The sequence below is a fragment of the Oncorhynchus tshawytscha genome, linkage group LG25 (assembly GCF_018296145.1).
Source record: "Oncorhynchus tshawytscha isolate Ot180627B linkage group LG25, Otsh_v2.0, whole genome shotgun sequence".
NCBI classification, from domain to species: Eukaryota; Metazoa; Chordata; class Actinopteri; order Salmoniformes; family Salmonidae; genus Oncorhynchus; species Oncorhynchus tshawytscha.
In genome coordinates, this window is record NC_056453.1 from 33,573,739 (window position 1) to 33,645,827 (window position 72,089).

At 42.5% G+C, this 72,089-nt stretch overlaps 2 protein-coding genes across 2 annotated transcripts in view; both read left to right on the plus strand.

Annotated features, from left to right (window-relative positions):
- Positions 1 to 4,518: 4,518 nt before the first annotated feature.
- On the plus strand, positions 4,519 to 50,284 carry LOC121840868 (putative uncharacterized protein DDB_G0282133). Its single transcript, XM_042306319.1, has 3 exons — positions 4,519 to 4,811; positions 8,521 to 10,854; positions 49,954 to 50,284. Exons 1-3 carry the CDS (start codon positions 4,519 to 4,521, stop codon positions 50,282 to 50,284), a joined length of 2,958 nt encoding a protein of 985 aa, XP_042162253.1.
- Positions 50,285 to 72,087: 21,803 nt separating this feature from the next.
- The window catches only part of LOC112236314 (KH domain-containing, RNA-binding, signal transduction-associated protein 2), a 129,503-nt gene continuing 129,501 nt past the window's right edge, over positions 72,088 to 72,089 (plus strand). Inside the window, exon 1 of the mRNA XM_042306262.1 lies at positions 72,088 to 72,089. This exon is cut by the window's right edge and continues 312 nt beyond it. The gene's annotated coding sequence lies outside the window, so the exon portion shown is untranslated.

The window sequence follows — 72,089 nt, forward strand, 5'->3', positions numbered from 1 at the left end:
ACATTTCAATACCTCTCATGAATAAAAGTAGTGATGAAGTCAATCTCTCCTACACTTTCAGCCAGGAGAGATTGACATGCATATTTTTAATATTAGCTTTCTGTTCTGAGCTAACTGCAATTTTCCTAAGTCGTTTTTTTGTGGCACCTGACCACACGACTGAACAGTAGTCAAGGTGTGACCTGCCTTGTTGATAGTGTTGTTAAAAAGGCAGAGCATCACTTTATTATCGACAGACTTCTCCCCATTTTAGCTACTTCTGCATCGATATGTTTTGACCATGACAGTTTACAAACTAGGGTTACTCCAAGAAGTTTAGTCATCTCAACTTGCTCTATTTCCACATTATTTATTACAAGATTTAGTTGAGGTTTAGTGTTTAGTGGGTGTTTTGTTCCATATACAATGCTTTTAGTTGTAGAAATATTTAGGGCTAACGTATTCCTTGCCACCCACTCTGAAACTAACTTCAGCTCTTTATTGAGTGTTGCAGTCATTTCAGTCGCTGTAGTAGCTGACATGTATAGTGTTGAGTCATCCGCAAACATAGACACTCTGGCTATACTCAAAGTCGTTAGTAAAAGTGTAAAAAAGCAAGGGGCCTAAACAGCTACCCTGGGGAATTCCTAATTCTAACTGGATTATATTTGAATGGCTTTCATTAAAAAACACTCTGTTTTCTGATAGACAAGTAACTCTTTATGCATATTATAGCAGGGGGTGGAAAGCCATAAAACATACATTTTTCAAGCAGCAGACTATGATCGATAATGTCAAAAGCTGCACTGAAGTCTAACAAGACAGCCCCCACAATCATTTAATCATCAATTTCTCTCAGCTAATCATCAGTCATTTGTGTAAGTGCTGTGCTTCTGGAGTGTACTTCCCTATAAGTATGCTGAAATTCTGTTGTCAATTTGTTTACTGTGAAATAGCATTGTATCTGGTCAAACACCATTTTTTCCAGAAGTTTACTAAGGGCTGGTAACAGGCTGGTTGGTCAGCTTTTTGAGCCAGTAAAGGGGGCTTTACTATTCTTGGGTAGCGGAATGACTTTAGCTTCCCTCCAGGCCTGAGGGCACACACTCTCTAGTAGGCTTAAATTGAAGATGTGGCAATATCATCTGCTATTATCCTCAGTAATTTTCCATACAGATTGTCAGACCCTGGTGGCTTGTCATTGTTGATAGAAAACAATTTTTTCACCTCTTCCAGACTGACTTTACGGAATTCAAAAGTACAATTCTTGTCTTTCATAATTTGGTCCGATATACTTGGATGTGTAGTGTCAGCTTTTGTTGCTGGCATGTCATCCCTAAGTTTGCTCATCTTGCCAATGAAAAAGTCATTAAAGTAGTTTTCAATATTTTGTGATGAATGAGCCATCTGATTCAATGAATAAAGAAGTTGGCTTTTTTCCCCAAAATGTAATTTAAGGTGCTCCAAGGTTTTTTACTATCATTCTTTATACACTGCTCAAAAAAATAAAGGGAACACTAAATTAACACATCCTATATCTGAATGAATGAAATATTCTTATTAAATACTTTTTCTTTACATAGTTGAATGTGCTGACAACAAAATCACACAAAAATTATCAATGGAAATCAAATGTATCAACCCATGGAGGTCTGAATTTGGAGTCACACTCAAAATTAAAGTGGAAAACCACACTACAGGCTGATCCAACTTTGATGTAATGTCCTTAAAACAAGTCAAAATGAGGCTCAGTAGTGTGTGTGGCCTCCACGTGCCTGTATGACCTCCCTACAACGCCTGGGCATGCTCCTGATGAGATGGCGGATGGTCTCCCGAGGGATCTCCTCCCAGACCTGGACTAAAGCATCCGCGGCATCTCCAGACTCTGTCACGTCTGTCACATGTGCTCAGTGTGAACCTGCTTTCATCTTTGAAGAGCACAGGGCACCAGGGGCAAATTTGCCAATCTTGGTGTTCTCTGGCAAATGCCAAACATCCTGCACGGTGTTGGGCTGTAAGCACAACCCCCACCTGTGGACGTCGGGCCCCCATTCCACCCTCATGGAGTCTGTTTCTGACCATTTGAGCAGACACATGCACATTTGTGGCCTGCTGAAGGTCATTTTGCAGGGCTCTGGCAGTGCTCCTCCTGCTCCTCCTTGCACAAAGGCGGAGGTAGCGGTCCTGCTGCTGGGTTGTTGCCCTCCTACGGCCTCCTCCATGTCTCCTGATGTACTGGCCTGTCTCCTGGTAGCGCCTCCATGCTCTGGACACTACGCTGACAGACACAGCAAACCTTCTTGCCACAGCTCGCATTGATGTTCCGTCCTGGATGAGCTATACTACCTGAGCAACTTGTGTGGGTTGTAGACTCCGTCTCATGCTACCACTAGAGTGAAAGCACCGCCAGCATTCAAAAGTGACCAAAACATCAGCCAGGAAGCATAGGAACTGAGAAGTGGTCTGTGGTCACCACCTGCAGAACCACTCCTTTATTGGGGGTGTCTTGCTAATTGCCTATAATTTCCACCTGTTGTCTATTCCATTTGCACAACAGCATGTGACATTTATTGTCAATCAGTGTTGCTTCCTAAGTGGACAGTTTGATTTCACAGAAGTGTGATTGACTTGGAGTTACATTGTGTTGTTGAAGTGTTCCCTTTATTTTTTTGAGCAGTATATATTTATCTATTTTTCATAGTGTAGTTTATTTTTATTTAGTTAAGTCTCATGATTTCTTAATTTGCAGTACGTTTGCCAATCAGTTGGGCTGCCAGACTTAATTGTCATACATTTTGCCTCATCCCTCTCAACCATACACTTTTCAATTCCTCGTCAATCCAAGGTGATTTAACCATTTTTACAGTCATTTTCTTTATGGGTGCGTGCTTATTAGTAACTGGAATAAGTAGTTTCATAAATGCATCAAGTGCAGTGTCTGGTTGCTCCTCATTACACACCACAGACCAGCAAATATTCTTTACATCATCAACATATGAATCACTACAAAAACTTATTGTATGACCTCTTATACACTATATTAGGCCCAGCCTTTGGAACTTTGGTTTTCCTAGATATGGCTATTATATTGTGATCACTACATCCTATGGATTTGGATGCTGCTTTAAAGCAAATATCTGCAGTATATATCTGTAAAGATGTGGTCAATACATGTTGATGATTTAATTCCTGTGCTGTTTGTAACTACGCTGGTAGGTTGACTGACAACTTGATCCAGGTTACAGGCACTGGTTACAGTTTGAAGTTTTGTCCTGAGTGGGCAGCTTGATGATAGCCAGTCAATATTTAAATCACCCAGAAAATATACTTCTCTGTTGATATCACATACATTATCAAGCATTTCACACATATTATCCAGATACTGACTGTTAGCATTTGGTGGTCTATAGCAGGTTCACACAAGAATGGGCTTTAGGTGAGGCAGAGGAACCTGTAGCCATATTACTTCAACAGTATTTAACATTAGATCGTCTCTAAGCTTTACAGGAATGTGGTTCTGAATATATACCGCAACACCGCCTCCGTTGGCATTTCTGTCTTTTTGGTAGATGTTATAACCATGTACTGCTACCACTGTATCATCAAAGGTATATTCAAAGTGAGTTTCGGAGATAGTTAGATTATGAATGTCATCTGTTACAAGCAAGTAATTTACTTAATGGACATTGTTTCTTAGGCTACATGTTAATATGGGTTATTTTTTAGGACTTTTCTGTGTTGCTTGATTGTTTTAATGCTTTTTTGGGAAGCTTATAAGAGGTAGACTCACTCATGTTATTTGTATTGGAGCTGATAGCGCTGGGTGAGCTGCATAAAGTGGTCTTCCTACTATTTCACACCGCCTCAGTGCTAACAGCGTAACTCTGGTTTATAGGCTCATGATTGCTGATTACAATAGCTGTAGGATAAACATATGTATTAGGTGCAATTAAGGGTACATAAATTAAATTACTTACATTGTGTTTGCCAATGCCCCTAAGATCATGTACATTTGATGTAGCATTATGACAACTTATTGTCACAATAGTAGGGATAAACTGAGCTGGTCTAGGATCATTTACCAGTCATTGTTTCAACACGACCTTGAAATGCGTGGACAGAGTCCAGGAGCCAAGATGACTTGGATGGACTCCATCATTCCTGTAGAGTATCTTCTGTTTCCAGAAGGTGTCAAAGATATCAATAAAAATGACTCCAGCAGAGCAGTACAGTAGTCTTTTAGCCAGATGTGTAATGCCAGCAGTCTGCTGAATCTTTCACACCCGCGGCCCAACGATGGTCCTGGACCTGAAATTATTGGCAATTTTTTGGAGTCTTTTAATGCCAAAATCAGTTATTTAAAATCTATTTTCAAATGTTCCGAGCTAGCCCTCCAGATGTCGTACGACAATGTCAGCTCCCGGCATCTGTGGTAGAACAGTCAGAAGCAGACTTGTTTTTTCCTGTACTCGTGCTCCTGTGTAGCACAGGGTTTTTGCCTTGGGGACTGAGATGTTAATCACCATAAAGCTGCCTATGATGACAGCTGGTGATGTTGAATGGGCCATTCTCTCAGGCAGCCTCACGGTCTGGTGTGGCTGGGAGCTCCGAGGATCTGAACCCAAGGTAGAAGCCACCGGAGAGGGAGATAGAGCCGAGGAGGAAGACGCAGGTACCTTCGGATCCGATCTTGATTGGGAAGCCACCAAAGTCGAAGGTGCCGGAACCTCTGGATCCAGGGCGGCAAAGCTGTTTCTGGTCTGTGTCACTTCCGGGCTCAACATCTCCATGGAGACCTCCGTTGCCAGAGGACGCCTTCTTCGACTTTCACGGCGAGTGACGTACCTCCATGGCTGGTTGGTTGGATCGAGATCAGCTCCGTACTCCAGGGAAGGTTGAAACCCCTTCGGGGATGGAACACTGCTGAGCACCGACCAGTCGGAGGTAGAGAGCCGATGCGGCGGAGACACTTCCACCAGTCCAGAGCGGAGTCCGGCTACTGGGGTGGAAGAAAAATAAAATGTAGGTGGGCGTGGATTCCCCAGTAGGTTATGTAGGTTTGTTACTTGCTTGCTAAGAGTATCTACTTCGCTCCTGTAGTCCTTCACAAGCATGCAGTTGCCACATTGAAAGTCAGAGTGGTCCTCATTGTCCCGGAACAAAGCAAAGTAAACACAGCACCTTCAGTGCTGGAAACGTTCAATAGCGACCTCTATTTGAGACAGCCGAGCCAGCTAGGCAAGCTGGGCTTTCGCGTCTCTCCCCCTGTACAGAATCTGGCAGGATCCCGGGACAGATAGCAGCTCTCACAGCAATTTAGCCCAACAGCAGGATTCTAAATAAAATAAAGTATATAAAAACACTGCCAGCTTTACTTCAGGTTTTAACGTTTGACAGGTTTCAGTTTTGGCATTCGACAGCGTTCAACAACAGCGCTTGGATATTGTGTGTTGCTTGATGAGGAACAACATTTATTTAATCCATTTAAGAATAAGGCTGTAATGTAACAAAATGTGGAAAAAGTCAAGGGGTGTGAATACTTTCCGTAGGCACAGTATCTACCTGTATAACTTGAAGCAGATTATAAATATGGGATTGGAAATGACCCTGAATATATCTTCTTACTTCTCGTGTTTTTCTTATTTCTTTCATTATTGTGTGTTTTTCTTCTACCTCATGTTATTTTTAGTGCTACATTGATATTGATAACTGCATTGTTGGATTTGAAGCTTGCAAGAAAGGCATTTCTCTGTATTTGTGCACATGACATTATAACTTGAAACTTGAAACTTATTTTAAAGTCTATGTCCCCCCCACCCTAACAAATATAGGTTAAGCTGTTATTGTGTTAGTTTCTACCACAGATCCTCTCTCCATTGCTGCCCACACCATTCACTCTGTGGTGAACTTCTGGTGCAGAGAGGCCTCTACAGACTCAGGGAACCCTTTACCTTAAAGTGGAAAGAAAGTGAGGGTTGGTCACACATGCAAACAGATTTGATTCTTTCTGTAGGGTTCCGTATCGCGTACCGTTGCAGGCCTATTCAGATATAACATTCCCTTTCATTGAAGTGAAACATAAGCCAGCCTGACACTATTGTCGACATGTTGTTATGGAAGTTAAAAACAACCCACTGCACTGATAATAAGGGTGCGAGATCATTTTGTCCATGGGGAGAAATACTTTAGGAGCTAGGCTAGTTCTAAAGCAACCATAAAAACATTTCCTAATTCAAAGCCTGGAGAAAGGAACGGCACTGTAGCTGTGGACAGCGAAGCCATTTGAGAAAGAAGAAAAAACATCTCAGAAAGCGCAGACAGAGCAGACGTTCTTCCCATTTCCCAGAGGACACAGTAACAAACACTGGCCCCGCTGAACCTTATATTGACATTATCTCATTATCAGCCCACTGCAGCCCCATTCTGCTCAGTCACCTCTGTCTACCGCGCGCCAATTAAAAATGATTGGCAATGGCAATGTCAAAACTTCACAGTGTTTGCATTCATTCAACATGGTCACGCACAAGCTGTTTGTGTTAACGTGCAACTCCATGCAAAAAAAAAAGATCCAATGTGGCGATGCACAACAACAGGTGTCGTAAAGGTAGTTCGGATGAAATAATGAGCACTGCTTGAAAACAACACATCATGAAGAATATATTAGCTGGATTTATCTCCTGTCTCTGTGTCCGAGGTTCCATTGCTACATAAGAAAATTGGTGTAAAAGTCCAAGACGATAAGTGACATTTTGAGGACAGGGGAAAAAACAGCAGTGTTGCCAAAACAAAATGCATTACTTGCAGGATGGGACTCTGTTGTCGTGTGAGACAGATTGTTATTACATTTTAGCATAGATTCGATAATGTTAGTCTTTCTCAGAGATCCTATGTTAAATAGAGCTTTGTCAGATAGAAGTAGGAACCAGACATACAATTATACATCAATTTGTCTCTTGTATCAGTAGATGATCTATTTGTTCTCCAGTTTCCCAGAGCCTCCAGACATTCTGTTCCTCCAAGACGAGCTGCTAATTAACTATTTAAATGACAAAATTGCTTTAATTAATGGAAGCTATTAAAGAGAGGAGAATGTAACCCAGCCTCATTAACTATTCATTTAACTATTCCTATTGTGACATGTCTGTAATTGACAGCGCATTAGTTTCAAATGCCTCTCAATATCAAATCTGACACTGAACTGTGTTCGCATATGAGCTTTTGGTTATAGAATAATTCGATGTCCTAATGCAAAGACCTGCCACATCCATCATGTCACACTGTCTGGCAAGATGAGGAGTACCAGAGTGTCTGGAACTTTGCTAATTAAATTGCCAAGAGTAAAGTGTGCCAATTATGTGGTGGGGAAAACTTTCAGCTCATAATCGATCTGATCCACCATTCATTAACCAGACCCAGCAATTAAGAAGTTGATAGTCCAGTCTCAGGATTATCCTTAATTGGCAATCAAAACGATCATCAATAGCAGCAATTTATCAAACCCTACTTTCACATATCAAAGCGTAGAAATATTCCATTCAATATTAAGATAATTGTGACTATGATAACCACGTGGCTTTGTGAATGATTACAAAGTGCTTCAGATTAAGTTTACATTACCTTGCTCCACGTGGAAGAAGACGAGTCTGCCCGGGGTTACTTTCAGGATGGACTCTTCATGGCCAATAAAGGATAGCGCACCACTCAGGTTGTCTGCCTACCCACCAGACTATTTTTTACCAGAGACAAGAGAAGGACAAATTAAACTTCAATCAACATGGATTATTTTTACCCCCTTTTTCGTAATATCCAATTGTTAGTAGTTACTGTCTCGTCTCATCGCCACAACTCCCATACGGGCTCGGGATAGACGAAGGTCGAGAGCCATGCGTCCTCCAAAACACAACTAAACCAAGCCGCACTGCTTCTTAACACAGTGTGCATCCAACCCGGAAGCCAGCTGCACCAATGTGTCAGAGGAAACACCGTACACCTAGCGACCTGGTCAGCATGCATTGTGCCCAGCCTGCCACAGGAGTCATTAGTGCATGATGAGACAAGGATATCCCTGCCGGCCAAACCCTCCCTAACCTGGACAACTGTACGTCGCTCCATGGACCTCCAGGTCGCGGCCGGCTGGGACAGAGTCTGGGCTCGAACCCAGTCTCTGGTGGCAAAGCTAGACCACTGCGCCACCCGGGAGGCCTCAACATGAACTTTTTAGATGAATTCAGTTTCATTATGGCATGAAAGAGGATAGGTTAGAGGAACAAGATCAAGGTGTATAACTTCGCAGTCAAACAGGTTGAAGAAACTTTTCTGTTTGGCTGGCATTTTTTGGACTGTCCATACAGTTTATGCATTTGAACAGTTGGGATAAAGAAAGTGAGCCAAACCCAACTGTCAAATTAAATAAATTAGTAAAGTAGAGTTCTCACACCAAATAATTTGCCAATACAATAAACAGCTACTTACTGATGATTGAAGAATCTCCTGCTCTGCCCTCCATTTTCTTTCTTATTCCTCCACATCAAACATTACCAGAATAGTCTACAGCAATGGCTCCAACAGTATCAACATTACCAGAACAGTCTACAGCAATGGCTCCAACTGTATCAACATTACCAGAACAGTCTACAACAACGGCTCCAACAGTATCAACATTACCAGAACAGTCTACAACAACGGCTCCAACTGTATCAACATTACCAGAACAGTCTACAACAACGGCTCCAACAGTATCAACATTACCAGAACAGTCTACAACAACGGCTCCAACAGTATCAACATTACCAGAACAGTCTACAACAACGGCTCCAACAGTATCAACATTACCAGAACAGTCTACAGCAACGGCTCCAACAGTATCAACATTACCAGAACAGTCTACAGCAACGGCTCCAACAGTATCAACATTACCAGAACAGTCTACAACAATGGCTCCAACAGTATCAACATTACCAAAACAGTCTACAACAACGGCTCCAACAGTATCAACATTACCAGAACAGTCTACAACAATGGCTCCAACAGTATCAACATTACCAGAACAGTCTACAACAACGGCTCCAACAGTATCAACATTACCAGAACAGTCTACAACAATGGCTCCAACAGTATCAACATTACCAGAACAGTCTACAACAACGGCTCCAACAGTATCAACATTACCAGAACAGTCTACAACAACGGCTCCAACAGTATCAACATTACCAGAACAGTCTACAACAACGGCTCCAACAGTATCAACATTACCAGAACAGTCTACAGCAATGGCTCCAACAGTATCAACATTACCAGAACAGTCTACAACAACGGCTCCAACTGTATCAACATTACCAGAACAGTCTACAGCAACGGCTCCAACAGTATCAACATTACCAGAACAGTCTACAACAATGGCTCCAACAGTATCAACATTACCAGAACAGTCTACAACAACGGCTCCAACAGTATCAACATTACCAGAACAGTCTACAACAATGGCTCCAACAGTATCAACATTACCAGAACAGTCTACAACAACGGCTCCAACAGTATCAACATTACCAGAACAGTCTACAACAACGGCTCCAACAGTATCAACATTACCAGAACAGTCTACAACAACGGCTCCAACAGTATCAACATTACCAGAACAGTCTACAGCAACGGCTCCAACAGTATCAGCATTACCAGAACAGTCTACAACAACGGCTCCAACAGTATCAACATTACCAGAACAGTCTACAACAACGGCTCCAACAGTATCAACATTACCAGAACAGTCTACAGCAACGGCTCCAACAGTATCAACATTACCAGAGCAGTCTACAGCAACGGCTCCAACAGTAGCAACATTACCAGAACAGTCTACAACAACGGCTCCAACAGTATCAACATTACCAGAACAGTCTACAACAACGGCTCCAACAGTATCAACATTACCAGAACAGTCTACAGCAACGGCTCCAACAGTATCAACATTACCAGAACAGTCTACAACAACGGTTCCAACAGTATCAACATTACCAGAACAGTCTACAGCAACGGCTCCAACAGTATCAACCTTACCAGAACAGTCTACAACAACGGCTCCAACAGTATCAACATTACCAGAACAGTCTACAGCAACGGCTCCAACAGTATCAACATTACCAGAACAGTCTACAACAACGGCTCCAACAGTATCAACATTACCAGAACAGTCTACAGCAATGGCCCCAACTGTTTCAACATTACCAGAACAGTCTACAGCAACGGCTCCAACAGTATCAACATTACCAGAACAGTCTACAACAACGGCTCCAACTGTTTCAACATTACCAGAACAGTCTACAACAACGGCTCCAACAGTATCAACATTACCAGAACAGTCTACAGCAATGGCCCCAACTGTTTCAACATTACCAGAACAGTCTACAACAACGGCTCCAACTGTTTCAACATTACCAGAACAGTCTACAACAACGGCTCCAACAGTATCAACATTACCAGAACAGTCTACAACAACGGCTCCAACTGTTTCAACATTACCAGAACAGTCTACAACAATGGCTCCAACAGTATCAACATTACCAGAACAGTCTACAGCAATGGCTCCAACAGTATCAACATTACCAGAACAGTCTACAACAACGGCTCCAACAGTATCAACATTACCAGAACAGTCTACAACAACGGCTCCAACAGTATCAACATTACCAGAACAGTCTACAACAACGGCTCCAACAGTATCAATATTACCAGAACAGTCTACAACAACGACTCCAACAGTATCAACATTACCAGAACAGTCTACAGCAACGGCTCCAACAGTATCAACATTATCAGAACAGTCTACAACAACGGCTCCAACAGTATCATGGCCCCTGCATGGAGAAAGAGTAATATGTTTAGGTGCTAATACAACACATAGTGTAAATCTATTTGTGGAAACCCTGTGGGGGAAAAAATGATCAACACAAAGAAAGAATGTGGTTGACACTATGGTACATTTTGTTAGCACCTCAATATCTCCAAACCTAATAATGTCCTTTCACAAGAAGATAAATAACATTGACTATTCTGGTTCTGTACAGACAGAGGGAACGGTAATACTTGTTTTTTCCAACAATTATGCTATGGAATTTCAGTTCTGACAAGAAAAATGTTTGCTATGAGTGAGCATTTCCATAAATACTGCCTTACCAAAACTGTAATTCAGAAAGCCTTTCTTTATAAGTCGTATCATCAACTGCCTACATACAAGGTCCTGTATCTTGCCTACTGTATGCATTCCTGCTGCATACCCAGAAATGTACTAAACCCATTTAGTGACAACAATAATACAAGCATACAAAAGAAGTGTACAAACGACACACTAGTAGACGGTTGACCTTTTGACCTTAAAATAAAATATTTTGTATTTTAAATTGCAAGGTGCATGAATGAACGCCATGTTTCCTGTGTAGCTTCAATGTGTTGTTTGTTCATGCACCTTGTAATGAAAAAGAACAACTAGATTGAAGTCAGTGTCGGTCGTTTTTACACACTTGTTTCAGATACCACACTGAATTAAAATATAAAAGCAACATGTAAAGTGTTGATCCCATGTTTCATGAGCTGAAATGGTTCCAGAAATTTTCAAAATGCAAAAAAAGCTGATTTCACTCAAATTTTGTGCACAAATGTATTGCCAAGATAATCTGTCCACCTGAAATGTGTGACATATCAAGAAGCTGATTAAACACCATAATCATTACACAGGTGCACCTTGTGCTGGGGACAATAAAAAGCCACTCTAAAATGTGCAGTTTTATCACACAACACAATGCCACAGTTGTCTTAAGTGTTGAGGGAGTTTGTAATTGGCATGCTGACTGTAGGAATTTCCACCAGAGCTGTTTCCAGACAATTTGAAATTAATGTTTTTCTCTCTACCCTAAGCCACTTCCAATGCAGCTGATGAAACTGTGGGTTTGCACAGCCAAAGATTTTCTGCACTGAGCTTCAGTGAAGCTCATCTGCATGCTGGTCATCCTCACCAAGGTCTTGACATGACTGCAGTTTGGTGTCGTAACCGACCAGTGGGCAAATGTTCACATTCGATAGCCACTGGCACGCTGGAGAAGAGTCCTTTTCACGGTTTCAACTGTACAGGGTAGATGGCATTGTGTGGGCGAGCCATTTGCTGATGTCAACGTTTTTAACAGAGTGCCCCATGGTGGTGGTGGGGTTATGGTCTGGGCAGGCATAAGCTACGTACAACGAACACAATTGCATTTTATCGATGGCAATTTGAATGCACAGAGATACCGTGATGAGATCCTGAGGCCCATTGTCGTGCCATTAATCTGGTGCCATTCATCCGCTGCCATCATCTCATTTCAGGATGATAATGCATGGCCCCAAGGATCTGTGCACAATTTCTGGAAGCTGAAAATGTCCTGCATACTCACCAGTGATGTCACCCATTGAGCATATTTGGGATGCTCTGGACCGACGTGTATGACAGCAAGTTCCAGTATCCGGCAACTTCGCACAGACTTGTTCTCAACTCACAGAACTTGATCTCAACTGGCCAACCTGGTTAAATAAAGGTGAAAATAAAAAAAACAGCCATTGAAGAGGAGTGGGACAACATTCCACAGGCCACAATCAACAGCCTGATCAACTCTATGCGAAGGAGATGTGTCGCGCTGCATGAGGCAAATGGTGGTCACACCAAATACTGACTGGTTTTCTGATCCACGCCTCTACTTTAAAACAGTTATCTGTGACCAACAAATGCAAATCTGTATTCCCAGTCATGTAAAATCCATAGATTAGGGCCTAATTCATTTTCTTATATGATCTGTAACTGTTATCCACCAGTCAGTGGAGAAGGTGGAAAGTTTTAAGTTCCTGGGCATGCACATCAATGACAAACTGAAATGGTCCACCCACACGGACACTGTAGTGAAGAAGGTGCAATAACGCCTCTTCAACCTCAGGAGGCTGAAGATATTTGGCTTGTCACCCAAAACACTGACAAACTCCTACAGATGCACAATCGAGAACATCCTGTCAGGCTGTATCACAGCCTGGTATGGCAACTGCACCTCCCTCAACCACAAGGCACTCCAGAGGGTGGTGTGGTCACAACGCATCACAACGCATCAACTACCTGCCGTCCAGGACACCTACAACACCTGATATCACAGGAAGGCCAAAAAGATAATCAAGGACAACAACCAGCTGAGCCACTGCCTGTTCACCCCGCTATCATCCAGAAGGCGAGGTCAGTACAGGTGCATCAAAGCTGGGACCGAGAGACTGAGAAACAGCTTCTATCTCATGGCCATCAGACTGTTAAACAGGAATCACTAACACAGAGCGGCTGCTGCCGACATTGAGACCCAATCACTGGACACTTTAATAAATGGATCACTAGTCACTTTAAACAATGCCACTTTAAATAATGCCACTTTAATCATGTTTACATATCTTACATTACTCATATCACATGTACTGCACCTTGCCTATGCCGCTCGGCCATCGTACATATTCTCCTTTACCACTTTAGATATGTGTGTATTAGGTAGTTGTTGGGAATTGTTAGATTACTTGTTAGATATGTGTGTATTAGGTAGTTGTTGGGAATTGTTAGATTACTTGTTAGATATGTGTGTATTAGGTAGTTATTGGGAATTGTTAGACTACTTGTTAGATATGTGTGTATTAGGTAGTTATTGGGAATTGTTAGACTACTTGTTAGATATGTGTGTATTAGGTAGTTATTGGGAATTGTTAGACTACTTGTTAGATATTGCTGCACTGTTGGAACTAGAAGCACAAGCATTTCGCTACACTCACATTAACATCTGCTCACCATGTGCATGTGACCAACAACATTTGAATAGATTTGATTTGATTTGATGTTGCGTTTATATTTTTGTTGTAATTGTAATTTCCTCTGGTTTTAACGATCCTATCACTCCTCTATCTTAGACATATAGGCTGTGAGACCTGGTTAGAACCTGTTCTCATTAATATTATTTTTCTCAGGAAGTGGAGCCAATTACCCCTTATCTCTTTTGTCTGTAAACAGCTCTTTGAGGAGACAAAGTATATAAAGAATGTTTGATTGTAAAATCCTTGAGACCCTGTCCGGTATATCCTGGAGATTATTCTTCAGATTCACCCTCAGAGTGATTTTTCTTGCAATTGCTCAAATAAACCTTTTACTGCTGATAAATGATTGGCATCAAGTCTACCGTCTATAACAATTGGCATATAAACTCAGCAAAAAAAAGAAAAGTCCCTTTTTCAGGACCCTGTCTTTCAAAGATAATTCGTAAAAATCCAAATAACTTCACAGATCTTCATTGTAAAGGGTTTAAACACTGTTTCCCATGCTTGTTCAATGAACCATAAACAGTTAATGAACATGCACCTGTGGAACGGTCGTTAAGACACTAACAGCTTACGGAATGTAGGCAATTAAGGTCACAGTTATGAAATATTAGGACACTAAAGAGGCCTTTCTACTGACTGAGGACTTGTAGGCCTGTTGCAAGGCAGGTCCTCACCAGACATCACTGGCAACAGCATCGCCTATGGGCACAAACCCACCGTCGCTGGACCAGACAGGACTGGGAAAAGTGCTCTTCACTGACGAGTTTGCTTGAAGGAGCTGGAGCAGTTTTGCCTTGAAGAATGGGCAAACAATCCCAGTAGCTATATGTGCCAAGCTTATAGAGACATACCCCAAGAGACTTGCAGCTGTAATTGCTGCAAAAGGTGGCTCTACAAAGTATTGACTTTGGGGGGTGAATAGTTATGCAGGCTCATGTATTCTGTTTTTTTTGGTCTTATTTCTTGTTTTTTTTCATAATAAAATAGGACAAGTGGCAAGTGGTGTGAATACTTTTGCAAGGCACTGTAGCACCATAAGGAAATGCTCTGACTTTGTTCGGTGTAGTTGACCCTGGCAAAACCAACACCTGCCACTACTTTAGGGTTTTCTCTTTCTTTGTTCCAATGAACCTAAAATAGTCCAGACAGACGGTATTGTACTTATGACATTGCAAATGTACGGGAAAGTGATATTGGTCAAGCGCGAAATAAAACAAATAACATCTAAAAATGTTAGGATCAAACAAATGTGAAGTGGGTTACAACCACTTTGAAAGGAATATTTGTTAGGACCAGTTGGGGGAGAATCACTTGTCAGTGTCCTGATGGCAGACATCAATCAAATGTGACAGGTGGCTGATTGCTCCATTATATCACTACTGATGGCTGGATCTGGCTCATCGGCTCAGGTGAAAACAACATCTTAGAAAGTGTTTGGTGGGCTCTATTCTCCAACTCCTGTAACTGAAGAGGAGTTCTGTGGTAAATCTTTAAATATATATAAACAATCTGATGGAGCATGCAGACACTGGGACCCTCAGGGAAGATTGATGTCTTCATCTGAAATGGTACTCTATGAATCAATACAACTTTTGAATCCCCACCAAGCCATTATTCTGGTTTTATTTGAGAATATATACAACTTGAATAATCTAATGTCTGGTGATCTTAGTAGTGAGACCTCCGTAATAAGTCTAACAATTTATACAAAATCAAAACTGATCCACATCAACTTCCAACAGGAGACATTGGTGTCTTTAGCCAACAAGGTCATAACATGACAGGGTTGAACATGATGACCTGTAAAAGAAAAGGAGGACAGTGCTATTCAACCATTCTAATTATTGTGATGAAGCAACAGTTAAGTGTAACGACAGCTTGTGGCACCATGATTTCCAGGGGCCGTGTAGCTAGCTGCCTAGCTAGCACACACGGTTCCTTGGAAGTTGTGGGAACATATTGTTTTAGTTTCCCATTGGGTCTGGGGATGGAGCCATACATTTCCTGACCAGTAAAACAGACGTTTTTGTTTTTCTTATGAAAGTGAAAGTTACATCTGTTCTGAAAACGTTTTACTATGGTTCCCTGAAAGTTACACCTGTTCTGAAAAGGTTTTGCTATGTTTCCCTGAAAGTTTTCCTGGGAAGTTTTATTATCGTTCTGAGAACAGAAATTAATGTTTATTTGAAGGTAATTAAATAATGTTCTGAGAACATGTTTCAGTAAGACTTTTAACAACACTGCCAGCTTAGTTTAACTGTTTTGAACTCCAAGCACAGATAAGACACATGAAAATTCATTTTCTTAGGCATTAATCATGCAAACCAATTTTTTTTTTTGTGGCATGGCATCAATGAGATTCAAACCTATGATCTTCTGTTCTCTAGCGATAGAATTAGTCCACTGCACCACAGGATGGAGCTAGCATGCCATGTTTTTTAACTCATACGAAGCTGTTCATTTTCGTCTATTCAAACAGACCCCATTTCAAAAGGAAACAAGCACTCATTAAGATCAGGTGTGGCCAATTAGTGGCCGCGGCCAACTCACCTGAACACACTTAACAAGACAGAGGATAGAGAGAGTTTTATTGATGCTGTGAACAGAATCTATATGTTTTTAAATAACATTCTAATCATGTTCTTTGAACATTACTAATATTTCCTTGTGGTTTTATGTAAAGTTTTCTTAAAGGTAGACTCAGCGATATGATGTAGATGCAGAAAGTAAACAGCATAGTGGGTAAATTGCAGCAACAACTAAGAGCGTTGAAGTGTGAGGCTCAACTTCTCCACTGTTTTTGTGCCAAAGCTACCACGCAGTGAACAGCGTGAAGCAAACCTGTGCACGTGTGCAGATACTGTGTGTGAATGGGTGAGAGAGAATTCTTGCATCTCGCTCGTCTCAATATCTGCGGTGCTGCTCGTGGCAATGTAATTTCTCTGAGAATATGACTTCAAATAGAACCATGAGGAAACCTGCAAAAAAGTACTGAAATTCACACTGCAGATTGATTTCCATCAATGTAATTGTCTTCATCATTTCCAATCTCCCATTTCGGAAAATATATGTATTTATATACACTACTTCAAAAGTTTGGGGTCACTTAGAAATGTCCTTGTTTTTGAGGAATGGAGAGTAAGGTGGGAGGAAACGTGACACCATCCTGGGATGGGCTGTAAACCACTCTGTGACTGTATGGGAGTGGGATGGGCTGTAAACCACTCTGTGACTGTATGGGAGTGGGATGGGCTGTAAACCACTCTGTGACTGTATGGGAGTGGGATGGGCTGTAAACCACTCTGTGACTGTATGGGAGTGGGATGGGCTGCAAACCACTCTGTGACTGTATGGGAGTGGGATGGGCTGTAAACCACTCTGTGACTGTATGGGAGTGGGATGGGCTGTAAACCACTCTGTGACTGTATGGGAGTGGGATGGGCTGCAAACCACTCTGTGACTGTATGGGAGTGGGATGGGCTGTAAACCACTCTGTGACTGTATGGGAGTGGGATGGGCTGTAAACCACTCTGTGACTGTATGGGAGTGGGATGGGCTGTAAACCACTCTGTGACTGTATGGGAGTGGGATGGGCTGTAAACCACTCTGTGACTGTATGGGAGTGGGATGGGCTGTAAACCACTCTGTGACTGTATGGGAGTGGGATGGGCTGCAAACCACTCTGTGACTGTATGGGAGTGGGATGGGCTGTAAACCACTCTGTGACTGTATGGGAGTGGGATGGGCTGTAAACCACTCTGTGACTGTCTGGGAGTGGGATGGGCTGTAAACCACTGTGACTGTATGGGAGTGGGATGGGCTGTAAACCACTCTGTGACTGCACGGGAGTGGGATGGGCTGTAAACCACTCTGTGACTGTATGGGAGTGGGATGGGCTGTAAACCACTCTGTGACTGTATGGGAGTGGGATGGGCTGCAAACCACTCTGTGACTGTATGGGAGTGGGATGGGCTGTAAACCACTCTGTGACTGTATGGGAGTGGGATGGGCTGTAAACCACTCTGTGACTGTATGGGAGTGGGATGGGCTGTAAACCACTCTGTGACTGTATGGGAGTGGGATGGGCTGTAAACCACTCTGTGACTGCACGGGAGTGGGATGGGCTGTAAACCACTCTGTGACTGTATGGGAGTGGGATGGGCTGTAAACCACTCTGTGACTGTATGGGAGTGGGATGGGCTGTAAACCACTCTGTGACTGTACGGGAGTGGTGAAATGCCACGTTGTCCCATACAGTTACAAACGTTGGCTGATTTTGCCTCACTGTGACCCTTTCTTCACCTGGCACAACCCTTCCATAGAGGTCATCCAGGAATGAAATGAGACGCTCGGTGTTGTATGACCCAATTAGCGATTTGTGTAACAGCTTTCCATCAGAGGATATTGGTGCACACATTGTGATGTTGTCACCCCTCTGGCCTGGGACATCCACTGTGGTTCTTTTCCCAATCACATTCCTTCCTCACTGCTGGGTTTTGGCCAAGTTGAAACCAGCCTCATCCACAAAGATGAATATGTTGGGTGTTTGCCTTGCTTCAATCTCCGTGACTCTCTAAAATAAATACACAAGGCAACATAAGAGTTAGGCTATTAAAGTAGTTTATATTATACTTAAAAACATGCCATTGTGTGCCTCGGCCCTGTTTGGTTTTGTTCTAAACCAGTTCTGTATTTTATAGTCATCCTACCTGGACTTATTGATCCTGAGTTGCTTGACTCATTCCGAGTTCCTCTCAAAGGGGACAGTGTACAACTGCTTCATCCTGACTTGATGTTGTTTCAGGACTCTAGAAATAGTTGTTATTCTTACATTGTGAATATTTCCAAATGTAATATTTTTTGGCAACACTGTCCTGAATCTCTGTGAGTTTTATGCCATTGTTTCTGATGACAACATCAACAATTGCAGTTTCCTGCACAGCAGTGAAAATCCTACCTCTCCCGCCTGTAGGAGGTAACCATTGGGTCCTAAGCAGAAATACAAAAACAATTACACATAAGTGGGTTTGGAGGCTTTGCTCAATTTACTTCTGTAATGTGCAGTTCAGTCAGATGAACTTGCATAATGCACATCTTACCAGTTGCTTTCTGGAAATTTCTCACAATAGATACCACTGTTGAGCGTTGCAGATCTGGCTGCACTCTCAGACCAGCCTCTCTCATTGATAGACCATGATCAATTATATTATCCCTAATCTCATCTGAGACTACAGCCCTTGATCTTCTTCTCAGTCTTCTCCCACCACGCATAAATACTCCGCTCCCTCTCCCAGCCACTCTTCTTCCTCTGTCAGCCACTTCTCTATCTCTGGCTGGGTCCATGTTTACATTACAGTACAGCATTGTTCCTAAGATGTCCCCTTTTGTATAGATGGTAATGACCTTGAAAGACTAACACCTGGGTAGGTGTTCAGCTACAATGGGAATCAGATGTGGTTGGTCTAATTGTTTTGATAGTGTTTCATTTTTTAGATTTGGAATATATTTCAATACAGATTTACTGTAGAAATGTAGCAAATTGCTGTCTTATTCAATTTTGTGTTATGTTAGATTTTGAACTTAAGTTTAACAGTTTTGAAAAGAGTATGTAAATATGTACAAATTTGCCTGTAGGTACATAGAGTTTTGGTGGTGGTTGCGTCTGAGTGAGAAAATAATTCATGAAATTTGAAAGATATAGTCATTGTGATGTAATCATTTTGTGCCAAAGCAATGAAATATTATCCACAGTTTAGCCCACATAGACTGCTGTTGTGCTTACTGTGTGAAGAGTTTTGAAAAGGTGACCTAAGTATTGAGAAATGGGTCCTAACGATTGTAAAAAACTGTAATATTGAATCATTTCTGCTCTCTGAATTCATATTCATTATATAAATAGGCCCTTTTAATTTTGTCTGACTTACCATTCAGGTTGCTAGGTTTATGCAAAACCATAAGCAAATAGATAAACTGTGATATGACTAAAGAGTTAATCAAGATGATTTTTAAGGATGATCTTATCTATTTATGCTAACTTTCTATAAAAATGTATTGGAGTGAGATAATTTCTTTCTTTCGGGATTTGTATACTGAGTATGTCCACATCCCCGTCAGACCATTTTATTGGTAAACTACACAATAATGTAAAAGTTGTATTGTTTGGGGATCCAATGCGTAATATAGTACATTTAGCATAATTTGGTTGTAATCCAGAGGTTAGAAAAAGTATCTCGATCCACTATGTGGCTGTAGAGGGATTCTAAGTGTGGAGGGATTCTAAGGCAGTTAACCCACTGTTCCTAGGCCGTCATTGAAAATAAGAATTTGTTCTTAACTGACTTGCCTAGTAAAATAAAGGTAAAAAAATAAAAAATAAATAATAAATAAATCAGGAATCATCAGCGTACAATAAGATCTGGATTTCTAATCCCTTAATAATATTGTTGGATCTGATTTTAACAGCTAACATTTCGATGGCAATAATAAATAGATGTGCCGATAGTGGACAACCTTGTTTTACTCCTCTTGACAGTTTAAACATTTCTTGAGATGTAGCCATTATTTTCAATTTTACACCTAGGGTTACTAACCATAACTTTAACCCATTTTATAAGAGATTCAGTCATACTTTATCAAAGACCTTTTCAAAGTCAGCTATGAATACCTGGCTTGGTTTCCCAGATACATCATAGTGTTCTATTGTTTCCAGTACTTATATTATCTCCAATTTATTGTCCATGTAAAAAACGTGTCTGATTAGGATGAATACTTTCCAACAATACATTTTAAATTCTATGTTGTTCTCTGAACATTCAGGGAATGTGACTTTAATTAGAACCATGTGGAAACCTGTAGGAAACCTTATTCTGAAGTACTGAAATTCCCATAGAAAGACGTTGTTTCAGGCATCAGCATGCTTTAGTTCAGCTGTCGTCCAGGTAGTCGAACCGAAGGAGAGTGCTAGCATGCTCCCTTAAAAAGTGTTCGCTTGAAAAATGAAAAAAGTGTGGGAAAGTGGCAATATTACCCCGGTACATTAGTGGGTGATGAGCTGGTAATGGCCATCTACGGCCAAACGAAGAAGTGACGACACACCCAAACAAGGAAGACGTGCTAGAGAATAAAAGTGAGAGAGACACTTCACTGAAATGCAAAGGATATGCGTGAAGAATTGGATAATGTGGTTGGTGCACAATGACTGACTCGCATGGTAGATGGAGTGTGGAAGCCCACTCCATCCATTCTATTGGAAGAGTCTCTCCCTTCTCACGTTATATGAGATTCCCTTTAAGAGCCTTCGTGCTCAAACACATGCAGTGTGATACATGTAAAGTATTTGTTCATGTGTCAAGTGTGTGTAGACGGGAGGAGTGTTATATGCCAGCTGAGCCTAAATGCTGCAATTGTGGTGGTGAACATGCGCCTGAATTTCTGAAGTGTCCTGTTAGGGTGAAGGAGACGGAGTTGGTAATAATAAGGCCTGTCCAGAATGTCTCCTATCCGGAGCCGTTGAGAAGAGTGAAGTTGAAGAAGAAATAAATAGTAGTGGAAGTAGAGACACCAGATGATGTTCCTTGTCAACAGAGGATCCTGACGTGTTACATGTTAAGAAGGTGGACTTTGTAGAGAGTATTACTTGTCAGAGGGATCCTGACATGTTATATGTTAAGAAGGTGGACTTTGTAGAGATTATTACTTTGGTTATCAACTGAACAGCGCAAACAGAGAGGACATCTGAAAAAGAATCATCATTGTGAGTGCGGCTGAGCGTTTTTTGGGACTCTGGGACTTTTCTGCAGATGCATTACAAGGAATCCTGTCGATGAATGGCCTGTGTAGGGATTTGATTTGAATGTGACTGAAGGAGTGGGATGGTTGTTTGATTTAATTAAATATGTTGTATTATCTCAGCCCACCCCCCTTTCCGCAATGAAATATATGATTTTTGTTTCAATCCCCTGTACAGTAGGTGGTGGCAAAACACCAATAGGTGTAGTCTTTCAATACAACTTAAAAAAAGAAGAAGAAGACACTTGACTGGCGAGAACATGTTATTTGTGAGAATGGCCCGGGACCAACTAGATATGATGTGCCTAGTAACACATACAACAGGAGAGAACTTGTTATTTGTGAGAATGGCCCGGGACCAACTAGATATGATGTGCCTAGTAACACATACAACAGGAGAGAACATGTTATTTGTGAGAATGGCCCGGGACCAACTAGATATGATGTGCCTAGTAACACATACAACAGGAGAGAACATGTTATTTGTGAGAATGGCCCGGGACCAACTAGATATGATGTGCCTAGTAACACATACAACAGGAGAGAACATGTTATTTGTGAGAATGGCCCGGGACCAACTAGATATGATGTGCCTAGTAACACATACAACAGGAGAGAACATGTTATTTGTGAGAATGGCCCGGGACCAACTAGATATGATGTGCCTAGTAACACATACAACAGGAGAGAACATGTTATTTGTGAGAATGGCCCGGGACCAACTAGATATGATGTGCCTAGTAACACATACAACAGGAGAGAACATGTTATTTGTGAGAATGGCCCGGGGGACCAACTAGATATGATGTGCCTAGTAACACATACAACAGGAGAGAACATGTTATTTGTGAGAATGGCCCGGGACCAACTAGATATGATGTGCCTAGTAACACATACAACAGGAGAGAACATGTTATTTGTGAGAATGGCCCGGGACCAACTAGATATGATGTGCCTAGTAACACATACAACAGGAGAGAACATGTTATTTGTGAGAATGGCCCGGGACCAACTAGATATGATGTGCCTAGTAACACATACAACAGGAGAGAACATGTTATTTGTGAGAATGGCCCAGGACCAACTAGATATGATGTGCCTAGTAACACATACAACAGGAGAGAACATGTTATTTGTGAGAATGGCCCGGGACCAACTAGATATGATGTGCCTAGTAACACATACAACAGGAGAGAACATGTTATTTGTGAATGGCCCGGGACCAACTAGATATGATGTGCCTAGTAACACATACAACAGGAGAGAACATGTTATTTGTGAGAATGGACCAACTAGATATGATGTGGACCAACTAGATATGATGTGCCTAGTAACACATACAACAGGAGAGAACATGTTATTTGTGAGAATGGCCCGGGACCAACTAGATATGATGTGCCTAGTAACACATACAACAGGAGAGAACATGTTATTTGTGAGAATGGCCCGGGACCAACTAGATATGATGTGCCTAGTAACACATACAACAGGAGAGAACATGTTATTTGTGAGAATGGCCCGGGACCAACTAGATATGATGTGCCTAGTAACACATACAACAGGAGAGAACATGTTATTTGTGAGAATGGCCCGGGACCAACTAGATATGATGTGCCTAGTAACACATACAACAGGAGAGAACATGTTATTTGTGAGAATGGCCCGGGACCAACTAGATATGATGTGCCTAGTAACACATACAACAGGAGAGAACATGTTATTTGTGAGAATGGCCCGGGACCAACTAGATATGATGTGCCTAGTAACACATACAACAGGAGAGAACATGTTATTTGTGAGAATGGCCCGGGACCAACTAGATATGATGTGCCTAGTAACACATACAACAGGAGAGAACATGTTATTTGTGAGAATGCCTAGTAACACATACAACAGGAGAGAACATGTTATTTGTGAGAATGGGGACCAACTAGATATGATGTGCCTAGTAACACATACAACAGGAGAGAACATGTTATTTGTGAGAATGGCCCGGGACCAACTAGATATGATGTGCCTAGTAACACATACAACAGGAGAGAACATGTTATTTGTGAGAATGGCCCGGGACCAACTAGATATGATGTGCCTAGTAACACATACAACAGGAGAGAACATGTTATTTGTGAGAATGGCCCGGGACCAACTAGATATGATGTGCCTAGTAACACATACAACAGGAGAGAACATGTTATTTGTGAGAATGGCCCGGGACCAACTAGATATGATGTGCCTAGTAACACATACAACAGGAGAGAACATGTTATTTGTGAGAATGGCCCGGGACCAACTAGATATGATGTGCCTAGTAACACATACAACAGGAGAGAACATGTTATTTGTGAGAATGGCCCGGGAGATATGATGTGCCTAGTAACACATACAACAGGAGAGAACATGTTATTTGTGAGAATGGCCCGGGACCAACTAGATATGATGTGCCTAGTAACACATACAACAGGAGAGAACATGTTATTTGTGAGAATGGCCCGGGACCAACTAGATATGATGTGCCTAGTAACACATACAACAGGAGAGAACATGTTATTTGTGAGAATGGCCCGGGACCAACTAGATATGATGTGCCTAGTAACACATACAACAGGAGAGAACATGTTATTTGTGAGAATGGCCCGGGACCAACTAGATATGATGTGCCTAGTAACACATACAACAGGAGAGAACATGTTATTTGTGAGAATGGCCCGGGACCAACTAGATATGATGTGCCTAGTAACACATACAACAGGAGAGAACATGTTATTTGTGAGAATGGCCCGGGACCAACTAGATATGATGTGCCTAGTAACACATACAACAGGAGAGAACATGTTATTTGTGAGAATGGCCCGGGACCAACTAGATATGATGTGCCTAGTAACACATACAACAGGAGAGAACATGTTATTTGTGAGAATGGCCCGGGACCAACTAGATATGATGTGCCTAGTAACACATACAACAGGAGAGAACATGTTATTTGTGAGAATGGCCCGGGACCAACTAGATATGATGTGCCTAGTAACACATACAACAGGAGAGAACATGTTATTTGTGAGAATGGCCCGGGACCAACTAGATATGATGTGCCTAGTAACACATACAACAGGAGAGAACATGTTATTTGTGAGAATGGCCCTAGATATGATGTGGACCAACTAGATATGATGTGCCTAGTAACACATACAACAGGAGAGAACATGTTATTTGTGAGAATGGCCCATGTTATTTGTGAGAATGGGACCAACTAGATATGATGTGCCTAGTAACACATACAACAGGAGAGAACATGTTATTTGTGAGAATGGCCCGGGACCAACTAGATATGATGTGCCTAGTAACACATACAACAGGAGAGAACATGTTATTTGTGAGAATGGCCCGGGACCAACTAGATATGATGTGCCTAGTAACACATACAACAGGAGAGAACATGTTATTTGTGAGAATGGCCCGGGACCAACTAGATATGATGTGCCTAGTAACACATACAACAGGAGAGAACATGTTATTTGTGAGAATGGCCCAGGACCAACTAGATATGATGTGCCTAGTAACACATACAACAGGAGAGAACTTGTTATTTGTGAGAATGGCCCGGGACCAACTAGATATGATGTGCCTAGTAACACATACAACAGGAGAGAACATGTTATTTGTGAGAATGGCCCGGGACCAACTAGATATGATGTGCCTAGTAACACATACAACAGGAGAGAACATGTTATTTGTGAGAATGGCCCGGGACCAACTAGATATGATGTGCCTAGTAACACATACAACAGGAGAGAACATGTTATTTGTGAGAATGGCCCGGGACCAACTAGATATGATGTGCCTAGTAACACATACAACAGGAGAGAACATGTTATTTGTGAGAATGGCCCGGGACCAACTAGATATGATGTGCCTAGTAACACATACAACAGGAGAGAACATGTTATTTGTGAGAATGGCCCGGGACCAACTAGATATGATGTGCCTAGTAACACATACAACAGGAGAGAACATGTTATTTGTGAGAATGGCCCGGGACCAACTAGATATGATGTGCCTAGTAACACATACAACAGGAGAGAACATGTTATTTGTGAGAATGGCCCGGGACCAACTAGATTTGATGTGCCTAGTAACAGATACAATAGGCGAGATACGGAGACAGAGAAGATGCCTGTTACAGGCTCACAATGGTGGATGAAGGGGGCATACGGCCGACAGAGCTATGATGGAGTGTTTCTAGAGAGTTCTTTTAGGTCCAAATTGCTGCAGAAGAACCTGGATGTAACACCACCAGCTGTACTGCCACAACGCCAAGTCCTTATGTTTCCTGGGAGATGCAGCTTTCCCCCTATATCAGAACCTCATGTGCCCTTATCCAGGTATGTGGATAACAGAATGTTGGAATCAATTTCACTTTTTCTGTTTCTAATTTCCCTTGTTACTGGGTACATGTCATTTTATCTAGACTTTTGGAATATGGTTCCTGGAAAATTGTATGTTTTGTTTTTGTTTAGCAAATATATATATATATATATATATATATATATATATGACATTCTCTTGCTACCTCTCATTCACAGGTGTCCATCTCAATGAACCTGGGCGTACCAGGAACTACCACCACTCTCGTTATCGCGGAGTCAGAATGCATTCAGCATCATGGCTGCAAAGATGAGGATTCTTGATGAACACAGACTCAATTCTTTGTGTGCATTGTGAACCAGTAGAGTTTTAATCTTGTTAATACAATGAAACCTGATTCTATGATGTCTCAGTGTGCAGTAATTTACATTAGATTGAACTACACCACAAGTAGAAGAAAGCCCGTAGAGTCTGTGACACACAGCTGTTCTGTACGTTGTCAGCACTTGATATTCAAATATAATGCATTGAAACACCTTGTATTGAGATGAAGAAATGCCAACCGAGCTTTCAGCACACAACAATAAACCTTTATTCTTTCTTCTGGGCTCTGAAATTAAACCACAATAGAAAAGTGTCTGCTGAGGACAGACGTAAACAAGTGTCTATGGAATAAAATCTAAGTGTCAGTGTAACGCTCGTCCTCTTCTTCTGACGAGGAGTCGCAAGGTTCGGACCAAAGCGCAGCGTGGTACGTGTTCATGACGATATTTATTCAACTCCGAACACTAAAACAAAAATAACAACGAGAATGATACGAAACAGTCCTGTCTGGTGACATACACAAAGACAGAAAATAAACACCCACGAAACACAAGTGGGTAAAGGCTACCTAAGTATAATTCTCAATCAGAGACAACTAACGACACCTGCCTCTGATTGAGAACTATACCATACCAGGCCAAACGCAAACACAACATAGAAAACGGAACATAGACAACCCACCCACCTCACGCCCTGACCATACTAAAACAAAGACAAATCCAAGGAACTAAGGTCAGAACGTGACAGTTAGAGTGTATCTTCAAATATTTCTGACTATAAATAATTCTTAACAGATTTTGCCATGAACAGACATGTAAACAACAAAAGTGTTAAATATAAAGTGTCAATAGTGTAGACACAATTATTTATGAGCAATATAAATATTTTAGAACAATAGTAAAACAGTGTCTTATGTAAATAACAAAATTGTCTATGGAATATAATGAAAGTGTCTGACTTAATTTCACTGTGGTCCCAGTTGTTCGGTCCATGTACTCTTCTTGAAATGATTAACGAACTCATGCAGCTGGTGATCGAAATCCTCCCAGAGTTTTGGCAGGAGTTCATCCAGGAAATCAGCTAGAAGTGCCAGGACCTGGAGAGGATGAGAAGAGGTTGGAAATTAGGAGTGTCTGGAGAGTAGTGTGCATGGTGAGGAGGAATATGGACAACAGAAGAGAGGAAAGGGGATCAGAGTAAATTCTGGAATAATTTTTATTTATTTACCTCTGGGATGAGCTGGTGGCTCGGTGCCTGACGTTCTCCAGATGTTGAGATATGTCTTCAATAATTTGCAATGCCTTTGTGAGTACACATCACTGACAAACTGAAATGGTCGACCCACACAGAGAGTGTGTCAGGAGACTGAAGAAATTTGTCTTGGCACCTAAAACCCTCACAAACTTTTACAGAGGCACAATTGAGAGCATCCTGTCGGGCTGCATCACAGCCTGGTACGGCAACTGCACCGCCCACAACCGCAGGGCTCTCCAGAGGGTGGTGCAGTCTGCCCAACGCATCATCGGGGGAAAACTACTTGCCCTCCAGGACACCTACAGAACCCAATGTCACACGAAGGCCAAAAAGATCATCAAGGACAACAACCAACCGAGACACTGCTTGTTCATCCCGCCATCATCCAGAAGGCGAGGTCAGTACAGGTGCATCAAAGCAGGGATAGAGAGACTGTAAACAGCTTCTACTGTATCTCAAGGCCCTCAGATTGTTAAATAGCCATCACTAACACATTAAAGGCTGCTGCCCTATACATAGACTTGAAATCACTGGCCACTTTAATAACTGTAACACTAGTCACTTTAATAATAATGTTTACATATTTTGCATTACTTATCTCATATGTATATATTGTATTATGTACTATTTTACTGTATCTTAGTCTATGCCGCTCTGACATTGCTCATCCAAATATTTACATATTCACAATTCCATTTCTTACTTTAGATTGTGTGTATTATTAGATATTAGATATAGTGTTCCAAAGTCAAGCAACTATCCTGCACCCTTCCCAAAACGTTTTGACAATGTTGTATGCAAAAGAACCAAAGGCCAACAATGCTTTCACCAAGCTCTAAGAAACATATGGTTCTCAGAACGTTAATGCGCTAGCTGGGTGAGGTCCAAATGTTACTGATACAATTTCCCTGAAAGAAAGATTGCTTAATGGGCCCTGAAAGCTACAGCTAATTACCATTGTAGTTTAATACAGCCACGGAGCATTCTAATGGCCTTGCCGACTTCTGTCAGCAGCACACACCTCGCTGTGTGCTGTCATCTCCACTCTACCAATGTTATATATGGACCAGGGTCAATTCGTCTGGGCAAAGGGTCTCTGCATAATCGCCCTAAATGAAGGCAGAGAGTAATTGAGTTTCAAGGACTCTGTATTAAAACACATAGAGAGCCAATGCCATGGACTTGAACACCAGGACACCATTAATAACGAAGCAGAGGGTGAGGCAGCGAGAAAGGAAAGGCTGTAGCTCAGCCAACTGTCACTTAGCACCTCCAGACAGTGCACTATTTTCACTGCTTCTTCCCACCGGGCTTTGGGTTGTTGGAGTTAATCCCCACCATGGCTCCAGTTCCTCTTCCCTTCAGCTCTGCTCCTTGGGAGTAAAGGTGTCAACTAGGGGTTTCTGAGGTGTTAGCCGTGTCCTGGCTCTGCTAATAAGAGAGGCCCAGCCTGAGACTGGTGGTGGCTGTTGCCTTGCAAGCCCCAGAAGCTCATGTTGTTCACCCACTCAGTTATAAATCCTCACTGTTACAGTCTGGCTGAATAACAATCAGTTCTTCAGTTCTCACATGGTGAAGATCATGAGAATAAAGCCGAATTAGGCGGAAAACATCAATACATGTCAATTTATTAGCAATAAATCTTTGCCTTAGTATTATATCTGCTGAATCAATAATGTCTATCTGCAGCACCCCCAGTGGACTTTCATATATATTCTCCTTAATGTTAGTTTATAAACCCCAGGCTATGTATATCTCCAACCTCTCAACACACTCACAATTTCCAAATAGAGTCTAGTGCTTCCACCATGTCATGCTGCCAGAATGACTTTACAGATAACTGCAGACCCTGAGAAATGGTGAGAAAGGGAAATGGGTGTGAAAATAGTGGTAGTGAGTCTCTGACCAGACAATTCTAACATCAAACTTTACAACCAGGCTCTTCCCATCTCCTTTGGGGAGGAAGCTATTAATTCAGCATTAAACTAAGGCTTTGACTGGGTTGTGTTGCAGGTGTATTCCTATCCTACTGTTTAGACACATTTACACACTCACACACAAGACCAAAAACATTGCACAACCACTTTATCTCATATTGTCAGCTTTGAATTCAGGAACATCTGGGATTTCTACTGTACTTGCAGATTTGCTTAAGGCCGTTACATTCCCAGCTTCATCCCCCCCCACCCCCTTCTCTGTTCTCCCATTTCTCATGCACTAAAAAGCGTATCATTCATTGTCAAATGTCAACGGAGTTGTTTTAACAATGACTCCATTTTGCAGCGAGTGTTGCTGAGTTTCTTAGCGCTGACATGTCACCCAGTGAGAAGTCTGAGAATGGAAGCCTTCTCCAGGATTACCACACCGTAACTGTCAGATAATCTATCACAGAGTCCACTGCTGCGTCGGTCGCATTCAGCCTGCCTCACAGATTGCTTATCCCACTGTGTCAACTGGTCTTGTCCCTTGGCAGTGTGCAGTGACGGAGCAGCTGTCTCCATAGGGGGAGAGTTCATTTACAAGGATTTCTGGGTGGTTGTTACACATTTCTTCAGCGATCAGCTGCATGGCAGGAATAATACCTCAGTGATGATGTCTTGAGTTACCGCTGTTACTTTGTCATCTTTAGGGGGATGAAAAGCCTAAATTGATGTGAGTACAACTCGTCAGAAAGGCTATAGCTGTTCTGGCTTTCTTTACAAAACATTAGGAACACCTGCTCTTTCCATGACATAGACTGACCAGATGAATCTAGTTGAAAGCTATGATCCCTTATTGATGTCACTTGTTAAATCCACTTCAATCAGTGTAGATGAAGGGGAGAAGACAGGTTAAAGAAGGATTTTTAAGCTTTGAGACAATTGAGACATGTATATGTGCCATTCAGAGGGTGAATGGGCAAGACAAAATATTAAAGTGCCTTTGAACAGGGTACAGTAGTAGTTACGGTAGTAGGTGCTTGTAGATTACATGCCCCAACAAATTGAGGTGGTTCTAAGGGCAAAAGTGGGTGCAACTCAATATTAGGAAGGTGTCCCTAATGTTTTGTTCACTCAGTGTACATGTCAAAGCTAAGGTATAAAAAAATGAATGGAGATTCTTCTTACCATTGAGAGTTGAAGAGCTCCTTCACTCCAACAGCATACTGCATGGCCTTCTCCCATTCTTTTCTCTCCCTCTCTGTCACCAGGGTCAAACAGGGCACAGACGTCATTTCAATGTCTACTTTTAATTTACACTGACCAAAATATAAATGCAACATGCAGCAATTCTAAAGCTTTAACTGAGTCACAGTTCATATAAGGAAATCAGTCAATTGAAATAAATGATTTAGACCCTAATCATTGGATTTCACATGACTGGGAATACAGATATGCATCTGTTAGTCACAGATACTGTACCTTTAAAAAAAAGGTAGGGGCGTGGATAAAAAAAAACAGTCCGTATCTGGTGTGACCACCATTTCCCTCATGCAGCGCAACACAGTATTGTCCCACTCCTCTTCAATGGCTATGCGAAGTTGCTGGATATTGGCGGGAACAGGAACACAATGTCGTACACGTCGATCCAGAGCATCCCAAAAATGCTCAGTGGGTGACATATCTGGTGAGTATGCAGGCCATGGAAGAACTGGAAAAATGTTCAGCTTCCAGGAATTGTGTACAGATAGATCCTTGTGACATGGGGTTGTGCATTATGCTGAAACATGAGGTGATGGTGGCGGATGAATGGCACGACAATGGGCCTCCGGATGTCATCATGGTGCCTCTGTGCATTCAAATTGCCATCGATAAAATGCAATTGTATTCGTGGTCCGTAGCTCATGCCTGCCCATAGCATAACCCCACCGTGACCATGAGGCACTGTGTTCACAACATTTTTATTTTTTCATTTAACTAGGCAAGTCAGTTTAAGAACATTTTCTTATTTACAATGACGGCCTACCAAAAGGCAAAAGGCCTCCTGCGGGGACGGGTCCTGGGATTAAAAATACCAATATAAGACAAAACACCCATCACGACAAGAGAGACACCACAGCACTACATAAAGAGAGACCTAAGACAACAACACACATCACGACAAGAGAGACACCACAACACTACATAAAGAGAGACCTAAGACAACAACACACATCACGACAAGAGAGACACCACAACACTACATAAAGAGAGACCTAAGACAACAACACACATCACGACAAGAGAGACACCACAACACTACATAAAGAGAGACCTAAGACAACACACATCACGACAAGAGAGATACCACAACACTACATAAAGAGAGACCTAAGACAACAACACACATCACGACAAGAGAGACACCACAACACTACATAAAGAGAGACCTAAGACAACAACACACATCACGACAAGAGAGACACCACAACACTACATAAAGAGAGACCTAAGACAACACACATCACGACAAGAGAGATACCACAACACACCATAAAGAGAAACCTAAGACAACAACACAGGATGGTAGCAACACAACATGGCAGCAGCACATGGTAGCAGCACAAAATATGGTACAAACATTACTGGGCAGACAACAGCACAAAGGGCATGAAGGTAGAGACAACAATACATCATGCAAAGCAGCCACAACTGTCAGTAAGAGTGTCCATGGTTGAGTCTTTGAATGAAGAAACTGTCCAGTTTGAGTGCTTTTTTGCAGCTCGTTCCAGTGGCTTGCTGCAGTGAACTGAAAGAAGGAGCAACCCAGGGATATGTGTGCTTTAGGGACCTTCAACAGAATGTGACTGGCAGAACAGGTGTTGTGGAGTGGAGGATGGGGGCTGTTGACATCAGCAAACCGCTCGCCCACACGAAGCCATACACGCTGTCTGCCATCTGCCCGGTACAGTTGAAACCGGGATTCATCCATGAAGAGCACATTTCTCCAGCGTGCCAGTGGCCATCAAAGGTGAGCATTTGCCCAATGAAGTCGGTTTCGACGCCGAACTGCAGTCAGGTCAAGACCCTGGTGAGGGAGACGAGCATGCAGATGAGCTTTACTGAAACTGTTTCTGACAGTTTGTGCAGAAATTCTTCAGTTTTGCAAACCCATAGTTTCATCAGCTGTCCAGGTGGCTGGTCTCAGACAATCCCACAGGTCAAGAAGCCAGATGTGGAGATCCTGGGCTGGCATGGTTACACGTGGTCTTCGGTTGTGAGGCTGGTTGGACATACTGCCAAATTCTCTTGCAGTCAGCATGCCAATTGCACACTCCCTCAAAACTTGAGATATCTGTGGCTTTGGGTTGTGTGACAAAACGGCGCATTTTAGAGTGGCCTTTTATTATCCCCAGCACAAGGTGCACCTGTGTAATGATCATGCTGTTTAATCAGCTTCTTGATATGCCACACCTGTCAGGTGGATGGATTATATTGGCAAATTTGAGAGAAATAAGCTTTTTGTAAGTATGGAAAATGTATTTTACTTCAGCTCATGAAACATGGGACCAACACTAACATGTTGGGTTATATTTTTGTTAAGTATCATTTTTGTTGAGTTGTCAACTAATGTCAATTCAACAAAACATTTCAACATGACATTGGATTTAAGGTAAAAGAATTGTGTGAAAAAAATATGAAATTCCCTTACGTTGATGACTTTTTGCAAATCGTCATCACATACAGTATACATTTTTGGTTGCAATGACATGGAAACAACGTTGGTTCAATCAGTTTTTGCCCAGTGGGGTGTAGTTGTGACTGAAGGTACAACACTTTCAGCAAAGATGTTTACACCTCGGTCTGTCAACATGATGTGGTCGGGCTGAGTAAATTCCCATGGCAACAAGCACAGAGGATAAGCTAGAAACATTTTAATTGAATGTTTATGTTTTTTAAGCATTAGACATGTTACATGTGTAGGCATTATTCAATTCTTGGAGCACGCCCCCATCCACATGGATGGGCTACAGTGGAGAAGGTGAAAAGCTTCAAGTTCCTCGGTGTACACATCACTGACCATCTGAAATGGTCCACCCACACAGACAGTGTGGCAAAGAAAGTGCAACAGCTCCTCTTCAAACTCAGGAGGCTGAAGAAATCCGTTTCGGCCCCTAAGACCCTCACAAACTTTTACAGACGGTCCGTTGAGAACATCCGATCAGGCTGTATTACCGCCTGGTACGACAACTGCACCGTCCTCAACCGCAGGGCTCTCCAGAGGATGGTGCGGTCAGCCCAACGCATCACCGGGGGAACACTGCCTGCCCTTCAGGACATCTACAGCACCTGGTGTCGCAGGAAGGCCAAGAAGATGATCCAGGACCTCAGCCACCCGAGCCTGTTCACCCCACTATCGTCCAGAAGGCCAGGTCAGTACAAGTGCATCAAAGCTGGGACCGAGAGACTGAAAAACAGCTTCTATCTCTAGGCCATCAGATTGTTAAATAGTCATCACTAGCCGGCCTCCACCCAGTACCCTGCCCTAAACTTAGTTACTGTCACTAGCCGGCTACCACCCGGTTACTCATCCCTGTACCTTAGAGGCTGCCGCCCTATGTAAATAGACATGGAACACTGGTCACTTCAATAATGTAACACTGGTCACTTTAATAATGTTTACCAACTGCTTTATCCATTTTAAATGTATATACTGTATTTTAGTCAAGTCTATCCTATTCAACTATTGCTGTACATATACTACTCTATCCACGTATTCTTCAGACTGAATATATATTCTATCACTGTACTGTCCATATTGTCTACATGTCCCATCACATACTGTATATATAGAAGGTACCAGTCAAAAGTTTGGACACACCTACTCATTCAAGGGTTTTTCTTTCTTTCTTTTTTTTACTATTTTATAAATTGTAGAATAATAGTGAAGACATCAAACTATGAAATAACATATATGGAATAATGTAGTAACCAAAAAAGTGTTAAACAAATCAAAATAGATTTTAGATTTTAGATTCTTCAAAGTAGCCACCCTTTGCCTGAATGACAGCTTTGCAAACTCTTGGCATTCTCTTAACCAGCTTCACCTGGAATGCTTTTCCAACAGTCTTGAAGGCGTTCCCACATATGCTGAGCACTTGTTGGCTGCTTTTCCTTTACTCTGCAGTCCAACACATCCCAAACCATCTCAATTGGGTTGAGGTCGGGTGATTGTGGAGGCCAGGTCATCTGATGAAGCAGTCCATTACTGTCCTTCTTGGTCAAATAGCCCTTTACACAGGCTGGAGGTGTGTTGGGTCATTGTCCTGTTGAAAACAAATGATAGTCCCACTAAGCAAACCAGATGGGATGGCTAATCACTGCAGAAAGCTGTGGTAGCCATGTTCATTAATTGTGCCTTGAATTCTAAATAAAGAACTGACAGTGTCACCAGCAAAGCAACCCCACATCATCACATCTCCTCCTACATGCTTTATGATGGGAACTACACATATGGAGATCATCTGTTCACCTACTCTGCATCTCACAAAGACATGGTAGTTGGAACAAAAAATCTCAAAATTGGACTCATCAGACCAAAGGACAGATTTTCACCGGTCTAATGTCCATAGCTTTCTCACCTGGACAAAAGGAATACCTATGTGAAAATGCTGTTCATTGACTACGGCTCAGCATTCAACAACATAGTGCACACAAAGCTCATCACTAAGCTAAGGACCCTGGGGCTAAACACCTCCCTCTGCAACTGGATCCTGGACATCCTGATGGGCCACCCCCAGGTGGTAAGAGTAGGCAACAACACATCTGCCACGCTGATCCTTAACACTATTGTTAAATAGTGTTAAGGATCAGCGTACACCTCAGGGGTGTGTACTTAGTCCCCTCCTGTATTCCCTGTTCACCCATGACTGCGAGGCCAAACACAACTCCAACACAATCATTAAGTTTGCTGACGACACAACAGTGGTAGGCCTAATCAACGACAACGATGAGACCGCCTATATGGAGGAGGTCAGAGAACTGACAGTGTGCTGCCAAGACAACAGCCTCTCCCTCAACGTGAACAGGACTAAGGAGCTGATCATGGGCAACAGAAAAAGGAGGGCCGAATAGGCCCCCATTAACATTGACGTGGCTGTAGTGGAGCGGGTCGAGAGTTTCATTGTCCAAACATACCAAGACAGTCGTGAAGAGGGCACGACAAAACATTTTCCCCCTCAGGAGACTGAAAAGATTTGACATGGGTCCCCAGATCCACAAAAGGTTCTACAGCTGCACCATCAAGAGCATCCCGACCGGTTGCATCACCGCCTGGTATGGCAACTACTCAGCATCTGACTGTAAGGCGCTATAGAGGGTAGTGCGAACGGCCCAGTACATCACTGGGGCCAAGCTTCCTGCCATCCAGGACCTCTATACCAGGCGGTGTCAGAGGAAAGCCCATAAAATTGTCAGAGGCTCCTGTCACCCAAGTTATAGACGGTTTTCTCTGCTACTGCATGGCAAGCGGTACCGGAGCGCCAAGTCTAGGACCAAAAGGCTCCTTAACAGCTACTACCCCCAAGCCATAAGACTTCTGAACAATTCATAAAATCACCACTGGACAATTTACATTGACCCCCCCCTCCCTCCCTTTTGTACACTGCTGCTACTCGCTGTGTGTTTGTTACCTATGCATATTCACTTCACCCCCACCTACATGTACAGATTACCTCAACTAACCTGTACACCCGCACACTGACTTGGTACCTGTGGCCCCTGTATATAACCTCGTTATTGTTATACTTATTGTGTTGCTTTTAATTTTTACTTTTTATTTTCGTCTACTTGGTAAACATTTTTTTCATCTTGAACTGCACTGTCTACACTTGTTGTATTTGGCCCATGTGACAAATAAAGTTTGATTAGATTTTTTTCTCATGTTTCTTGGCCCAAGCAAGTCTCTTCTTCTTATTGGTGTCCTTTGGAAATTACAGCAAGTTTACAGCAATTCCACCATGAAGGCCTAATTCACTCAGTCTCCTCTGAACATTTGATGTTGAGATGCGTCTGTTACTTGAACTCTGTGAAGCATTTATTTGGCCTGCAATTTCTAAGACTGGTAACTCTAACAAACGTATCCTCTGCAGCAGAGGTAACTCTGAGTCTTTCTTCCCTGTGGCGGTCCTCATGAGAGCCAGTTTCATCATAGCGCTTGGTGGTTTTGCGACTGCAAAAGTTCTTGAAATTTTCTGGATTGACTGACCTTCATGTCTTAAAGTAATGATGGACTGTCATTTCTCTTTGCTTATTTCAGATGTTCTTGCCATAATATGGACTTGGTCTTTTAGCAAATAGGGCTTTTTTTTGTATACCATCCTAACCTTGTCACAACACAACTGATTGGCTCAAATGCATTAGGAAAGAATGAAATTCCACTGATTTACTTTTAACAAGGCAAACCTGTTAATATAAATGCATTCCAGGTGACTACCTCATGAAGCTGGTTGAGAGAATGCGAAGAGTGTGCAAAACTGTCATAAAGTCAAAGGGTGGCTACTTTGAAGAATCTCAAATATGAAATATATTTTTTATTTGTTTAACACTTTTTTGGCTACTACATGATTCCATATGTGTTATTTCATAGTTTGATGTCTTCACTAATATTCTACAATGTAGAAAATAGTAAAAATTAAAGAAAAACCCTTGAATGAGGTCTTTATTAAGGTCTTTTACATATTCTGCTCAGGGATTCAAACCTGCAACCTTTCAGTTACTGGCCCAACACTCGCAACCACTGGGCTACCTGCCACACACTATATACGTATCAGTGAGATCCTGAGATGATGTTGCTCGGACACATACTGTCAACCAGAATGCAAATATATATGTTTTTATTGGCCTAATTATAAATACGTCATTTCAATGTTAAAAATGGTTTACCTTTTAATGTGGCATGAACACAATCAGTCATGATATTTTCATCTGAATGTCAAACAAATCACTTCAAAAAGTATGCTACCTGCGTATGTTCGTTCCAGTGTCCAAACTGCATGTATAACTGTGTATATGAAAGGAAATAGAAGTCTGTTACAAAACACCTCAAGTTTGTCTAAAGACATTCAGCGTTTGCCATTGATTAGGTCTACATTAACTATTAGGTAGACATTAATTAGGCCTACATTAATTATGTCTACATTAATTATGTCTACATTAATTATGTCTACATTAATTAGGCCTTCATTAATTAGGTCTACATTAATTAGGCCTTCATTAATTAGGCCTACATTAATTATGTCTACACTGATTAGGCCTACATTAATTATGTCTACATTAATTAGGCCTTCATTAATTAGGCCTACATTAATTAGGTCTACATTGATTAGGCCTACATTAATTAGGTCTACATTGATTAGGTCTACATTAATTAGGTCTACATTGATTAGGCCTACATTAATTAGGTCTACATTAATTAGGCCTACATTAATTAGGTCTACACTGATTAGGCCTATATTAATTAGGTCTACACGGATTAGGCCTACATTAATTCGGTCTACACTGATTAGGCCTACATTAATTAGGTATACACTGATTAGGCCTACATTAATTCGGTCTACACTGATTAGGCCTACATTAATTCGGTCTACACTGATTAGGCCTACATTAATTAGGTATACACTGATTAGGCCTACATTAATTCGGTCTACACTGATTAGGCCTACATTAATTCGGTCTACACTGATTAGGCCTACATTAATTGATGGGTCTTGTTTACAAATGTACCTTTTCTGCAGCCTGAAAAGTCGGGACAAATGAAATGGGGCTGAACCTGTCACCCTAACACACACTGTCAATTTACTAGTCTAGACTATAATGTGTATTACCATGAACCTCTAATAGGCAGTTCACTACACACCGGTAGCCAGTGATGTCGTGGTAAAACAATAGATGGGTAAACTCTGAATTCCAGTCGCTGTAAGAAAAAGTTAGGCTCCCTGTACTTTCAATGCATTTTTCTGAAAAAGGTGAGTAGTTGCATTTACCCTCCACTAAGCCTTCACTACTGACTGTAGCCTACCCTCTCAGCTGGGGCAATTTTACATACATGAACACCCAGAACAGGTAGCCTACAGTACATTCAATATAATACATGAGTTCTACACCCTAGTTTATGTGTTGTCCATAATTCATGAGTTAATGCTTGGGGTTTTCACAGATCATGTGACATAAAACACTACCTTTATTTCCTTACATTTTGACATTTATGACAGTGTTATTTGTAGTTATTAACGCATTTAACAAATTAATTAGAATTTTGAAAATTAAACCCTGTATGATTCCTGGATTTTTGAGATCTTGGAAAATGCACTGTAAGTGTAACTATGCCGACGTAACATTTTATTATGCTTCGCCGTGAAAACTGTTCTCATGGGCACACAAATCCAAAATAATGTAGACCTATACCACTGCAAAATCGAATGCTTCTAACCGAACTTGAACCTCTTCTAACAGAAAGAGTCACCTTGTAGGTCTACTGTCAATAACATGTAACCTACCTTTTGGATGGATGGGATGCACATTTTTGTCTAGCTGTAGGCTGGTTGTCTAGTGATATTGTTGACCATCATCAGCTGATCCAGAAAGGAAAAGAAACATTGATAGGAAATAATAAAGCTAAATAAACGGTCTACTACTTCTGGCCATGGATGACATGGAGAACACCAGTAGCCTACCCGCGCAAAACTGAAAGCTATGAGCGCTCTAAACAGCTGACTGACTAATGCGAACAACGATAAATCAACAGATGAATCTAATGCATTGGAATGAAGGCTATTTTTTTAATCAAGGATGCATGGCAAACAAATGACGGGAATTAAAGCTGCAATACATAACTTTTTGGCGGAACTGACCAAAAGCACATAGAAATTTGAGTTATAGATCTGCCACTTTCATTGAAAGCAAGTATAAGAAGCAGTAGATCTGGTCTATGTGCACTATTTCTATGCTTCCCCTTCTTAAGTTTAGTTTTTTGCATCTTTTACTTTCCATGTTGTACATGAGCTTTAAACAGCTGAAAATACAATATTTTTGGTTATGGAAAATATATTTCACAGCAGTTTAGATAATACAATGGTTCTCTACACTATGCTTGCTTGTTTTGCCACATAAACTGAAATTATGCAAACTATTAGAATTTTAGCAACCATGAAACGGAGGAGGGATTTCTGCATAGTGCACCTTTAAAAGAGCTCAGCTGAGGCCAAAAATCAGCATTCCTGAGTGGACAGCTCCACCACAAATAAATACATTGTTTATACCATGACGGAGTGGTGGGGGTGTTGGTTTCATTTGGAAGCTTTTATTTTCATATTTACCACTGTAAAACATATTTACCACTACAATTTACACAAATAGGAGAATGGCTCAATTAGTATTATTTAGAACCCCCCCAAAGTTAGACTTTTGTTACATTTAAGGGAGCTAACATCTCATTCAGGGGAGTTGAGCTCCCCCCCCTCCTCCCTCCCCCGTAATTCGCACCTTGCTGTCATCCATTATATTAAGTCAACATTTCCCTCAGACGTTTCCTGGTTATGTACCGATACCGTGTCTTAATTTGATCATCCTGTTGTTGCAGGAATTGGAAATGCAAGCTTGTAGTGTATTCAAGGTTTTAAAAGGCTTCTAAAATTTGTAATTTCCACTTTAAAATGCCAGACTTAATTTGCCCTATATTGAGAAATGTACCAAATGTCCATAAATTATAATCCACATAATAATTCACATTTCCTGTTTCTACAGGAATTTTTTCCTGCTGTGAGAAACTGAGTCAAATAAAGATACAGCATCTGAGGCATCACAGCCCATTTAAGCATACCAGCAAGCCTGGCTCACAAGACTGGCAGGTAACCTTGACCTGCCTGTTATGTGCAGTAACACTATCCATAACATCTGAGCCACATCTGAGCTTAAATCCATACCTGCTGTGTGAATGCCATGAGTCTGACACCTTCCCCTGATACAAAACCGCCAAAGGCCGTCATTCATCCAAAGTGCAATTCCATCTCTTTCAATCTAATATTTATCAGCCTTCTCTGGGTATTTCCACTGATATAGCTGACATGACATTTCTATGGACGACAAGGAGGAAAGCAGAACAGCCCATTTCTTTATGATAATGCGGAGGAGGATGTTGCTAAACTTTTATGGGGGATGGAATTGATTGTAATCGTGATGTCTATTTTCATCATTATCCAGGAAATTAGGATTATATTTCTTCAGTGTTTAGCCGCTTGCTGCACCTACCAATTTAGCAACATCTATCTTTATATTGTATTGAAACTATGAACAGAAGTGCTTGTTTCTAGAGCCACACTTGGAACCAATGAGGCCAAAGCGGTGCTTTTTTTATTGCTCTCCTACATCTCTCGTTTTCTCTTGCTGACACTGTTTTCATTTCCGGCAATGGAGGGAATGTGAATCTCACACTCTAGAGAGAGACTAAAATTCCAGTAGTTTTACTAAGCTGATGCATACTGTACATTCTCAACGGTTCTCAACATAGCAACGGTCTTAATGCTCTGTTTTGTCCCATGTGTAATGTAATGGGAGACGGGAGAACATCATTAGCCCTATTGAGAATATTAAATATTAAAATTTTCTCTGTCAGGCCGGGTGCACTCTAGATAACAGGAAAGAACACAGGGTCACTGAAGCTTGATCGCTGCATTGATCATGCCCTGATAAATGTTTAATTCCAAGCTGTTAAATAGATCTGCCAGTGAGTGCAGAGCAGAGCAGGACCAAGGTCTTTCAGGGTGGTGACAGGTGTCCAAGATCATCTCAGACATTTGGCCACTGTGTCTTTTGAAGCTTCAACGTGTTTTTTAGGTTTCATAAAATATTTGTCCGTATCTTATCTTTAATTGTCAGGGTAACAGAGTACCACAATATGAGTCATAATACCCATAAAACCTAGCGGTCAAAACAAGGAAATGGTTCCAATAATCTTTACACCATGAATTTTTCCCATATGGTGTTTTTGAAACACTTAAAACAAAGGCTGTGCTTAGTGTAGGCTTACCCTGTAAATCTCTCGAGGACAAGGTGACTTTTATCAACATATTTGCCATATTTGCCCCCCAAAAATGAAATGCTAATTATCTGCTAATGTGGCTAACATAAATTAATATACATGCCATGACAATCTGGACGAGACTGCCTAATCGAGGCAAAGGTAAGAATCTCTGGATTAATTATCTAATGTTAGCTAAATTTAGCAATTATTGGCTACATTTATTTAATTTGACAATTCTGTGAACTGTCTTGTGCAAGTTGCAAATTGACACAATACCTGATAGTAAAGGTGTCAGCTGTGAGATGATGTGCAGGAGCTTGCAGGGAGTTTTTAATACTAATTAGCAGTTTCGAATGCTAATTGAGCATTTTCGTCCCACCAGGGTAAGCTTACACGAAACATATTTTAAGTGCTTCAAAAACCACCAACTTGAAAAATGAATGGTGGAAAAACGATTGTAACCATTTCCCTGTTTGACCGCTAGGTTTGTTGGTTATTATGACACCTCCACTGTGGGGCTCTATGTAAGGCAAAACAAGCACACTTTGAGAATATAAATCCATGCTGAAAAAAAGGGATAAACAGGATGGTTGGAATCTCATTGTTATAAACACGCAGTTCTTGCTGGGTGAATTGACAGGCAAGGTATTAATTAAATGATAAGTTAGAAACAGGAGACAAAAAAACGTTTATTTTTGTCTGGGTTTGCCTAACTTCAGGGACTCAGAAGATTAGATTATTTTGTGGCTATTCAGAAGACATGTATGGTTATGTTTCGAAGAGTAAGTTTCACAGAGTGGACTAATGAGATAAAATAATCGTGTGTGTATCTCGCTGCAGCTGAGCAGACTTCACCAGAGTAAATGAGAAGAATCTGTATACCGAACAATTAATTATGAAGCCAGTCGTATTTTGAAGGAAGTACATGGTACAGATGTAGGATCTTCATTTGATCAGTTTCTCACAGCAGGAAGATAATCCTGAAAGATCAGGAAATGTGAATTATAATGTGGATTATAATGAATGGACATTTTTGTAAGGGTTGATAAATGTTTTGTTTAGGGCTAACAAAGTCAGAAATGTTTAAGTGGAAATTACAAACTTTAGAAGCCTTTTTAAACCCTGAACATGACAAGTTTGCATGTCCTTTAAGATCTGTATATATTATTTTAACACGATGCTCTGTCAGTCTTTTATACCAGGCCTTCATTAGTCTCTCTAGACATCTGCATTTTCTTCCACAATTTTGAAATGCTCCGGACTAGGCCGTCATCTCTGTTGTGTTGCGCATCCATTTTATTCCTCCATCTTATTGAGTGAGGTATTAGTTGGCAGCATTACAAGATTACCCAGCAGCCAAGTGAGTACAAATATGTCTCCCAACACATTCTACCTGGTAATAACCTCCTAGCTGTTAGACCAAATCCTCCTGTTTCTGAAATCAGAAACGAACACTATAATGTGGCCACTTTTCATCACCTTCAGTGCTACATCAAATAATAGATCTACATTCTTCAAGGAGCAAGTCCTTACTGTGCCTGAGGAAATAATATAATCAAACGTTCATTCTCTTCACTTGAAAGGATGGAGATTAAAATCAATATAAACCAGCCTCCATTGATTTTCCTTTGATTCCAGCTAAAATGAAATGTTCAAGGATGGCAATAATATTGTGCAGAGAAGTCACATGGTAGTGTTGAAGTCAATACAATTAAATGTTTGTAGGTTTCCACTTTTAGCCAAGAGCTGAGATAAAAACTGTTTCCCGTAGAAAGTAGATCCTGTATAGCCATGTAGCTATTTTACTCATTGCGTTCATACCAAATCCTTTCACAAGTTACTGGCCTTCAGGTTATCATTATAAAGATGGAATCCATAATGGTGAAACCTCCACGTCTATTGGCGATATTTCAACAACAAAGTTATTGCAAACAACAAACAATGTTTTTCCCTCTAACATCATTGCACACGATCGAACAGCAAAATCCATTTTTTCATACCACATTGCGTGACGCTCCTCTGCTCTGCTCGTCAACAAAACAAAAACAATAACAACGGTGGTGGGGCGGACAGTGGCGCTGTCTTGCCCTATAATGCGGATTCCATCTTTAATGTACTTTACTTTTATAGCAAAGTACGTTATTGAATTGCAATAACGTTTAACAGGAGAGCTACCAGAAAATGGTATTCACACTGAAAATGGTGTCATTGACAACCATATCAGTTCTATCCAAATTCATAAATATGTAATGACTCTTCACCTTTCAATCATGTGATGTATCAATAAATCACAAGGTCTCACTCTGGTCAATCAGTATGCCTGATCAACGTGATTTATCTACACAGCTTTGCAAACGTTTTCAGAAAATCATTGCCTGGCATTATACCTCTTCCAGGAAATGTTCTGACCTGGCACTTTGCACTTTCAGCAGCTCAGAGGAGTGAAGTGCTATATTTGGTTAGCAGAATAAAATCAATTTGTTACTGAGTGGAAAAGCAGCACAAAAGGTGTTAAAAGTGTGCCATAAACAAAGGTGGAATGTTTCTAAAGATGGTTAATTAACCTGGCATCAGGACAAAGAGGGAACAAAATCCACCATTTCTTAGTGTTCTTCCAAAGAAACCAAGGCTCCAGCCAGATCAATACTGTACCTAGCGTTCCGACTCTTCTAGGAGACTTAACTGACATGTTCAGCTGAGAGAAAGAGGAAAGAGAAAGAGGAAATAAGAGGAAGAGAACCTTTTCCGTCATGACGCGGGCCTGTGAACCAGGGTCCAGCTCCACCTCTTGCCATTAGGGTTCAATACCACTCCATGATGTAAAATGAAAATGATTGGTCACGTTCATCAGGGGTCAGGGGTCAGGCTCTCTCAGACCCATGACCAAAGGAAAGAGTTGGTCAAGAGTTTGTCATGCAACCCCAACATAAATTGTTTTTGTTTTTGCCATTCCTTAATTCAGCCAGGGCGCAAATATATTGATATTTGTGGAAGCGAAGTTGCATATTTTGAAACACTTTATTTTTCTTAACAGTGTATCGATAAAAAAGTTACAATGAGCTGCCCATGACTGTGTAATATCACAATATCAGTTCTCTTCACAAAACCCAGAGGTCATTCAACCCTGCAGTCTTTCCTCCTTAAGTGAGATTGCATTAGTAGTCTATTGATTAGACTTTGCTCCTGAGTGCCGACTGCTTCAGTGTATACAATTATGGTTTGATGAAGTGCTGATTCTGCTCCAATGCCTTAAAGAGGATCTGGCATTTCACCCAATGTGGCAGTTAGCCATCACAAACGAGATGGGTCCTGACAAGCTGAGTGTGGTAATGAAGTGTCTTGTTGTGCTCCCTATGGTTCGGTGTAACCCAATGATTGCTCCAAACCTTTCAATGCCATCTGATTGGTAAGTCGACTCCTTTAGAAGTACAAATGGAAATACAGTGGAACTTGAAAGAGTAGAGGACGTATTTTACATACAGTACCACTTATCAAATGTCATGATGTCCTTCTAATATGAATACTACCATATTCTACCATTGGAAACTATATCATAAAATGACATGGGAAAATATTCAGGCCCTCTGTGAAAAAATGCTTAAGATTAAAAGTTAAAGGGTTAGTGGGTAAAGTGGGTAAAGTGTTTTATATGTGACACTTGCTGAAATCCAAGAGACGCGGAACTTGAATTATTGATTTAAAAAAATCTCTAATCGGTCCAGAGCAACTCCCTAACTAAAATGCATCTCAATATGAAATCGAGAGAATTCACTATCCCTAATGGAGTTTGCAAGCTATATATTTATAATTGAAGTTCATGTTAAACCAATGTACCAGACAAAAGTGTAACACATTTGATTTCTGGAAAAATTAACTAGCTACTGTAAGTTTGAAAATAGAACTATGATCATTGGAGATACAATTCAATTCCCAAGACACAGGGCCAAATCAGTCGCCAGCAGCGCAGAGCGATGTACTTGGAGAATAACTGGGTGAGCTCTGAGTCTGAGCAGAGACATAGCAGTGATTGTGCAAAGCTTACCAGCATCAAATGCTGGGTCATCTTCTAAGGCCCTAACTGCCAGCTCAACAGCATCCAATGTACTGCCCAGGGCCAGCTTAATGCAGGTGCTTACCGGGGCTGAAGACCCTGGGCCCAGGCCCGTGGGGGCCCAGGAAGCATAAAAAAACACAATTAAAATGCATATATACCGCATTGGTGGGCGGTGCGGGAGAACAATTTTTTTTTTTACGAGCATGGCCTTATTTAGTGTGTTACAGCTTGTTGGATGACTGTCATTCATATTCTATTCCCCCAGCTCAATGTAACATCAAAGTGTAATGCGTCTGTGTGTAGCTGGTGTAGATAAGTCAGGCGCAGGACAGCAGATATGAGTAATATATGCAATTTTACTCAACAATAATACACGTCAACGAACCGTAATACAATAAACAATTACTCACAAACAAACACGGGGGAACAGAGGGTTAAATAATGAACAAGTAATTGGGGGATTGAAACCAGGTGTGTAAGACAAGGACAAAACAAATGGAAAATGAAAAGTGGATCGGCGATGGCTAGAAGGTCGGTGACGTCGACTGCCGAACGTCGCCCGAACAAGGAGAGGGACCGACTTTGGCGGAAGTCATGACAGTACCCCCCCGGATGGAGACGGTGGAACCCCACAGCAACAAAGGGTCCAAGACGTCCTCCACTGGCACCCAGCATCTCTCCTCCGGACCGTATCCCTCCCACTCCACGAGGTACTGAAGTCCCCTCGCCCGACGCCTCGAGTCCAGGATGGCTCGAACAGCATAAGCCGGGGCCCCCTCAATGTCCAAAGGGGGCCGAGGAACCGCCCGCACCTCAGACTCCTGGAGTGGACCAGCCACCCCTGGCCTGAGGAGAGACACATGGAACAAGGGATTAATACGGTAATCTGGGGGAAGCTGTAACCTGTAGCATACCTCGTTCAGTCTCCTCAGGACTTTGAATGGCCCCACAAACCGCGGGCCCAGCTTCCGGCAGGGCAGGCAGGTTTCGGGTTGAGAGCCAGACCCGGTCACTCGGTGCGAACACCGGGGCCTCACTGCGGTGGCGGTCGGTGATCGCCTTCTGCCGCCTCACGGCCCATTGCAGGTGTACATGGGCAGCGTCCCAGGTCTCCTCCGAGCACTTAAACCATTCGTCCACCGCAGGTGCCTCGATCTGGCTCTGATGCCAAGGTGCCAGAACCGGCTGATACCCCAGTACGCACTGGAAGGGGGAGAGGTTAGTGGAGGAGTGGAGGAATGAGTTTTGGGTCATCTCTGCCCAGGGGATGAACGCCGCCCACTCCCCCGGCCGGTCCTGGCAATATGACCGTAGAAACCTACCCACATCCTGGTTTACTCTCTCCACCTTCCCGTTACTCTCGGGGGTGAAAACCTGAGGCGAGGCTGACCGAAACCCCCAGACGTTCCATGAACGCTCTCCAGACCCTAGACGTGAACTGGGGACCCCGATCAGAGACTATGTCCTAAAGCACCCCGTAGTGCCGGAAGACGTGAGTGAACAGGGCCTCTGCAGTCTGTAGGGCCGTAGGGAGACCGGGCAGAGGGAGGAGACGGCAGGACTTAGAAAACCGATCCACAACGGATCGAGGAGGCAGGTGAAGTGGAGGGCCGAATGTATCCCTGCCCCAGGGATTCGGAGACATATGTTTCCATAGTCGCCATCTCCTCCTGTGACAGAGGATACACATGACTCCTGGGACGTGTTGCGTCTACCAGGAGATTTATCGCACAATCCCCCCGTCGATGGGGTGGTAATTTAGTCGCCCTCTTCTTACAGAAGACAAGAGACAAATCGGCATATTCTGAGGGGATGCGCACGGTGGAGCCCTGGTCTGGACTTTCCACTGTAGTGGTACAGATGGAAACCCCTACACACCTCCCTGAGCACTTTCGTGACCACTTCTTGAGAGCCCTCTGATGCCACGAAATAGTGGGGTCATGACAGGCCAACCAGGGCAGGCCCAGCACCACGGGAACCGCAGGAGAATCAATAAGGAAGTGACTGATTCTCTCCTTGTGAAACTCCTGCGTAACCATGCTTAGTGGAGCGGTGGCCTCCTTAATCAGCCCTGACCCTAATGGTCGACTATCTAGAGCATGCACAGGGAAGGGCATATCCACAGGATCAAGGGGGATCCCTAAACTATGGGCAAATGAACGGTCAATAAAATTCCCAGCTGCGCCTGAATCTACTAGCGCCTTATGCTGGGAATGCGGGGAAAACTCAGGACATTTAATAAACACATACATGTGAGCAACAGGGGGCTCTGGGTGAGCCTGGTGCCGACTCACCTGGGGTGACACAATAGTGCCCTGCCTGCTGCCTCGACTCCCTGAGGGACCCCTCCAGCACCGACCAGCAGTGTGCCGTCTGTGGCCCTTGATGGTGCAGGGAATGGCCCCTCCTTCGGTCGCCCTAATCACACCACATCCCAGCTCCATGGGCGTCGGAGCGGAGTGGCTGGGGGATGGAACTGACAGGCCCCGATCCGGACGTCCTCGCGTAGCCAGCAGGTTGTCCAGCCGGATGGACAGGTCCACCAGCTGGTCCAAATTGATGGTGGCGTCTAGTCAGGCCAACTCCCAACGGACGGCCTTGTGCAGACTGCACCGGTAGTGATCCTATCAGGGCCCTGTCGATCCATCCCGTGCTGGGGGCCAGGGTCCGGAAGTCCAAAGCGAAATCCTGGGTGCCCCCTGCCTCAGGTGGAACAGACGTTCACCCGCCGCTCGACCCTCAGACGGGTGGTCGAAAACTGCCCGAAAGCGGCGGGTGAACTCTGCGTAATGGTCCAACACAGCGTCTCCCTCACTCCATATGGCGTTGGCCCACTCCAGGGCTTTGCCTGAACCCGCTACAATCATGCAGTACGGTGTATATTTGGCAAGCAGTTTAGCAGTTACACTGGTGGATTGTCGCGCTAGGTGATTTTGCTATAGGACCGTTAAGGTACCCCCATCGAGAGTTGAGTGAGACAAGTTGTCTCACTCAAGTTCTTCTGTCACCCGGCTAACAGGTGTGACTCACAGGCCCGCCGGACTGACCTGGTTATGTATCCTGCCCTTTTATTCTGAGATTAGCCTTGTGTGATGCCATTAGGCTGGTTTCAGGATCTTAGATAATATTAATCAGACTTAGAGTACCTCTGGGTTTACTTTCTCTTTCCCTTTGTATGCTCTTATATTTAGACTCACGCAAGCTATACCTTGGTTACGATTTACAGTCTATGTCCGTCGACTAATACTACTTGAATGTTAATATAGAGGATATCTGTTACAATAAAATGATTATTCTGTCCAAACCGTTTTATTGTCTTTAGTGTAGAAACTAGACTTGTTTCCCTAGATTGGGAGTGTCAGAGCTGTTCTCTCCCCTAGGGTTTTGGGTCTAGTTTCTACTTTTTATTCAATGTTTGCAGTTCACACAGTTGTACACATTATTACAGTTTCTTTCTGGTCCTTAATCTATAAAATCAACAATCATCAAAACACTTACTACTATTAATGCCTTATATATGTATTACAACAAGCGGTTCATTACCTTAGAGCAGGTTGACCTGGTTGGTTCCCAAAGAGTATGTTCTTCCACTCACAATTTCTCTAGAGGATTATCCAATCACTCAGTGTCTGTTTCTCCTACTAGAAGTTTGTACTATGATTTACTGATTAGTGAAGAGAACTGTTCGAGATCACGTCCCTTTGGAACACCACTGATGCTATTTATCTACTCCGGTTAGGGGGTGGATATATTCAGCACGAGGAGGGTATTGGGTAGTTGTCTCAGTATGTCTCGTTCAGAAATCAGAAGTCAAGAGATACATTCATACTCTAGAACAATTGTATCTGCTTCTCCTACTAGAAGTTGTACTATGATTAGCTGAATCTTGTTAAAAGGCTGTGTCGAGATCTCCACTGATGCTGTGTATCTACTCCAGTTACGGAGTGGATTATGTAGGCAATAGGAGTGTACAGGGTAGTTGTCTCTGTTCGTCTCTCTACAAAATCCAGAAATCAAAAATTACAATTGTTCTAGAGTATGAAAGTCAGATATTACCTTTTAGGTTGATGATAGTTGAAGTATCACAAGCTGTCTGTCAGTGATAAGTCAAGTAGCACTATCATGCCTTTCCATTGAAAGCATGCTTCTTGTATACTCTCTCTTCAGGACCAAGTCAGCCTTAGCTCTGAGGCACATTCTAATCTTGCGGCTAGCTGTTCTTGTAAAGGGTCAGTGTGACACATCACACTGACACATCAAACTGACACATCACACCGACACCCTCACACCGACACCCTCACACCGACACCCTCACACCGACACCCTCACACCGACACCCTCACACCGACACCCTCACACAGACACCCTCACACCGACACCCTCACACACCGACACAGACACCCTCACACCGACACCCTCACACCGACACCCTCACACCGACACCCTCACACCGACACCCTCACACCGACACCCTCACACCGACACCCTCACACAGACACCCTCACACCGACAACCTCACACCGACACCCTCACACCACCCTCACACCGACACCCTCACACAGACACCCTCACACAACCTCACACCGACACCCTCACACCACCCTCACACCACACCCTCACACCGACACCCTCACACCGACACCGACACCCTCACACCCTCACACCGACACCCTCACACCAACACACTTTTAGATGCGGCAAGCTGTCACTGTGAAAATGTCACTGTGAAAATGTCACTGTGAAATGCCACTGTGAAACTATCACCAGTGACAGTGTCGATGTATCCTCTAAGCCCAAATCTTGCATCAGGTTAACCCAGTCACATTCTACTGTTGATTTAGCTTTTTCCTATTTTGTCGATGACTCGCCTTCTTCCTCTTCTGGCTGCGGTACTTGAACGTAAGGTATCACATCGAACCAGTTATTTGGCTCCCACTTAAGAGGCGGAGCCAGTGGTGAAGGTGTGGGCGGATCCAGTAAAGGAGGTGTCATCAGAGCCCTTTTTTGTGCTACCGCATCAGGATGTATTAGTAAAACCAAAAGCTTACCTTGACTTGGAAAAGTTCCAGTATTGGATAGCCATTGCCAGCTGGGTAACATAGCATCCCTCTCTGTTTGAGCCAGGTTTTTGAGTAGGCTAAACTAGCTAGCTTCATTCACTAGCTAAGAAAGTGAAAGTGAAAAGAAATATAGCTAGCACTCTCTCTCTCTTGCTGGCTGTAGCTTATGCTTTCAGTACTAGATTACTTCTCTGACTACTTTCAGTACTAGATTACTTCTCTTTGATTGGGTGGACAACATGTCAGTTCATAATGCAAGAGCTCTGATAGGTTGGTGTCATAATTACTGTGTATGTCTATGGAAGGGGGTGAGAACCACAATCCTCCTAGGTTTTGAATTACTGTGTATGTCTATGGAAGGGGGTGAGAACCACAATCCTCCTAGGTTTTGAATTCAAGTCAATGTACCCAGAGGAGAATGGAAACTAGCTGTCCTCCGGCTACACCATGGTGCTACCCTACAGAGTGATATTGAGGCTACTGTCGACCTTCATTGCAAAACAGTGTGTTTTAATAAATTATTTAGTGACAGAAATATATTTTGTTTGGTTTTATCTAAAAAGTCTAACTTTTTTAATGTTTCACTATTTTTAGTTTCATGAAATTCACTGAGGAGGATGGTACTCCCCTTCCTCATCTAAAGAGCATTCACTGATATACAGTAAATATTAGAATTGTAGTATACATAGGCACCTAAAGGACTCTCAGACCACGCGATACAAGATTCTCTGGTCTGATGAAACCAAGATTGAACTCTTTGGCCTGAATGCCAAGCGTCACGTCTGGAGGAAACCTGGCACCATCCATGTGGTGAAGCATGGTGGTTGTAGCATCATGCTGTGGGGATGTTTTTCAGCGGCAGGGACTGGGAGACTAGTCAGGATGGAGGGAAAGATGAATGAAGGAAAGTACAGAGATTCTTAATGAAAACCCACTCCAAAGCGCTCAGGACCTCAGACTGGGGCGAAGGTTCACCTTCCAACAGGACAACGACCCTAAGCCAACAGCCAAGACAATGCAGTAGTGGCTTCGGGACAAGTCTCTGAATGTCCTTGAGTGGCCCAGCCAGAGCCCAGACTTGAACCCAATCAAACATCTCTGGAGAGACCTGAAAATAGCTGTGCAGCAACACTCCCCATCCAACCTGACAGAGCATGAAATGATCTGCAGAGAAGAATGGGAGAAACTCCCCAAATACAGGTGTGCTAGGCTTGTAGTGTCATACCCAAGAATATTCAAGGCTGTAATCGCTGCCAAAGGTGCTTCAACAAAGTACTAAGTAAAGGGTAGCTAGAAAGCCTGCAGAAGCTGCAGACCCTATCCACAGATGCTTTAGCAATCTCATTAGGGCTGAGACTACTTCTGGCTTCATCTTCAAGTCTGACAAAGCCAACAAAAACAAAAAACTGACAGAAGAATGTCCTAATTAAATTGATTAGGCCTAATAAATTTATATATTTTCACAGTATAGGCTACTATAGTATTACATATTTCTGCTCAAGTTGTGCTTGTCTATGTTCTGAATACTAAATGGTACATTACTAGTTATATCTACAGTGGGGAGAACAAGTATTTGATACACTGTCGATTTTGCACGTTTTCCTACTTACAAAGCATGTAGAGGTCTGTAATTTTTATTATAGGTACACTTCAACTGTGAGAGATGGAATCTAAAACAACAATCCAGAAAATCACATTGTATGATGTTTAAGTAATTAATTAGCATTTTATTACATGACATATTTGATACATCAGAAAAGCAGAACTTAATATTTGGTACAGAAACCTTTGTTTGCAATTACAGAGATCATACATTTCCTGTAGTTCTTGACCAGGTTTGCACACACTGCAGCAGGGATTTTGGCCCACTCCTCCATACAGACCTTCTCCAGATCCTTCAGGTTTCGGGGCTGTCGCTGGGCAATATGGACTTTCAGCTCTCTCCAAAGATTTTCTATTGAGTTCAGGTCTGGAGACTGGCTAGGCCACTCCAGGACCTTGAGATGCATCTTACGGAGCCACTCCTTAGTTGCCCTGGCTGTGTGATTCGGGTCGTTGTCATGCTGGAAGACCCAGCCACGACCCATCTTCAATGCTCTTACTGAGGGAAGGAGGTTGTTGGCCAAGATCTCACGATACATGGCCCCATCCATCCTCCCCTTAATACGGTGCAGTCGTCCTGTCCCCTTTGCAGAAAAGCATCCCCAAAGAATGATGTTTCTACCTCCAAGCTTCACAGTTGGGATGGTGTTCTTAGGGTTGTACTCATCCTTCTTCTTCCACCAACCACGGCGAGTGGAGTTTAAACCAAAAAGATCTATTTTTGTCTCATCAGACCACATGACCTTCTCCCATTCCTCCTCTGGATCATCCACATGGTCATTGGCAAAGGTCAGACGGGCCTGGACATGCGCTGGCTTGAGCAGGGGGACCTTGCGTGCGCTGCAGGATTTTAATCCATGATGGCGTAGTGTGTTACTAATGGTTTTCTTTGAGACTGTGGTCCCAGCTCTCTTCAGGTCATTGACCAGGTCCTGCTGTGTAGTTCTGGGTTGATCCCTCACCTTCCTCATGATCATTGATGCCCCACAAGGTGAGATCTTGCATGGAGCCCCAGACTGAGGGTGATTGACCGTCATCTTGAACTTCTTCCATATTCTAATAATTGAGCCAACAGTTGTTGCCTTCTCACCAAGCTGCTTGGCTATTGTCCTGTAGGCCATCCCAGCCTTGTGCAGGTCTACAATTTTATCCCTGATGTCCTTACACAGCTCTCTGGTCTTGGCCATCGTGGAGAGGTTGGAGTCTGTTTGATTGAGTGTGTGGACAGGTGTCTTTTATACAGGTAACGAGTTCAAGGTGCAGTTAATACAGGTAATGAGTGGAGAACAGGAGGGCTTCTTGAAGAAAAACTAATAGGTCTGTGAGAGCCGGAATTCTTACTGGTTGGTAGGTGATCAAATACTTATGTCATGAAATAAAATGCAAATTAATTACTTAAAAATCATACAATGTGATTTTCTGGATTTTCGTTTTAGATTCCGTCTCTCACAGTTGAAGTATACCTATGATAAAAAATTACAGACCTCTACATGCTTTGTAAGTAGGAAAACCTGCAAAATCGGCAGTGCATCAAATACTTGTTCTCCACACTGTATGTAGCCTACTGTAAATATGGCTATTTTCAGGTGCACATCCTGTAGGTCTAACCTGCACCTGTAAGATTATCATCAGAATGTGCTGGTATGGCATATTGTTATTGTCTACTGTCTTCACAATGAAACTATCGCACTCACATTTCATCTGTTTGCAGGCACCCTTCAACAAATTAGTGCACATAACTATTTGTAGCTCTAGGTTCACTATCAAAAGAGACCAATGTGCCTATTATGTACAGTAGGCTATCACATTTATATATATTTTTTTACCTCAAGTGGGCAAACGTGATCAAGTAGGATAGCCTAGCCTTGCTAACACAACAACCCGCGCTACAGAATACTATCTCAATCCAATGTACTGCATGAAAGGTGTTCAAAGTTCTGAAACTTTTCTCAGTTGCCTATTTGTTGTTATTTTCTATACACTACGACGTCGTTTATCAATTCTTGCATGTAGAATCGTGAAAACCTTGGGAAATAGCCTTGTACAACAGCCAATATAGTCTTATGTTGGACTCTTTTTATCCTCCTTTAATTGATTACAGATGTTGTATTTTATCATTTGTTTGACTTTTCAACACTTGTTATTTAAAAAAATGTTTGGGGTGGTATTTAACCTAATGTTTGTGTTATTGACTGTATGTTTGTTTATCCCATGTGTAACTCTGTGTTGTTGTTTTTGTCGCACTGCTTTGCTTTATCTTGGCCAGGTCACAGTTGTAAATGAGAACTTGTTCTCAACTGGCCTACCTGGTTAAATAAAGGTGTTCTCAACTGGCCGACCTGGTTAAATAAAGGTGTTCTCAACTGGCCGACCTGGTTAAATAAAGGTGTTCTCAACTGGCCGACCTGGTTAAATAAAGGTGTTCTCAACTGGCCTACCTGGTTAAATAAAGGTGTTCTCAACTGGCCGACCTGGTTAAATAAAGGTGTTCTCAACTGGCCTACCTGGTTAAATAAAGGTGTTCTCAACTGGCCGACCTGGTTAAATAAAGGTGTTCTCAACTGGCCGACCTGGTTAAATAAAGGTGTTCTCAACTGGCCGACCTGGTTAAATAAAGGTGTTCTCAACTGGCCTACCTGGTTAAATAAAGGTGTTCTCAACTGGCCGACCTGGTTAAATAAAGGTGTTCTCAACTGGCCGACCTGGTTAAATAAAGGTGTTCTCAACTGGCCGACCTGGTTAAATAAAGGTGTTCTCAACTGGCCGACCTGGTTAAATAAAGGTGTTCTCAACTGGCCGACCTGGTTAAATAAAGGTGTTCTCAACTGGCCTACCTGGTTAAATAAAGGTGTTCTCAACTGGCCTACCTGGTTAAATAAAGGTGTTCTCAACTGGCCTACCTGGTTAAATAAAGGTGTTCTCAACTGGCCGACCTGGTTAAATAAAGGTGTTCTCAACTGGCCGACCTGGTTAAATAAAGGTGTTCTCAACTGGCCGACCTGGTTAAATAAAGGTGTTCTCAACTAGCCTACCTGGTTAAATAAAGGTGTTCTCAACTGGCCGACCTGGTTAAATAAAGGTGTTCTCAACTGGCCGACCTGGTTAAATAAAGGTGTTCTCAACTGGCCTACCTGGTTAAATAAAGGTGTTCTCAACTGGCCGACCTGGTTAAATAAAGGTGTTCTCAACTGGCCTACCTGGTTAAATAAAGGTGTTCTCAACTGGCCGACCTGGTTAAATAAAGGTGTTCTCAACTGGCCGACCTGGTTAAATAAAGGTGTTCTCAACTGGCCGACCTGGTTAAATAAAGGTGTTCTCACCTGGCCGACCTGGTTAAATAAAGGTGATTTTTAAAGTATGTATGTATTACTTGTTTTTTTGGAAGGTGTTTGAGATTTTTTGAAGTTATGTCTTATATTGTACACTTCTTAAAAAAGAAAATTGATTAGCGATATATTTTATAAGTTTAATTTTGAATACTTTATTTTTTACAAATAAATGCACGGTGGCGAGGGGCTGTCACAATGTTGAGGTGCGAGTATCAGGATATCAGGCTGGAGACATTGGCAGTCAAGATTTACCCCCCCATGGTTCCCGTTATCCAACAGTCGGTGGAGAAACAAGCTTTTGAGTGTTCAGAGATAAAGTTCTTCAGACAGGCATGAAAGTGGCTAGAGTCTGTAGATGTTTAAGGATAATTAGGAGTCTGAAACTAGGGTGTTTGGTCCAATGTACTCACTTAATGGCTCCGGAACAAAACCGTTTAAATTGAAGGTTTACGTGAAAAAAATACAGTGGGTGGGTTTCATTTCGTTTGCAGGGCACTTCAGCTTCACTAAATCAAACGTGACTTTAGGTTGACAGATTGGCCTGTTCTCGCAGATAGTTTAGTTGGTTATAAAACAAATCAAGATTACATCAAATATTTCCAGCTTTTTCAATAATTACAGCTGTACAAAGGAATACAAAGGCTTCTCCCAAATGTTTGTTTTAAAAATGATGACATTTAAAATAGCCCAATTGAAAAGTCTATACAGAACTTAGAACAGCTTTCTCTCCTTTTGAAATAGTGCCTTTGATGTCTCTTTGAGTTTTCAGTTCTGAGAGCATCCCTGGGACTGTGAGAGTAAGAGAAGTGCAAGCAAAGGCATTTTAAAGAGTCAGGTGTCCTATGTGTGCGGTAGCACCATCTCAGTGGGATATGATGAATAAAGGCTTCATATTTCTTCTGGTAGACCTTAGTTATTGATCTAAACCGTTCTGCATTTAAGATGCCTTCTGGGGGATCAAACACTTAAGATATGGATTCCTTACTTAGATGTGGTTCTTCTCACTAATGTGTTGAGTAACACAATCTGGTGTTGTTCACAGATTGACAGTAGACTAATTTCCTACAGCAAGTCTAGGTCGAAATATACTTTAGACCTATCAGCAAGTTTCTCCCAGTGAGTATTTCTTATTGTTGTATCCAAATACAATGTGATGTATGAGTAGCCCTCTGATACATGGCTCTAGCTGCTCCTTCCAACTCATTTGCACTTCAAAACTATATGTATCTCAGAATCATTCGCACGTTTTCTCAACAGAACCTCTCATAGTACCTGCATGCAATTCATTCTATTGCATTTTTTTTTAGGAGTAATAAGACAAATAGTTAACTACAACAGCAAATGGGATTTTCTGATACTATTGATCTATGCTGTGTTGATGTTGCTAAAGTCATGATATTGAACAGGCCATCTTTCCATCCCTTAGTTTTCCACTTTTCATCATGCACGAGCAAGGAGGTTGTACACTCTTAGAAAAAAGGATTCCAAGGGGGGTTCTTCGGCTCTCCCCATAGGAGAACCACTTTTTGGTTCCAGGTAGAACCCTGTTAGGTTCCACTTTAGAATCCTCTGTGGAAAAGATGGCACCCATAAGGGTTCTACGGTACCTGGAACCAAAAGGATTCTACCTGGAACCATAAAGGGTTCTTCAAAGGGTTATCCTATGGGGACAGCCGAAGAACCCTTTTAGGATCTAGATAGCACATGTTTTTTGTAAGAGTGTAGTAGCTCAAGTCCACTATGTAATTTCATTGAATTCATTGTGTAAGAAACTGAAGAGAATCATGAATCATTGTGTCAAGATGAAGATTACAAAGAAACTGCAAGTGAGAGATACAGCACAGTCATTATGTGAAAATGTTGAACCTTCAATGCACAAGATCTGTACCCAGGACATTATGAAACATGTGAAGTAGAGATTAGATAGTGTTCACCTCTTGGATACTGTCCCTTGCTTCTATGTTGTTATACTATATACTACACACTTTGTTTGATGATCAAAATGATAAATGAACATCACACTAGCCTGTTCCTCAGCTCTTCTTCAGTCATCACAAACACACTGCTTCTTGAAAGGATAACAACTTCTTGAAAGGGCCATACCACCATTTTTCAATGTTTCCATTGCTTTTCATTTCCTGGAATTGTTCATTGGAGTGCTTTTTTAACCTTTTTCTAAACACGTATGTTTCATGTGGAGATGAGCTGAGATGTTCGGCCTTCTTACCCTAGAAGGACAGATAGTGGATAAACTATGACTGTTTACGCTGTAGAAGTCAGCGAAGATCATACATTTCAGGGAACCAAGTGGTCAGATACATTCGTTGTACTTCTCAATCCAGGGCTAAACTGTATATCCCTTAACCTTTATAACCAGAACAGAACAGCCTTGAAACAACCTGTCATACCTGATTTCATGGCAGCACTAACAACACATGATTGAGTTATATGCTTTAAATTTGATTTAAAGTGTCACACATCACATTCGAACAGCTGCATTCATATACACAATATATACAAAAGTATGTGGACACCCCATCAAATGACTGGGTTGGCTATTTCAGCCAAGCCCCCCCCCCCCACCCCTCCCGTTGCTGACAGGTGTATAAAATTGAGCACACAGCCAATCTCCATAGACAAATGTTGACATTAGAATGGCCTTACTGAAGAGCTCAGTGACTTTCAACGTGGCACCGTCACAGGATGTTACCTTTCCAACAAGTCAGTTCGTCATATTTTTGCCCTGCTAGAGCTTCCCCGGTCAACTGAATGTGCTGTTATTGTTAAGTGAAAACGTCTCAGAGTAACAAGGACTCAGCCTCGAAGTGGTAGGCCACACAAGCTCACAGAACGGGACTGGCGAGTGCTGAAGCGTGTAGCTTGTCAAAATCAACAGTCCTCGGTTGCAACACTCACTACTAAGTTCCAAACTGGAAGCACTGGAAGCAACTAAAAGCAGCGTCAGCACAAGAACTGTTAGTGGAGAGCTTCTTGAAATGGGTTTCCATGGTCGAGCAGCCACACACAAGCCTAAGATCACCATGCGCAATGCCAAGTGTCGTCTGGAGTGGTGCAAAGCTCGCGACCCGCCCCAATGCATAGAGCCAACTGTAGAGTTTGGTGGAGGAGTAATAACGGTCTAAGCCTGTTTTTCATGGTTCGGGTTAGGCCCCTTAGTTCCAGTGAAGGGAAATCTTAACGCTACAGCATACAATTACATTCTAGAGGATTCTGTGCATCCAACTTTGTGGCAACAATTTGAGGAAGGCCCTTTCCTGTTTCAGCATGACAGTTCCCATGCACAAAGCAAGGTCCATACAGAAATGGTTTGTGGAGGTCAGTGTGGAAGAACTTGACTGGCCTGCACAAAGCCCAACCCCATCAAACACCTTTGGGATGAATTGTAACGCCGACTACAAGCCAGGCCTAGTCGCCCAACATCAGTGCCTGACTTCACTAATGCTCTTGTGACTGAATGGAAGCAAATCCCCACAGCAATGTTCCAACATCTAATGAAAAGACTTCCCAGAAGAGTGGAGGCTATTATAGCAGCAAGGGGGGACCAACTCCATATTAATGATCCCAGGATTTTGGAATGAGATGTTCAACTAGTGTTCAACTAGTGTCCACATATTTTTGGTCATATAGTATACTTCTCCCAAATGGAGGCACAGTTTAACTTAGTTTTACTGACAAAAAATACATCTTGATTTTATTTTTCATTCTCTGAGGCTTTATCCAACAATAAACTGGGTAACGCACTGAGCTCATTCCATCTACCACTAATCTGTCAGTTATATTAGACAACATATGGGCTGGGCTTTAAACAGAGTGTTTGTATATCAGTAACCAACTGGTTTGCACATAGAAAATGTGAAAAACAATTATGCTTTAGGAAAAAATGCCTTATCAAATTCCCTTGCAGGGCAAGGTGTTACCTTTCATTCTCATAGCTGTTTATTCTTTTCGTTGCTTCAAAGGAGAAAACAATTTAACACAAAACAAGATACACAGCTTTTGAACAAGGAAATAGAATATGAGAAATGGTTATTTCTCCTGAATTTTTTGCCATAAATGGATGGACCATGGTCCATTGTAATTGCTGATATGCAATGTAGCGCTCTGAAGTACAATTTTTTTTTATTACAATTACCTCTGTGAGGTCTAATATCTTATTATTTTCACATTTTCTGTTTTACCGGAGGCAATTATTAAATTCACTTTTACCAGGTAGCTAGCACTGAAAATAATTGCGGGTCACAAAGGGCATTGGCTTGTCTGAATCCTGCAAGGCTGCACTCCAAGTAGAGCTGGTGGTGTTGCCACTTTTAGCCAACAGCAATAGCAGGGATTATTAGCTCAAGCCTGTACTCTGAACCAGCCTAGATTCAGAGGTATAGCCCTGAATCTTGACCATGTTGCTGTGATTCACAGCACTATACAATGTAGGCTACTTCCATAAAAACACCAGCAGAGACAGTGAGGAGCTTGATCCGTATACCGAAGTCAGTTACATTTCATATCACGGTGTAGCAAATACATTTATTTCAATGCAATGATTGTGTTCCAAAACATTAGCCATTGGTAGCTTACTCTGGTCACTTATTGTACAATGCTGTTGATACAACACCTTAGATCACTCCAGAAACCATCTCAGTGATTTAGTCAAATCAAAAAGCATTTGTCACATGCTTTGTAAACAACAGGTGAAGAATAACAGTGAAATGCTTACGGGCCCCTCCCAACAATGTAGAGAGGAAAATAGAAATAATAGAACAATAATAACAAGGAATAAATACACAATGAGTAATGATAACTTGGCTATATACACAGGGTACCAGTACAGAGTCAATGATAACTTGTCTATATACACAGGGTACCAGTACAGAGTCAATGATAACTTGTCTATATACACAGGGTACCAGTACAGAGTCAATGATAACTTGTCTATATACACGAGGTACCAGTACAGAGTCAATGATAACTTGTCTATATACACAAGGTACCAGTACAGAGTCAATGATAACTTGTCTATATACACAGGGTACCAGTACAGAGTCAATGATAACTTGTCTATATACACAGGGTACCAGTACAGAGTCAATGATAACTTGGCTATATACACAGGGTACCAGTACAGAGTCAATGATAACTTGTCTATATACACAGGGTACCAGTACAGAGTCAATGATAACTTGTCTATATACACAGGGTACCAGTACAGAGTCAATGATAACTTGTCTATACACACAGGGTGTCACGCCCTGGTCTAAGTATTTTGTGTTTTTCTTCATGTATTGGGTCAGGCCAGGGTGTGGCATGGGTTTTTGTATTGTGGTGTGTTTTGTCTTGGGGTTTTGGTGTGTGTGTATTGGGATTGTAGCTAGTGGGGTTATCTAGCAAAGTCTATGGCTGTCTGGAGTGGTTCTCAATCAGAGGCAGGTGTTTATCGTTGTCTCTGATTGGGAACCATATTTAGGCAGCCATATTCTTTGAGTTTGTCGTGGGTGATTGTCCTTAGTGTCTTTGTTCCTGTCGCTGTGTTAGTTGACACAAGTATAGGCTGTTTCGGTTTTCGTTACGTTTATTGTTTTGTAGTGTTTTGTGTGTATTCGTGTTTCGTTTGTTTGATTAAACATGGATCGCAATCTACACGCTGCATTTTGATCCGACTCTCCTTCACACCTAGAAAACCGTTACAGAATCACCCACCACCAACGGACCAAGCAGCGTGTCAACAGGCAGGAGCCACAGGAGAGGCAACAGAGGCAGCAGCAGCTGCAGTGGGAGAGGCTGCACTACCTGGAGAAATGGACATGGGAGGACGAACTGGACGGTAAAGGACCCTGGGCTTAGCCTGGAGAATATCGCCGCCCCAAGGAAGAACTGGAGGCGGTGAAAGCTGAGAGGCGCAGGTATGAGGAGGCAGCACGGCGTAGCGGATGGAAGCCCGAGAGTCAGCCCCAAAAATTTCTTGGGGGGGGCTCACAGGGAGTAGGGGCTACGCTAGGTAGGAGACCTACGCTAACTTCCTGTGGTTACCGGGGGGCTAGAGAGACCGGGCAGGCACCGTGTTATGCAGTGGTGCGCACGGTGTTCCCAGTGCGGGTGCATAGCCCGGTGCGGTATATTCCAGCTCCTCGTATCGGCCGGGTTAGAGTGGGCATCGAGCCAGGTAAGGTTGGGCAGGCTCGGTGCTCAAGAGCTCCAGTGCGCCTGCACGGTCCGGTCTATCCAGTACCACCTCCACACCCCAGCCCTCCGGTAGCAGCTCCCCGCACCAGGCTTCCTGTGCGTGTCCTCGGTCCAGTACCACCAGTACCAGCACCACGCATCAGGCCTACAGTGCGCCTCGCCTCTCCTGCGCTGTCGGAGTCTCCCGCCTCTCCAGCGCTGTCGGAGCCTTTCTCCTCTACAGCGCTGCTGGAGTCTCCTGCCTGTTCAGCGCAGCCAGAGCTGCCAGCCTGCATGGAGCAGCCAGAGCTGCCAGCCTGCATGGAGCAGCCAGAGCTGTCAGCCTGCATGGAGCAGCCAGAGCTGCCAGCCTGCATGGAGCAGTCAGAGCTGTCAGTCTGCATGGAGCAGTCAGAGCTGTCAGTCTGCATGGAGCAGTCAGAGCTGTCAGTCTGCATGGAGCAGCCAGAGCTGCCAGTCTGCATGGAGCAGCCAGAGATGTCAGTCTGCAAGGAGCTGTCAGTCTGCATGGAGCAGCCAGAGCTGTCAGTCTGCATGGAACAGCCAGAGCTGTCAGTCTGCAAGGAGCTGTCAGTCTGCATGGAGCAGCCAGATCTGTCAGTCTGCATGGAGCAGCCAGAGATGTCAGTCTGCATGGAGCAGCCAGAGCTGTCAGTCTGCATGGAGCAGCCAGAGCTGTCAGTCTGCATGAAGCAGCCCGAGCTGCCAGTCTGCACGGAGCTGCCAGTCTGCAAGGAGCTGCCAGTCTGCACGGAGCCGCCAGAGCTGCCAGTCTATAAGAAGCCGCCAGAGCTGTCAGCCTACATGGAGCAGCCAGAGCCGCCAGTCAGCGTGGAGCAGCCAGAGACGCCAGTCAGCATGGAGCAGCCAGATCTTTCAGTCTGCCAGGATCCACCAGTCAGCCAGACTCTTCCAGATCTGCCAGTCAGCCAGACTCTTCCAGATCTGCCAGTCAGCCAGACTCTTCCAGATCCGCCAGTCAGACAGACTCTTCCAGATCAGCCAGACTCTTCCAGATCTGCCAATCAGCCAGACTCTTCCAGATCTGCCAGTCAGCCAGACTCTTCCAGATCTGCCAGTCAGTCAGACTCTTCCAGATCTGCCAGTCAGTCAGACTCTTCCAGATCTGCCAGTCAGTCAGACTCTTCCAGATCTGCCAGTCAGTCAGACTCTTCCAGATCTGCCAGTCAACCAGACTCTTCCAGATCTGCCAGTTGGCCAGGATCTGCCAGTCGGCCAGGATCTGCCAGTCGGCCAGGATCTGCCAGGATCTGCCAGTCGGCCAGGATCTGCCAGATCTGCCAGTCGGCCAGGATCTGCCAGATCTGCCAGTCGGCCAGGATCTGCCAGTCAGCCAGGATCTGCTGAAACCACCAGCCAGCCAGGATCTGGTAGATCTACCTACCTGCCTGAGCTTCCTCTCACTCCCGAGCTTCCTCTCACTCCCGAGCTTCTTCTCACTCCCGAGCTTCTTCTCACTCCCGAGCTTCCTCTCACTCCCGAGCTTCCTCTCACTCCCGAGCTTCCTCTCACTCCCGAGCTTCCTCTCACTCCCGAGCTTTCTCTCACTCCCGAGCTTTCTCTCACTCCCGAGCTTTCTCTCACTCCCGAGCTTTCTCTCACTCCCGAGCTTTCTCTCACTCCCGAGCTTTCTCTCACTCCCGAGCTTTCCCTCACTCCCGAGCTGCCTCAGTCCCGAGCTGCCTCAGTCCTGAGCTGTCCTTCAGTCCCGATCTGCTCCTCAGTCCAGTGGGTTTCTGGGTGAGGACTACTAGGCCATGGTCGGCGGCGAGGGTGGACTATCCAGGGACGCGAGGAGAGGGGACTAAGACATTAACTGAGTGGGTTCCACGTCCCGCGCCGGAGCCGCCACCATGGACAGACGCCCACCCGGACCCTCCCTATTGTTTTGAGGTGCGTTCGGGAGTCCGCACCTTAGGGGGGTTCTGTCACGCCCTGGTCTAAGTATTTTGTGTTTTTCTTCATGTATTGGGTCAGGCCAGGGTGTGGCATGGGTTTTGTATTGTGGTGTGTTTTGTCTTGGGGTTTTGGTGTGTGTGTATTGGGATTGTAGCTAGTGGGGTTATCTAGCAAAGTCTATGGCTGTCTGGAGTGGTTCTCAATCAGAGGCAGGTGTTTATCGTTGTCTCTGATTGGGAACCATATTTAGGCAGCCATATTCTTTGAGTTTGTCGTGGGTGATTGTCCTTAGTGTCTTTGTTCCTGTCGCTGTGTTAGTTGACACAAGTATAGGCTGTTTCGGTTTTCGTTACGTTTATTGTTTTGTAGTGTTTTGTGTGTATTCGTGTTTCGTTTGTTTGATTAAACATGGATCGCAATCTACACGCTGCATTTTGGTCCGACTCTCCTTCACACCTAGAAAACCGTTACACAGGGTACCAGTACAGAGTCAATGATAACTTGGCTATATACACAGGGTACCAGTACAGAGTCAATGATAACTTGGCTATACACACAAGGTACCAGTGCAGAGTCAATGATAGTTTGGCTATATACATGGGGTACCAGTACCGAGTCTATATGCAGGGGTACAAGGTAATTGAGGTAGACATGTACAAATAGGTTGGGATAAAGTGACTAGGCAACAGGATAGATAATAAATAGTAGTGTATGTGATGAATCAAAAGATTAAGTGCATTTCTCTTGCAAGTGTTTTTCAATTATATAAAACAAATGTTTTTAACATTTGTTTAACTAGGCAAGTCAGTTAAGAACACATTCATATTTACAATGACGGCCTACCAAATGGCAAAAGGCCTCCTGCGGGGACGGGGTCTGGGAATAAAAATAAATGAAATCAATTAAATATAAATATACAAAAAACACATCACGACAAGAGAGACAACACAAAACTACATAAAGAGAAACCTAAGACAACAACATAGCAAGGCAGCAACACATGACAACACAGCATGGTAGCAACACAACATGACAACCACATGGTAGCAACACAACATGATAGCAGCACAAAACATGGCACAAACATTATTGGGCACAGACAACAGCACAAAGGGAAAGAAGGTAGAGAGAACAATACAACACGCAAAGCAGCCACAACTGTCAGTAAGAGTGTCCATGATTGAGTCTTTGAATGAAGAGATTGAGATAAAACTGTCCAGTTTGAGTGTTTGTTGCAGCTCGTTCCAGTCGCTAGCTGCAGTGAACTGAAAAGACGAGCGACCCAGGTGTGTGTGCTTTGGGGACCTATAACAGAATGTAACTGGTTGAACGGGTGTTGTATGTGGAGGATGAGGGCTGCAGTAGATATATCAGATAGGGGGGAGTGAGGCCTAAGAGGGTTTTATAATAAGCATAAACCAGTGCGTCTTGCGACAGGTATACAGAGATGACCAGTTTACAGAGGAGTATAGAGTGCAGTGATGTGTCCTATAAGGAGCATTGGTGGCAAATCTGATGGCCGAATGGTAAAGAACATCTAGCCGCTTGAGAGCACCCTTACCTGCTGATCTTTAAATGATGTCTCTGTAATCTAGCATGGGTAGGATTTTCATCTGAATCAGGGTTAGTTTGGCAGCTGGGGTGAAAGAGGAGCGATTACAATAGAGGAAACCAAGACTAGATTTGATATGCAGCTTTGATATGTGCTGAGACAAGGACGGTGTACCATCTAGCCATACTCCGAAGTACTTGTGTGAGGTGACTACCTCAAGCTCTAAACCCTCAGAGGTAGTGATCACACCTATGGGGAGAGGTGCATTCTTCTTACCAAAACACACAACCTTTTTTTTGGAGGTGTTCAGAACAAGGTTAAGGGTAGAGAAAGCTTGTTGGACACTAAGCAAGCTTTGTTTTAGAGCATTTATTAACACAAAATCCGGGGAGGGGTCAGCTGAGTTTATGACTGTATCATTTGCATATAAATGGATGAGAGAGCTTCCTACTGCCTGAGCTATGTTGTTGATGTAAATTGAGAAGAGCTTGGGGCCTAGGATTGTGCCTTGGGGTACTCCCTTGGTGACAGGCAGTGGATGAGACAGCAGATTTTCTGACTTTATACACTGCATCTTTGAGAGAGGTAATTAGCAAACCAGGCCAAAGACCCCTCAGAGACACCAATACTCCTTAGCCGGTCCATAAGAATGAAATGGTCTATCGTATCAAAAGCTTTGGCCAAGTCAATAAACATTACAGCACAACCTTGCTTAGAATTAAGGGCAATGGTGACATCATTGAGGACCTTTAAGGTTGCAGTGACACATCCATAACCTGAGCAGAAAGCAGATTGCATATGAGTCAGTTGATTATTGACAAGTTTTTCCAACACTTTTGATAAACAGGGCAAAATAGAAATATGCCTATAACAGTTAGGATCAGCTTGATATCCCCCTTTAAATAAAGGACGAACCGTGGCTGACTTCCAAGCAATGGAAACCTCCCCAGAAGGTTACAGGTTAATAAGGTTGGAAATAGGCTTGGCGATGATAAAGGCAGCAACCTTAAAGAAGAAAGGGTCTAAACCATCTGATAAGATAGTTTTTTGGGGGTCAAGTTTCAGGAGCTCCTTTAACATCTCGGACTCAGTGACTGCCTGCAATAAGAAACTTTGTAGTGGGTCAAGGGATAAAGAGGGAGAAGCATCGGGGATGGTCTAATTAGAAGGGGTGGGAGACGAGGAAATGTTGGACGGGCAAGGAGGCATGGCTGAGTCAAATAGGAATCCTGACTTAATGAAGTGGTGAATAAAGACCTCAGCCATGTGCTCCTTCTCAGTAACAACCACATCATTAATACTAAGGGACATGGGCAGCTGTGAGGAGAAGGATTTATTCTCCAGGTCTTTAACCGTTTTCCAGAACTTCTTGGGGTTAGACCCACAGAGAGAGAACTGCTCCTTAAAGTAACTAACTTTGACTTTCCGGATAGCCTGAGTGCACTTTAAAAAAAAATGTGTTTGACAAAAAAGAGAAACAATACAGTAACAAATACGGTTAAAGTGATTGCAGGACAGTTGTAGAAAGTGAGAAGTTCTAGAAAAAAGGGTCCCGAAAGGGTTCATCCCCATAGATGCGGTGCAGAGGTCAATGGAACTCGACCCAGACAATAGAAATGCATGGGGGAAAGTTGACGAATCCCCCAGCAAAATGAGCCTACATTTAGATTACTGTTTATATGTGTATTTCACACTATTTTCTGGTAAAAATGGATGTCAATCCCAATACATGTTCTTGTCATCGTCACTAATCAACTGTATTGCAGTTAAAAATGACTTTGATTACCCTACCACCAGTGATTTCTGTATGCTAGTTATACTACTAGCTTATTCTGGACAAACGGTAGTTAGCATTTAGCAGTCACTTTTTCTAGACCTGAAAAGGAACAACTTCTAAATGTTATGAAAACAGCTACAGTAAATATATCCAAATAGGACTTAGTAACCACATTGTGGATCTGTTACAATACATCAGTCATGATGGAGTTGACGAATATCCACTTTGTTAGATCAGATTTGTTGAATGGGCGCAAATCCGGCGTCCTTCTTTTATCCCCCACTGTCTGCGTTCCATTGACCTCTTTACCACATCTATAGGAGAACTCTTTTTGAATTCCATAATAGAACCTTTTTGGTTCTAGATAGAACCGTTTTGGGTTCCATGTAGAACTCTCTGTGGAAAGGGTCCTACATGGAACCAAAAGGGTTCTACGTAGAACCAAAAAGGTTCTCATATGGGGACAGCTGAAGAACTCTTAGGTTCTAGATAGCACCTTTTTTTTCTAAGAGTGTAGGAGAGCCATTTGGTCCCAAATTGACCAAACCTTAATATTACCTTCCCTTCACTGTCCAATTCTAGTTAATAATTCATACACAGGGATATTGGATTTCCACATTCTGGGTCCCTGCTAAAATAACAAATTCATCATCTCCTTTTCTGTTCCATTCACACTGGGTTTTTGACACATATATAAGGTTGCGCCATGTTGCACCTACCTAGTGAGAGAATTATGACTTTACAGAGGTTAAAATTATACCGCCAGATCTCATTATAAGATGTCATTTTGTAGTGCTTGTAATCATTTTAAATTTTTAAAAGTCTGCCATTTTTTATTTGCAATAACAGTGGACTTTAATTTGAGGTGTCTTTTATACAATATAATGAGAATACAAGAAGTGTTAAATCAGCTTATAATTGTAACGGCTGTTGGGAGGAGAGGACCAAGGTGCAGCGTGGTACATGTTCATACCTTTATTGAAATAACAACGAGAACGAACCGAAACAGTTCTGTCTGGTGCAGACACAAAAACAGAAAACAACTACCCACAAAACACAGGTGGGAAAAGGCTACCTAAGTATGGTTCTCAATCAGAGACAACAATAGACAGCTGCCTCTGATTGAGAACCACTTCTGGCCAAACACACAGAAATAGAAAACATAGAACACAAAACATAGAATGCCCACCCCAACTCACGCCCCAACCAAACCAAAATAGAGACATAAAAAGGATCTCTAAGGTTAGGGCGTGACAATAACGTTCAGCTTATAGTAAAAAGAAAGTCATTTGGTTTGTGATTTAAAAAATTCGCTGCTGACATGGTTCAGAGCTGTTAGTGCTGTAATTGCAAGCCACAATGCATAAACTGCCTGTTTCTGAATCTTATGGACAATATAAATGCAAATCATCAATCAATGTGGACTGTCTGTCATGTTGGGACTCTGAATATGCAGTTTTATGTTTCGGCCACCAGAGAGCTGCAAGAATCCATCCATTTCAGATCACTATGCAGCTGTGGCAAACTAAAACAGTACATGAATGCATTTTAGACTGTGGCAGTGTAAGTGATTTTTCACATACTTTCATGATCTTATTCTTGGAATAACATCCATTAAAAAGTGTTTTTAAAGATAAATGTTAACTTTAGTGAAGTATTTGCGATGTGTCTGCAACCTTCCTGCCTGCCTAACTTGGCTGACCTGCCTTTGAGCACACTGCTGGAATTGTGAGATCATTTTTACACCTTGCAAAAGTTACACAGCAGCACATCCTTTCAAGTATTGTGCTTTGATAAAGGTGCACTCAAGGTACTGTCAGATCAAAGTTCAAATAAACTCTTCATTAATGGGTGTTTTTCCTTCTCAGAGATGGTTGTTATAGTCCCTTTTGCTATACTTGACCTTTTCCTCTAGTCTGTGCATTCTTAATGGCCCATTTCCTGTGGTTTATATATACTTCCACACTATGAGGTTGGAATAATACTGTGAAATTGTGAAAATGATGATAATGCATTTTTAGTGTAAGTAAGAGCTGTTTGGAAGGACCTCCTAAATGTTCCGTCAGTTTTGGTGGGATGGAATTTTGGCCTGGCAGTAAATGAGTTAATAGACAAATAAGACAGCGGGTTCAAACCTCTCTGCCAACAACAGCTCATCTTCCATTATCCCTCCCCACTCAGACAACTCTCAGACAGTCCTAGCAAAATTCTTACTTGAGAAATTGTTCTTTGCTAAGAAGATAGAGTGTTTTTGTTTCTTTTTTGACCATTTGAATTGAAAACAATCACAGTAAGGTACTTAATTGTTACCCAGAAACAGCTGCATTGCACCTTCTAACAAATGTTGGTTCTGTTATTCATATGGTCATACATACATGTTTTAAAATGGAACATTACATCCCTCCTAACATATCTCGTACCACTCTGTCTTTGGACTATACAACCAAGCAGATATTACACAGGGGAACCAATCCGAGAAATGATATCGCAGGTATTTTGCTGATATCATTCATTACGATAAGTAGCCTATACTAGAGAACAGTGAGGTTTGAAATGTAATACTATTGCTAATATGGGTGATTGTTCATGTAACAATAGATGGCTACAACCATCAAACTAGTAGTAGTATTTTAAAGGCTAATACAAAAATATGGTGTCCCACATTAATGTTATAAACTTATCATTATATTTATAGTTATCACATCAATTCAGGCAATTTATTGTGATATGGATTTCTGTCCTTATCGCCCAGCTAGTACAATCTCAGCAGTCATCTCACAAAATATTCCTTTTTGAAAGATGCTGACCATTATTACTAACTTTCTGAGAATATGAATTCCCTCAATCCCGCCTGTGGATAATTCTTAGAAATCACCAAATTGGCAATTTGTCTCCCTCCTTTGATTATCCTATCCACCAACCATAGAACATCAACCAATGTCAGAAAGCATACAGCTTACAGTTTATACCGAAGGAAAAAAAATCAGTTGGGAAAAAACAATCACCATTTTGTCATTGCATTGAAATACTGTTATCATTATAATAACAATGCAGGTTGCTACAGTATTTGTTATACCCAGGTGCATGCAAACTACACAACAAATCGACTTGGTCTTGTCGTGCAATTACACACGATAACACTCACACGTACACATGGATTTTGTATTGTAGATGTGTGGTAGTAGAGTAGCAGCCTGAGGGCACACACTTAATGTGTTGTGAAAAGGGTTATGAAATGTAATGTCATGTAATATGTTTTATTGAATATAACTGCCTTAATGTTGCTGGACCCCAGGAAGAGTAGCTGATGCGTAGGCAGTAGCATATGAGGATCCTTAATAAATACAAAATGTCAGAATCTGCTCTATGTGTAAATGGTCGCTCCGTGTAGACATACGCTCTGCCTAAGCTATGAGATCACACAACCTTTGTGTTTTAGCGAGGATGTCTTTGTCCTTGGGTTCTGGAACATTCTCTCTTCCTCTCAGCCTCCCAGAGAGAGCACATCACGTCAAGAAACCAAATCCAATACGACTGAGCCCATCTTGTAATGGACATTGGTATAAGCTGATGTACATGTGGCCTATAAGTGTCTCCGTTAAGAGGCTGTAGCAGTATGTAGAATGTTTCATACTAGAAGGGTTGAAATTATATGATAGGTGATTATGCTCAGTTACGTTCCTGACACGCAGGTCTATAATCCATTCAATCATTAATGAAACGAGCTGGATTTATACAGTTGTATGTGTGTGTGTGTGTGTGTGTGTGTGTGTGTGTGTGTGTGTGTGTGTGTGTGTGTGTGTGTGTGTGTGTGTGTGTGTGTGTGTGTGTGTGTGCGTGTGCGTGTGTGTGCGCACCTGCATGCGTGTGACCCTTCTGTAGGTTTGTTGTCACCACATTCTAATCCAACTTGGCAAGTAGAAGCTCGCAACAAATCCATTGATTAGTATTCATAGGCATAGCAAAATAAGCTCACTCAAACCACAAGGCAGGCTTGAGGGAACATTACATGCAACATTATTTTTCACATGTCCTTCCTACACTCTCAGAAAAGAAGGTGCTATCTAGAACCCAAATGGGTTCTTCAACTGTCACCATATGATAACCCTTTGAAGAACACTTTTGGTTCCAGGTAGTATAACACTTTGGGTTCCATGTAGAACTAAAAAAGGGTTCTCCTATAGGGACAGCAGTGGAACCCTTTAGGAACCCTTTTATCTAAGAGTGTACGGATTGACAAAACATTTTCTCCGAAGTGTGTGCAGTCTTTGGCCAGCATGTCCCGAGTATTTATGATATTTTCACATATAAAATGAAGATAAAAACAAACACCTCTTCTCACTTAATGTTTCATTGTGTTGGAACAAAACAAAAGTCACATTTAAATTGTGACAATCAACTGTAATGGCTCATTTATATTGTGTAAATTAATTTTAGGAATGCCTTGAGATGTTTGATTTCATTTATTTCCATTGCAGACCAATTTGTGTAAGACAGCTGTTGCCTTAAAGAAATTCAACCTAATTCCTTTTTGGCCATGCATTTCTCACCTGCCACAGATATATTGTCAAAATACTTTTTGTCCAGTAAAAGGAATAAAGTAGTGGCAATACATGGACATTAATGTAGGGTAGCCTAAGACCTTGCATTTCAGTCATATTAACAGGTTTATTGTGTTGCCTATCTAACTTCACCGTATTTAAGTCCCGTGTAGATCAGTTGGTAGAGCATGGCACAAGCAACGCTAGGGTCGTGGGTTCGCTTTCCACGGGAGACCAGTACGGATAAATACGAAAACGTATGCACTCACTACTGTAAGTTACCCTGGATAAGGGTGTCTGCTAATTGACTAAAATGTGTCTGCTTGTTTCCACACGTGAGAAACTTTCAGCACCAAGGACAGCGGCTGAAGGAAAATATTCGCTGTAGCCTACTACAACAGCGCATTATCATAACAGTGTTGAGATTTGTTGTTTGCGAATAGTCTGTCTCATATGACCAATCGTGTTTCAGAGGGGCGGGGAGCGCCACGCAGTCTCTCTGTAGCTAAGGTGGTTGATTC

Excerpts from the sequence above, each read along its gene's own strand:
- LOC121840868 (XM_042306319.1), top strand. The coding sequence starts at position 4,519 with ATGACAGCTGGTGATGTTGAATGGGCCATTCTCTCAGGCAGCCTCACG. Across the intron at positions 4,812-8,520 it reads CGCCTTCTTCGACTTTCACG|AATAGTCTACAGCAATGGCT; the intron begins GCGAGTGACGTA and ends AAACATTACCAG. Across the intron at positions 10,855-49,953 it reads AGAAAGAGTAATATGTTTAG|ACACCCTCACACCGACACCC; the intron begins GTGCTAATACAA and ends ACCCTCACACAG.